This window comes from Leuciscus leuciscus (genome assembly GCF_965113295.1).
Source record: "Leuciscus leuciscus genome assembly, chromosome: 22".
NCBI classification, from domain to species: domain Eukaryota; kingdom Metazoa; phylum Chordata; class Actinopteri; order Cypriniformes; family Leuciscidae; genus Leuciscus; species Leuciscus leuciscus.
In genome coordinates, this window is record NC_138746.1 from 8,770,736 (window position 1) to 8,842,562 (window position 71,827).

A 71,827-nucleotide genomic window follows, 5' to 3' on the forward strand; every position below is an offset into this window, starting at 1 on the left:
CTTGCTCACTCTGCAGGCTCAGGGTCAAATGTTGAGGTGAAAGGTCTCCTGCGGGTTCGTTTAACACAATCTTCCTCTGTCTTGTGACAGGAAGTTAGCAAGGTGAGATGAGAGGAAAATTACCAGCAGGCGTTATCCCTTTGTCTGAGTGTGTGTATGTGTGTGTGCAAACATTTTGAAAGAGTAAATAGTTTTTATAAAAAGTTATAAAAACATATATTTACAATCAGTGAAGTTAAATATATATATATATATTAGAACAATAAGGTGTGAGCTACAAATGAGGTTTGTCTCTGAAACATCTTTATTAATAATGGACATTTTTTATCATGTTTTTCTTGAAAAGTATAGGTGAATGAACACTATAAAGAAGCTAATGTGTAAATTGGCAAACATTCATTTGTTTATGACTCCAGTAGAATGATCAAGGACCTGCATACATCAGCCTGTATTTACCAGTAGGCCTACTGAATGACAGCACGCAAATTACTCACACACACACATACACATGCGCGCACGCACACACACTCAAACGCTCTTGAAACACAAATTCCTAAACTTCTTTAGATACAGAGACCATTATTTATACAGACACCTTGCCTCTATGCTGTGGGTACAGGATGGCTCATGTTAAAACTGGCTGGTAAACTGATTCCTCACATCACTTCAGTCATTTTCATTTTAATTACATCAGTCATCACTGAGTCATCACAAAATAATTATTATAAACTGCCACCAATTTCATTAGCATGTCTTAAAGCATTTCAAACTTTTTTTTGTTTGAATAAATTTTGGATGTTAGGCAACATAGCTTTGAACTAAAAAATATCCATTAAAACTAAATTTGCTAATTGACTATGCACAGAAACAACAAAATAATCAGAATTAAAAATATTGACTTGTGAAAATTAACTTAATTGTTAGTTTTAAATACAATTTCTTTTCCCCCCCAAAAAAAAAAAAAAAAGTGAGAGAAAGACATAGCCTATAAAATGATTTCTTCTTACAGGTGAGGCATGTCTCAAACATTAGATAATTCCATCAGAGGTATGTTACACAACTATAGTGTTCAGTCCTGGGTTAAGATTACTTGCTGACTGGTTTAAATCATCCATAACTCACGTTTCCCACACTCACGTGGTCAGGTCCTCTGCAGTTAGGTTTAGAATCTGAAATGCCATGACTAATAACATTAAATAAATAGTGCTTTTCTTGGTCTTGTGTGTTCATTTGGGCAGTGTTTAGGTTGGTCTTAGGCATCAGACATGACATCTATGTCCTCAGATCCGTTCTGTTTGGTGGCAATCCTCCAGCGGTTAATGTGGTGGCTTCCCTTCTTCTTCTGTGTGCACTCCGGGCCCTCTTCCTCCAGCTTCTGTCGCTTATACTTGGTCCTGCGGTTCTGAAACCACACCTTCACCTGAAGGGAGCACAATACAGGACATCAGTGCCATAACAGTTTTGGTGAGTATGGTTATACGTTACACGGTTGGTAAACGGCGACAGACTGTGAGTGACGCAAGAAAGTTCAAACGCATTTAGAGTTCTAATCGAACCATTTTTACACCACATGACACGCAGTCCACGACGAGACTAGCCTACGTTCGAATTCATTCATTCATTCATGTTATATGATAGGCTACTATGTAAATTGTTACACTTGTTTCAGAACTGTTGTGTATCAGAAGAAATCCAAATGTTTCTTCAGATAATGCCATTTAAAACATACAGGTCTATTTTACATTTTTATTTAATTCAAATAGCCTACATCCACAAACAGATTTTCAAAATATAAAGTAGGCATTTAGTGTATTTGGCCTTCTAATTAAAAAGACACGGGTTTATTTTTGCAACAACGGTTCACATTTCACACATTTCAAGAGATTAATACTGTCATAAGGAACATAGGATGGTTGAAAACAACCGCGCAGAAGTGGGGGAAAAAATAGCTTACCATATTTTTTTTATTATTTATTTCTTAAGTGGTCTCATGCGCGCTATACATTGAATAAATTCTCAAGATGTTGACTGACTCCTGAATCGCTTTCCATATTAGCCTATAAATTAATAAAACAATTCACAAACGTCACGTGGCTATGTATTGGCCAGTATTTTACCAAAATTGCCTCTCTCCTGAGATGTGTGAATAGTGTCAAGCCTGTTTAGTGTTATTTTTAGGTTAGTTTTTGCAATAAAACTCCACCACAAAAAATATATATATATTAAAAAAGCAGCAAGAGAACATGATCATTCCCAGCGTCAGATGTTGCGATGCTTCAAATTATGCCAGTTGACGAGTTCATATGGCGAATGTAGACGAACATTGAAAAAAACAATTACTTTGCTACCGTTTGGATTTTTGGAAATGTATAACTCAACAAATCAAATAGGCTATATTTTCTTCTGACATTTAAAATAACGTTTTCAAAATAAGCTTTACATCATTGTTTTAACGGATCAGGGAGAATGGGTTTATTCCTATACTGGCATCTGTGCAAAGCAACTAATAGCTACTCATCCCTCTGAAGTCTTGGTCGAAAATAAAATGATATCACAGTCAGAGCGCCGCAAACAACTGACACATGGCCAGCCAGCGTCCTTTCAGACTCGGGGATTCTGGCCCGTTTCTGGATTTAGCAAGCAGCCCAAGTGTTGTTTACATTATCATGTAGGCCAACAGCAACAGCTTGTCAGTACAACATTAATCATTCAAAATAAAGCAGTGTCTCATTAATATAGGCTAGTCCCCAGTTTCCTATATTGCACAACATTTACTGTTTAAACATATTTATTATCTTTTTTAAACGAACATGTAGTTCTACTGCTCCAATAATTTTAATTAGCAATATCCTACTTTTTGTCTGTAATTAGGCTACTTGTGAAATAGTTAGTTCCACGGGGCAATTTCTTTATTGTAAGCGGCTACAAAATACCATATTTACTTTGTTTTAATAGCCTAGGTGTTTTTGTTGTTGTTGTGTGGTATAGCATGCGTTTCCTCGTGTTTACCTGAGTCTCAGACAGGCTGAGGCTGTTAGCGAGCTGTTTCCGTTCGGCTCCGACTACATAATGGTTCTTCTCGAAGGCGCGCTCCAGGCGCAGGAGCTGAGAGGGCGAGAACGCGGTGCGGATCCGTTTGGGCTTCCTCGCGAAAGGTCCGTGTAGTAACAGCGTGTCCTGTGAGACGTCGTTCCCTGAAATTATAATAATACTAATCAATAAAAGACAGCTTGATTATAGCAACGTGATTCTTTTTGAGAGTAGACTAGGTCACTGAAATTGAAGCTACAGCACGGGACAACTTGAAGTAGCTAATCTTAATTAAACCCAAGAAGAAAACTAGCCTAAGAGGGACCATGAAAGCTTTCTGGGTTTAACCCATATTTCAACAAAAGTTAACACCAACTATCGACTTTATCAAAAAGTGTCAAAAATGTAGACTACCCTGCTTTAATGCCTTTATTATTTGGGCTTTAATTGATTAAATAGAACTATAGTGTAGGCCTATTCGGTATAATTTTAGAATATTTGAATACTGTTTGTAAACATTAGCCTATGCCATTCCAACTTTTTTTTGAGCTTTTGTAATTTTAGCTATCCCTGCTATTTTAGCCTGATTTTTGGAAGTAGCCTAATTCTGTAAGAAAAGTCTAAATGATTAACTACATAATTATAGGCCTACTATTTTAAGCGATTTATTTGTAACTGACTGGATTTTTTTTATAAATAAAATCACGGTAATTGTCGGACAGTTGGCTACAGCTATAGGACATAATATAATAGAATTAAATATTTTTCTATATTTGTCTATTTGTATATATTTGTCTATAAAATATAAAGTCCAAATAATGTAAGCATTAATTAAAATGGATAGCTATGCAACAAATTAGCCTGCAATTTTTATAATTAATGGCCATGTAATGAGTTAAACACTCGTTACGCATAGCTTTGCAACCGTATGATGGAGTATACAAAAGTAGTCTGTCGATTTTAAATGTTCTCAATTAAAAAGGTTTCACGAACAAGTGTTGTTTAACAGGAATTCATTTTTAAGAACAGCCTATTATTTAGACGTTTTATGCACTTACCCTCATAAATTAGATTCTTCTTTAAAGGTCATCACAGTTAGCTAAATTATTAACACTGTTAGCTTAATAAATATTTGACCTTTATATAAGCGTTTTGTGGCCTATTAATTCAATTAATAGGCTACATTCGTTTACTTTCGTCGTCTTTGGACAACAGCTTGAACACCAGAGGAGGACAATTTATCGAATGACCTATGGAAATGAAATAGAGATAATGATGAGCTGTAACGAGTTCATCAGAGCAGATTCGTCATCTGTCATTATCTCTCGTTGCAAAGACAGTGATTAGAAGGCGATAGCGTGCAATAGTAAGCTGATTTGACAAAATAACAATAATTAAGTCAACCAATAAGATAAAAAAACAATTAAAGGTTATCTTAGACACTAAAATAGAGGAAGCCTAATATGACGTAAAAAAAAAAAAAAAACTCACAAACGACATTAAGATTTACTACATTTAAACATCTCTCATTTTGCCGTATAGGCTGACAACATGAAACTGGTGGAAATTTTGAATTCAAGATAAAGCAATAACTGTTATCAGAGCTGTTCTCCAATGCTGCTATTATATGCTTATACGAACATAATGCATTCATTTTGGGAGATATAACATTGAGCTTTTGTGCGTGGACAGCTTTGTCTAAATCTGTGTGTTCCTCTTTAAGTATCGCCTCAGGACATGGCCAAAGCTGTAAGCATATCATTTGTGATTTTCATTTGCAGCTTAACCGGAATTACCTTCCAATACAAACTCCATCTATCAGTGTTATCCCGCTTCACAGTGGTAATAGCCTGTTGCCGCGGGGGGGCATTTATGAGAATAGCCTATTTCAAGAAAAGTTCAGCGACACACGCACCGGCGCACAGCATTGTATTTTACCTATTCTATTGTCGGACACGTATCCTGTGTACGTGTAAAAATTATGCATATAGGCTATTTTATTATTTTTATTTAGGTGAAAAAGTTGAATATCTCTTAATGCGTGGTTGACAAAAATACCGAGTTAGATTCTTACCTTGAAACCGATGGCCAAAAAACCTGTTCCTTAAGACCCACGGGTAGAAATTGAGTGGCTCACGGTGCTGCGTGCCAAAGAAGTGCGGGTGCTGCAGGTGTGTGCTGCCGAGCGGGTGTGGGTGCATGCTCAGAGGTGCGTGGTTCACACTCTCCGAAAACACCAGTTCAGGGTTTGGATAGAGCGCGCGGCCTGCGGGGCTTTGATACCCGTTAAGAAAACTGTCAGCATGCGTCGAGTAGCTTAGGGCGGTAGGGCGAATGGGGTCTTCTGGTGTTAAAGGGTTTTCCTTCGCCACCAAAGACTCGATGGTAAAACAGCGCTTCCCCGTTGCCGAGAACATTGTCCGTGACGGTACCAGTACAGTCCAACAGATGAGGTTCGCCTTTACGTCCTTTCACAACTCCTTTAGTGACCTCTGTCAGCAGCAGTATTTAAGTCAAACATAAACTAAATATAAATCACTTTAATGTTCCCTACTTTTGCCAATTGCTGTGTAATCCATCGATCCACGAGTGTCCATAAATCATGAAAGAAAAAGTGAGAATAGAAGCTCGAGACCCATGGATATGGATTTGGATTTGAGGGACGCCACACAGTCACAGTGTCGTGTGAGACTGCCACTCATTGGATGAAAGCCCTTGGCGCATAGAGCTCGGGCGGTGGGCGGGTCCTATGTTCATTTGGGTCAGATAATGAACTCTATTAGTTTGATCATTCACTTCAATGGGGCTGCCTCCAACAGGTCAGTTGCTACGCTAGTAGATCATCAAAAACTATTTTCCTTGTCACACTTCCAACTATGGGCTACGCAAGCCTTCAGGGTGTAGAATCTGCAGTTCATTCCAGCCTTTGGAGGCTATAGCAAAATGTTTGCTTTTGAACTTGTCTTCATTTAACTCATAATATAGGCTATAGATAGCATATGGGCCAACATAAAAATCCCTAAATTTTTTTTGCAATTAGGACTATTCATAATTACAGCAACGATGCTGTGCCGTAGTAATCCAAAATATAGCCTAGTACAATAGTAAAAACGTGGATTTTTCTGTTGCTTTGATTGCTTTTTTGTTTGTAAATAAATATAAGAGTTTTTCAATTGAGTAAACCCAAAATCCACATCCCTGCTGTACTAAATTTGAAATCTTTATAATGTTGTTGGCGTCCACAGAGTTGAGAGTGGACCAAAGTTCTCTGTTCTTATAGTTCTCTGACAAATATGCCTGCAATGAGTTTTATTTATTATCATTCATCCACCTTTAATAGGCCTAACTTACATAATTATATAGATGATAAACTAGATAATTTCGGTAGGCTATAAAAATATGTTTTATTCAGGCTACTGGGCTAATAGCCTAGTAGGCTTGTAATAATAATAATAATAATAATAATAATAATAATAATAATAATAATTACCATGCCGCCGGAAGATTATTATTATTATTATATTATATTGTATGTATTAAATGTCGTTTTATTTATATAATAATAAAAATGATAATAATAATGAAATAATAATAATAATAATTATTATTATTATTATTATGACTATTTTGAAGCTATAATTTTATTAGAGCTATAGAATAAAGCACTTAAAAAAAAGAAAACAAAAACAAACAAAACAACAAAAAAAAGAAGAAAAAAGAAAACAGAATCAGCTTTGCATGATGACGCGGACATTAGCCTACTGACCAGCCTAAAGAACTATGTTCGTCTATACAAACTGTAAGCTATTACAGTCTTAGTTTTTAGTCTTTAACCAGTGCCTGTCCATTAAAATGGGGAATCGTTGACCCGTTTACGCAGTAACCTATTAACTTGGTCACTGCGTGTTTCCAGAACTGCACATCGATAAGATCTCATGTCAGGCCGAGCCGCCTGCACCTGTTCCCGAACCCTCACCCGCGGGCAGGGGACTGGCCTACAACACGGCATTATGAGGCTCATGCGACTGAGTGGGTAAATTATTGAAAATATTCCGTCTCAGCTCAGGGTTTGACAAGAGTTGCATGCGCAAACATTGGGAAGAAGCCTTCAAGCGGCATAGCTCCCAAACTTCTGACTCGCTATTAATTTACAAGCCCATGTACATTTAGGGACTTGAGTGGCTGTTCAGCGAACGTTTCATGTTGTGTTTTTAAAGGTAATGATTAGGCTAAATGTTTGACTGGCTCGTTAACTCCAGTGCGCATTAGAAAATCATTACAGTTGGCAGAACAACATGTTGAGCGCCTAATTAGAAAGCAAAAACCCGTGAATGCGCACAGTCATGCTTTAAGATGGACCTCTTTGCGCTATCAAAGGAATAAAGGTCGTTTTGTTTATTGTTCAAATGTTAGGCCTATTATTAGTTGTTGTGCCAAGATCATTCAATAAATTAAGGCTTGTTGAACGTCGAAAAAACATCCTGTGATTCCTATATGTCCTGTTATTAAGTCAGACAGACCACTTGTTTATTTGAGTCTTTAAATTACTTACATTAAATTACTTAATTAAAATTTCCAGTACTTTCAAGTGCCCTTGGCATTTAGTGTTTTGATTGGATGAGTGGCAATGGATCTCTGTTGCAGCAGTTGTGAACATTTGCCTGCATTCTCTAGCCATAAAAAATGAGTAATAATGACTTAAACATATTCTCAATATCTGAAATTAAGGTGGTAGCATTCACATCTCTGTTCATAACAATTACAAGTGTTAATTAATGTGTCTGTTTATTATCCTTGAGATGTGTAATGGTGAATTTTTTAATGGACCATCATTGGTTACAAAAACTCAGCATTTTATATGCTCAACCTTTCTGACAGAGCTGTGTCCACGGCATTGCATAAAATGAGCAGTGAATCATAATTTGCACTAAATGTCACACAAATTATATTTTCATATTTCATATCTACCCTATATAATTCCCCATGCACATCCAGAATATGGTATTTTGACATTTTGAAAAACATTTTCATGGATCTTTTCTGTGCCATACACGGACCTAAAGGTGCAATGAAGTGACAGGGAAAGAGAGAGAGACTCCTCAATGTTTCCGTCTGCCACTCTTCTCTCTTGTTCCATAATTAAGTGCTCAAGGAATCTGTAATGAATGCTAATGGGGCAACCAGCCATCTGCACAAACACAGAATTAAAAACTACCATGCTGAGAGAGAGAGAGAGAGAGAGAGAGAGAGAGAGAGAGAGTGATGGGAGGATGGGAGACAGACTTAAACCTTTCACCAAAAGGAACCCTAAAGGCAGCGAGGCAGCTCTCACTTTCTCTATCCCATCCTCTGATTTCAAGTGAAGCAAGACACTTAGATTCACAGCACCTCAAAAAAAAAAAAAAAAAAAAAAAAAAAGAACTGAAGAACTTAACCACACACAAACAGGCAACTCTTATGCAAGCGAGAGATGTAACCTACTGTTTGAAAATATTTTGGAAACGTTAAACAGGCAAAACTACATTCATGTGGGTGGACTAAATTCAAAAATATTTATTCTATATTACAAAACAATATTATTTGATTGTTTTTATCATTTTGTGCCTAATATATTATTTTAATATGTATTTAATATATTAATATATTACATAAATATGACATTTATGTATTTTTATGTAATTATATTTCAATGTTTATATTTTATGAATTATATATAAATATATTTTAATATATAACTTAAATATATAATCAATATATCATTTAAATGTATGTAGCTATGTTCTGTAACAATTTCCAAACTCTCACATTCATCATTGTCCTCTCATATTTGTCTAACCACAAATAACTAGCAGTTAGGCTATTGTTATTTTCTCAAATTTGAACACATTACTGATAACACTACACATTACACACATTACAGTGTGTGGAGTTTCTGTTTGTGTGTTCTGCTGTCCGCTGCTTCCCTCTAGTGGTGGAAAATGTGTAATTGGGAACCGGTTGATGGTCAGGTCATATGTATTTTAATGAGTGCATGAAGAAAAAAAAGGTTTTGTTTTAAGATAAATTATTCTATATGAATATTGTTCAATTCCAGCAGCAGTTTGTACACCATGTCAAAAGGGCAACCTATTTTATTAATATTGCATGTTGCTTGCTTAATAACAACCTTAACATGACAAGGTGAAGCCAGTGGACAATAGTGATTTTCGGACATCTTATTCATATTTCTATCTTTGTGGAGCATCAGAATACAAAGGAATGGTCATATAGCCTATGTGCTGACAAGACTATACACTGCCTCTAATTGATTTCAATTCAACTCGAAGAGCATTTAACACATTGGCCAAATATGTATTATTTAACAGTTTTGTAATGAGATACCATTATTTGCTGAATTTTAACACAAACATCGGAGGATTTGTTTAAAGTGGAGTTTATTGTGTAACCTCTATATTTGACAGTTATTAACATTCATATGACAAGAATAAAACAATGAATAAATTATTAATAAATTAAACATAAATAATTATCTTGATAGTTAGTAAAGTAAATTAATAAATTAAAAAAGTACAATTAATAAATTAAAAAAGTACAATTAATAAATTAAAAAAGTACAATTAATAAATTAAACAATTAATGTATGTTAAACAAACATACATCATTTTAAATCATGTCACAAATCAAACAAATAGATCATTATAAATATCAACCCCTTTGTGCATTTGATTTTTGATGTTGTTCTAGGATGTAGTTGAGGAAGACTCTAGGAGACACTGGTTTGTGCCATTGCTCTGGGTCCGCTGGTGTTGTAAGCAGGCCAGGAATCTCAAATTTCTGTCAAATGGAGAAAGTACAAGACTCTGTTGAAGTTACAATCAAAATGCAACCAAAATTGCATATCTAATTCAGATGATGAAAACAGACTTTATTTTCTTCATTGTGATTCCTCATTAAAAAAAAAAAAAAGTTTTATTTTCTAAATGAAATTATTGTACTGTAGTATGTATAAATTAACTTCATAACATTTGTCAAACCAAACTTTTTATGTTGGCCCAGCTTACTTTAAAAAAAATACTTTACTGTGGTTTGAAGGAACCACATGGTGTAACTGTTTTTGTTCAAAATGTACAATATAAATTTACATTACAGATTTACATCATCAATCCTTCTTCTAAAATGTCTTACGCTGATTCACTATGGTAAGTTTATTATACATGTTTATATTTTGATTTGTATTTATTATGTATAGCCTTTTAAGGGTCATTTCCTTAAATAGAGAAAAGTTGCTCCAGCTACTATGGTGTGGGAGTGGCGATAGTCTCACAACAAAGCGAGAAAGGTTAACATGGAGCAGCTAAATCTCGAATTACCCATTTAAAAAAACGCAGAACAGAGGAGAGTCTGCTGGCAAAAAGAGACAGAGCTCGTAATAAAACAAGAATGAACATTGGCTTGGCTTTTCAGAGATCGAGAACTGAGTGATTTGAAATGTTGTAAAAGCGTCGTAGAGATGACGTTTTCAACAGGTGAGTAGTGTATTTTATTGAACATATAAATTGCCATAGGCCTATGTAGCTCTCTAACAGAGTGCATTGTATGATCTGTTATGAAGGGTTATTTCATTATGGTTGTTGTAGAGCTGTGCTTGAATTTATTTTCGAGGAAATACCTATTAATGTGTATAGCTACAGTAACGTCTTCAGCTAGTCAGCTTGAGTGCTACCACAGAAACCGAAAATTCTCGGGCCAGCAGCATGTGTCCAAATTTCATTCTTAACCGTTCTATTTAACCAGAAACGATCTGAAAACAGGGCTTTAAGTGTAAAATACCGAACTTGTCCTTTAAGCCTAGTAGTGAATGTTTTATGGGCAGTAGGATTAGGATAATCTCTCTCTCTCTCTCTCTCTCTCTCTCTCTTTTTGTTATGAGAAAGAAACATATTCGTCCACAGTCAAGCAGAGCCGAATCACAACCAAAACAATGTTATTCCGCAAAATGAATGTAGTTTTTTTTTTACCACTAGAGGGCCAAAATAATTTGAAGACTGGTACTGACATAGTATTGTTATTACTCACTAAATTAAGCAACAAATCTCACAGCATAACTATCACAGCTGCCCACAAAATCCCAAAACATTACAGAAACTCTTCTAAATATCCAACATAACTGAGTAGTAAACATATATTTCCCTTTAATGAAAAAAAAACACAACTAAATTTACTCTCATGTTTCAGTCCCTTGGAAAGCATGCTGGGAACCGCAGACCCACTGCCCAATTAGTTATCTCAACCAAAATTATTCATGTAGTCCCAACACAGGTTAAGTAAACTTCACTTTTAAATTATTAGGTGGATTGAACACAATGTGTTGTGACAAAATGAGGCCATAACATTCATAACGGCTTTTCCTCCCTTAAGCATAATTTTCTGTAATATTAGGCAAACAAATAATTGTATGTAATGTAAGGCAAACATACCAGTGTTTTGATGAATTCATCTGAAGAGGGAAAGTTGAGCCTGTGAATGCCAGTTGAAATGCAGTTGAAAACTGTGCTGGTCTAAAAAATGGAAAGACGGTTTAAGCACAATTGAGTAATGAAAATCGAAATTAATAAATGACACTTATCACCAAACTGATTGTAAAATTAACATCTCTTACCATACAATGGTCGAAGTGGACACATTTGCATGCAGTTTCCTGGATGAGATAAAGAATCCATTGTTATTGCTTTATTAAAGCAGACTTGTTGTCTAAAGTATTGTCTGTCTAAAGCAAAATCTTTCTAAGTCTAGCAGCAGGAGGATGAGAAATAATATTGAGAGGACCTGCTGTGTCAAAACAAAATTTCTTCTTTTGGTGGCAAAAGGATTTCAGTTTATACAGATCATGCAAATGGAAAGGAAGTTTGAACAGTGCACAATTGTGATACTATCTCATGTTGTTCTGATAAGCATTAGTCTGTGGTTCAACAGCATGTATGAGATCCAGCGTATTAACGGCTATACGTTTCAAATCGTACACATTCTGGAGCCCAGCACTCACTCCAAAAAGCTCTGAATCAAGTAGATCAAAAACGCGTTGTGAGTACTTACCTTTACCGTATCGCAATTTTCTGTGCAGTCCTGCGAATGAAATGAAGAATGTCAGATATTTGAACATTTAGAAATATGTGATTTTTAAACGTCTTCAAAAGAGTCAGGTTTGTAGCATGAATTGTTGTACTTACCCAAAGTGTTTTTTTACCGTCCTGCAGTCTTAATTGATTCACCAAATCCTCGAAGTCAATCTGGAACTCTGACTTAAGAGAACGAATTGACATCTGAGCAGAAAGACCAATGGCCAGCAGAAGTACGAAGCATACATTGGTATCCATATCTCTACGTTGAGTTGTTGTGAATACGTTTTAAATTGATCTGATTGATGTGTGTGCTTCAGCTTTTAAACTCCTGAATACAATGGAGTAAAAAATTCCATAGAGGGGGGAACCCCTATTGCTGTATTATTCATGCCCACATTTACCCAATGGCAAATGGGTAAATCTTCTAAATCGAAAAGGTTATCTCGGTTAAGGGTTATGTACTTTTAACCAGCTTTCCTCTTTATTTGCATGCGAACAACATATTTCAAAAGCTCCTATAAATTATGCTTAAAAAGATTTGACTATAGACTGCATACAAGCTCTACGCATTACAATTTTATGAATGTCTATAACATGTATTACATTATTGTGGTAGTTTAATGTTAATGCATCACAAAAATGTTGGTCCTTATAAGCTAACAAATGATTCTGACACAAATTGAGATGGTTTTTTTCTAGTTTTGTAATTTTATATAAAATATATATATAAATATATATATTGTGTGTGTGTGTATGTAAAACATATTATGTAATAAAATTATATCCACCCTCCCCAAAAAAGATTTACTTAAAAAAATGTTTGTAAAAAACTGTTGTAAAAATAGTAATGGATTTTATAATGGTTGTTAACAATGCAATAAACAGCTCTTAAAGGGATAGTTCACCCAAAAATGAAAAATTCTGTCATCATTTACTCACCCTCAAATTGTTTCAAACCTGTATGAATTTCTTTTTTCTGCTGAACACAAAAGAAGATATTTTGAAAAATGTCGGTAACCAAACAGTTGATGGACCCCAATGACTTCCATAGTAGGAAAAAAAAATACTATGGAAGTCAATGGGGCACATCAACTGTTTGGTTACAGACATTTTTCAAAATATCTTCTTTTGTGTTCAGCAGAAAAAAGAAATTCATACAGGTTTGAAACAACTTGATGACAAAATTTTCATTTTTGGGTGAACTATCCCTTTAAACAATCAACACACACTTCTGTTCTCAATTTTTACTTTTTATTCTATTATCCAACAGGCCAGAAAATAGTGCACCTCTTGCAACATTCTTAAACTTAAAACTTTATGCAATTTCTAACCATTTGTTATACATTTGTAATTTTCAAACAGTATAATAATCAAACAGTCTGCCTCCAAAACCTGACCACTTGTGGACTGATAAATCAAAATGAGTCAAAAAACAAGCAAACAAAATTGCCTAGCAAGTAAACCAAGCAAGAAAGAGTCTTTTCGCAATAATGATGTATAATACTTCATATCCTCAGTGTTTTTAAAGCAACACTAAGTAACATTTTTTACCTTAAAATAATGTTTCCAAAATGGTTTCACTGGTTCATCAAGTCGTAACAGGGTGAAAGGCACTTCTGGATTCGCTTTGCAGCCCTATATCTGCTATAACCACTCTACGCAAGTTTGCCAAACCGGGTTTCGTTTCTGTAGTTCGAATGAGACATAAGAAAACTACACATTTGACTTGCTTTACGTCAAGCGTTACAATAGTCATTATTTATTTTTTCTTCGTTTCTGATGTCGCAATACATCATACTTTAATGAAATCATGCAACATACTCTACCTTGTCTGTGGACATCGTTCATTCCAAAGCCGTTGCTGGATAAACAGCCAGCGTGCGTGCGACAGTAGGCTGCGATAGGCTAAATTATTTACGACAGCCGTAATGGACAATTCCGCTTCCAACCTGTAGGGCGACCGAAGAGGAAAAGTTCCTTAGTGTTGCTTTAAAGAACATTTAACAGCCCTTACACAGGAAAATAACATTAATTTTAAGGTGGGATGTGGGAAGTGTGTAACATAACTGTTAGAAATAATGACAACTAATGACGGGGATTTTCTCCCTCTCCCTGCCATTGGTTGGATAAACAGAAAGTCCTGCCTTAAAGGGATAGTTCACTTTGAAATAAATTTTTGGTATGTTTTAGCTTACCTCAAGGGCATCCAAGATGTAGGTGTCTTTTTTTCCGCAGTAGTTTCAATTTTGATATTTTTAGGTCAAACCGTTCTTGTCTGTCAGTCATATAATGCAGGTCTATGGTCATTATCTCAAAGAGCATGCACAGAGTCCAAATTAAAACAATTCCCCGTCATCCAAATTAAACAATTCCCCATCGTAAGTACACATTGATGGCCTAAGACACGAAACGAGCGGTTTGTGTGAGAAAACGAACAGTATTTATATCGTTTTTACCTCTTATACACAGCCATGTCCGAGTGATCTGATCTGACGTGTGCGCAGACTGCATAGATATATACACACTAGATGTCGCCTTGTCTACGGCAGTTCATTGGAACGAATGTCTTTAAGGCGACATCTAGTGTATATATCTATGCACCAGTCTGCGCACACGTCAGATCAGATCACTCGGACGTGGCTGTGTATAAGAGGTAAAAACGATATAAATACTGTTCGTTTTCTCACACAAACCGCTCGTTTCGTGTCTTAGGCCATCAATGTGTACTTACGATGGGGAATTGTTTAATTTGGACGACGGGGAATTGTTTTAATTTGGACTCTGTGCATGCTGTTTGAGACAGTGACCATCGACCTGCATTATATGACTGACAGACAAGAACGGTTTGACCTAAAAATATAAAAATTGAAACTACTGCGGAAAAAAGGACACCTACATCTTGGATGCCCTTGAGGTAAGCTAAAACATGCCAAAAATTAATTTCAAAGTGAACTATCCCTTTAAACTCACACCACAGGTTGGGCCAATGCAACTGTGTCAGGTGGTCAGGATGATTAATTAACCTATAATTGATATGAGAAAGAATTTACGCATAAAAAACTGTAAACTTCATCTTGCTTGTACGCCTAATTCTTTCCCTATAAAATCCATACAGCAACACAATTAATTGTACACATTCTGGAGCCCAGCACTCATTCCAAAAAGCTCTGAATCAAATAGATCAAAAACGCGTTGTGAGTACTTACCTTTACCTTATCGCAATTTTCTGTGCAGTCCTGCAAATGAAATGAAGAATGTCAGATTATTTGAACATTTAGAAATGTGTGATTTTTAAACGTCTTCAAAAGAGTCAGGTTTGTAGCATGAATTGTTGTACTTACCCAAAGTGTTTTTTTACCGTCCTGCAGTCTTGATTGATTCACCAAATCCTCGAAGTCAATCTGGAACTCTGACTTATGAGAACGAATTGACATCTGAGCAGAAAGACCAATGGCCAGCAGAAGTACGAAGCATACATTGGTATCCATATCTCTACGTTGAGTTGTCGTGAATACGTTTTAAATGGATCTGACTGATGTGTTTTGAGAGCTTCAGCTTTTTTTTACCCACAATTTACCCAATGGCAAATGGGTAAATCTTCTGAATCGAAAAGGTTATCTCAGTTAAGGGTTATGTACTTTTAACCAGCTTTCCTCTTTATTTGCATGCGAACAACATATTTATGCTAATTTAACACTATTAGTATTCGTTTTACAATTGCCATACTTTTAAAGGCAATTGTAATACACATGAATAAGCTTTAATAAATAAATGAATCACTTTGACCAGAGTGATCAGTTGACTTAACTTAAAGTGAGGAAACTCATTGCCAAAAATGTAGTTTTGAAGGGGTTCAAAACGGATGCAGAGACTGCTTTTTTTCTGCTGGACAGGTAAGACATTTCAATACAGTTACGGAGTAGGCCTACTGAACTACAGGTAACCCTAATACACATTAAATGTAGTCACGCAATGCTGATGTTGTTAACATTAAAGATTTTAGAACAAAGTATAATTTGCACGGTTTGACGTGATATGATAAGCGATCGTTCGATTTAACCAGCGCGATTTACTGCATGCTTTCTTTTTTTTCTTTTTTCTTATTTGGTCAGAACAAAAGTGGTTCTGACCAAACTTACATGTTCTTACATGTACTTACATGTTCAGATGACATTTTCCGGTGAAAATTCTTATGTTTGTCATTCCAAAAAGTAGAATCTGTGATTCCGAATGACAGTATCCACACTGGCGCGGTGACTGACAACCGAAACATTGGACTATTTTTAGCCATTCTTCATATGTTTCTGCTGGCAGACTGTTGGAACATGTGAAGTTAAGAGCTCTCCAGATCCTGTAGAAGTGTTAAGACAAAGACTTCTGTTCAAAACAGCTGGGAGAGGGAAATACTAAAATAGGTTCCCAATAACCTTTTTTTCTGGATTACAATGAGAAGTGAGTGCAAGATTAGCGGCTTTCCTATCCAAAGAGGAGTCTTAATGCGGAAGGAGTATTTTCGTATAGAAAGCGACACCGAGCGAGAACTCATGGGGTTATGCTCCAGTAAGTCTACAGTTGCAGTGGCTCCCTATGCTGGGATTCAAAGCACTGATTCAGGAGACCAAGCTGACAGCAACATGCAAGCTTCCATTTGGGATGATCAAACCTCCACGGCCCAGGCTGATAAGAACAAGGCCGACCCTCGGGTGTGGAGCAGGGGCACTAACTGTCCCGCCAAAGGCTACCTGGAGCTGCAGACATCCAGGGAGGAAGACGAAGAGGAGGACAGCAATGAAGATGAAGTGGTGGAACTGCTGAATGTTTCTGACAGTGAAGGAAGCCTGAGGAGTCAGTTTCTGGATTAGTATGAGTGTCCATGTGCACTATATGACCAAAACAGATTCTGTAAAGATGGAGTCGCTGAAGAACGTGTATAGAGAAACGTCTCCCTCTTGCTCATCGGTTTTCAATTTGTGGATCCAAGATGTCAAATGTGGTTTGAAATGTAATTTCAGACACAACTTTAAAACTCTGCGTATTATTTACCGTATATTTCTTGTACAGGCCTCGTTTTCTGTATCACGTTTCTGCTTCTGTCATGCCTTCCTTGTGAATATAATATAAATATTTAATAGTAGGCCTAAATTAAGTTGAATATTTCTTTTGTGATCTTATATTTGTTTAAACAAGCTAAATCAATTTCTCCTAAATCTTATATAACAGCTATTTTAGGTTTAGTGTCAGATGATGAGAAAAAGAGAGGTTTCACAAAGTCAGCTAATATGACACAGAATGGGTTTTCTTGCTCTTCCCATAATTATTCACAATCTTCATGGGAGATACGGCCAGGTTGTAATTACTCATACGAGTATGGTTTGTTAAACTATTGATTAATTCTGAAAATAGATAAACATTTTGTTTGAATAATGGCAGAATGAATGAATCATGAGTCAGTTGGTAGATAACAGGGTTTCCTTTCCTACAGCAAGAGAATCTGATTAGATTTTTTTCTGTGAAATCAGGGGAAACCCATTGTTGGCATTTGAGAACCTATACCTGCATATTCTTTTTGGGATTTCTCTCTCGTGACATTTACATGCATTGGGGCAAACTGAATTTACAACCCACAAAAAGTATAAGAAACAAAGTTAATTCAAAAATAATATTGTAAACGGTCCTTTCAAGTCACAATATTCATTCAGATATCAAGGTACTCTGAATGAGATAAGCAAATATGTTAAAGGTATTGTCTAGAACTCACAAAATATATTGAAACATGCTTTTGTGAGGACAGATATATGTTGTTTGTGCTTCTTATAACCATGGATACATGAATATATACACTACCGTTCAAAAGTTTGGGGTCAGTACGATTTTTTTATGTTTTTAAAAGAAGTATCTTCTGCTCACCAAGGCTGCATTTATTTGATAAAAAAAAAAGAAGTAATATTGTGAAATATTATGACAATTTAAAATGACTGTTTTCTATTTTAATATATTTTAAACTGTAATTGATCATTACTCCAGTCTTCAGTGTCACATGATCCTTCAGAAATCATTCCAATATGATGATTTGATGCTCAAGAAACATTCATTATTATTATCAATGTTGAAAACAGTTGTGTACACATTTTTTTCCAAATTCTTTGATGAATAGAAAGTAAAACAGCATTTATTTAAAATAGAATATTTTCTAACATTATAAATGTCTTTACTGTAACTGTTGATCAGTTTTACTCATCCTTGATGAATAAAAGTATTGATTTATTTTATTTCTTTCCCCCAAAAATAAAAATAAAATTCTTACTGACCCCAAACTTTTGAACGGTAGTGTTTAATGTTACAAAAGCTTTAGATTTCAGATCAATGCTGTTCTTTTGAACTTTCTATTCATCATAGCATCATGAAATAAAAATGTAAATAACTGTTTTCAACATTGATAATAATCATAAATGTTTCTTGAGCATCAAATCATCATATTAGAATGATTTCTGAAGGATCATGTGACACTGAAGACTGGAGTAATGATGCTGAAAATTCAGCTTTGATCACAGGAATAAATTACACTTAACTGTATACAGCTGTTTTAAATTGGAATAATATTTCACAATATTACTGTTTTTGTTTGTATTTTTAATCAAATAAATGCAGCCTTGGTGAGCCGAAGATACTACTTTTAAAACATTAAAAATCGTACTGACCCCAAACGTTTGACCGGTAGTGTATGTCCTAGATTTGCTTAAATATGTCGTCTTTCTTTTTTTTAAGTAATTTAAAAAGCAGATACGAGGTTTTACACTTTTGTGAAGGAGGATTTCAACACAATGGAAGTCAAATAAAAATGTCTCTTTATTATTATGTGCATAATACATTCTGCAGTATGGGGCCCTCAAGTGGTTGGAGGCCTCTGGGCACTTGATCTTTTGGTGTGTTGGATAATCTGTGCCTGGTTTACCAGAAAATAAGCAATAGTTTAGTAACGTAATCCATTACATTACACATTTTAGGTAATATAATCATATTATTTTTTTATTACTTTTATATTACTTTTGACCTATCACATCAAATTGAATAGGATAATATTCTACCTTATTGATAAAAATACAAAGAGAAAGAAAATAAATTCCATTCTTTGTTATTAACAACATGAAGTGCAATAAACATTACATTACATCAGGGTTTCCCAGACTGGGGTTCGTGAAGGAACAGGGGGTTTTGAGTTTAATGAAAAGTTAATAATTACATAAATCATAAAGATTTTAAATAAATAATTTTATAATACAAAAGGCTCCCAAAGACAGTAATACATGGTCAATACTGATCGATAAGTCAAATGTGTTCATCAGGAGTTTATTCAGTGTTGCAGTGTTGAGAAAACTCCTTAATGGGATAGTTCACTCAAAATGAATGATTTACTACCATTGTGTAAATAATATGTAATCATGTAATCAATTAAAGAGTAACTGTCTGATTACGAGTATTTTGAACCAATGTATTCTGATTACAAGAATCTGATTTTGGAATCTGATTATAATCCAGATTACATGCAATCAGTTACTACCCAGCACTGGTCACACTATATCTCAGTAACTGCACGTTTTAAGTCAAGAGCAGTTACACAAATTGTGGAATTAGAATAATAGGCCTATGGTAACTACAGCTGCAATATCATATTTGTGCTATAGCTGTAAGGAAACACCCAATAAAACCACATTGTTCGTCGGGCTCACACTTCCTCCAATTAATTTTGTTCAAAATAAAATAAAAAACGAATTGCCCATTTTGTCACATATGACCTTTGTGTGTTTAGCTAATCTGTTCCCATTAAATAGCTGCAGATTTTCACTCGATCTGAACGAGCTGGGAAAAGTCACAAACATATGCGCTACTGCCACCTGTGTGTCAAATCAAGCAGTTCGCCACCTGCACTCATTTACTCCTATCTCTGACTGTTACATTAAGCACTGATATGCAGTTCAACTAAATTAATGTGAATGTATCTCTTTTCTCAGTGTTTACTCTGGGAATCTCCTGCTGCGCACATTCAGCCCAGAAACCGTCCTTTATTCGAAATGGCACTTGCGTCGGTCTTAATGGTCGTTGTTGTCGTTGAAAGCTTGGGAAAACAGGAACGGCTCAATTTCCTGAGTAAAAGGCCTCATTGAAATGTTGCACAGAGCGTCGCATTAACATAAAGTGCTCGATTTAAGTAGGACCTCGCCTTGTGCTCCTTTCAGTCCATCTTTCAGTCAACGCGTTAGAAGTCATTGTGTTCACATACTAAACCTTTCACAAAGACACAATAGCGTGCGTGTACTTCAAACGCTAGTGATTAATGTTAATGACCATTAGATTGAGTGGAAGCACATTTCGCTGCAAATAAAATGCAAAATCGAACGTTTTACCGTTTCCACGCTAAAATACTCAAATCTTATGTTCCTTTCTTAACTGTTTAGTGGCAAGAGAAGGTGTTTTCTCTACATGGAAGGTGAGAATCACGTAATTGGTTTGTCATTTTTGTCAGTGAAGATTTGAAACTAACTGTACACTAAAAAAGTGGTAGGCTAATCTGAAATTATTAGCTAGCCTACATAAACGAGCGATTTCTACCTGATCTAACCTGGCTTTATTAGTGTAACACAATGGGTTTAAGTTGATTATAATATATGGTCTTGCGTAAAATCAGTGTAGCTACACTCTTAAAAATAAAGGTTCCAAAAGGTGGGGTTTTCGCAGTCAAAATTTTGGTTCCCCAAAGAACCTTTCAGTGAACAGTTCTTAAAAGAAAATTTTTTTTTCTTAGTGTGAAGAACATTTTAATAATCTAAAGAAACCTTTTCCACTATAAAGAACCTTTTGTGCAATGGGTGTTAAAGGTTCTGGAACCATTGATGCTAATAAAGAACCTTTATTCTTAAGAGTAGACGTATAACATTTTAGGTTATTTTCCCCAGTTATAGTCCACATTATTAGTATAATTAGGCTCAGTAAAATCATATGAACATAATCAGTATAACCAGTAAAAAACGGCTTACACAGACACATGCTTTATTGTCTGTTCAGGATTTCACCTGTTTGTTTGTGCATGATTATTAACCAATTTTATCCCTTGATCCAATGGTTTAAATCTGTGTTGTGAGGATGAAGGGAGCTGCTGTAAGCTAAGGGGTGTTAGATAAGAGGATGATGCATCCCTGAAACAGTGAGACACTGTGCTAATACTAGCAGTGGGGGGCACACGGAGGCCCTGAAGGTGGTTTGTGGGGGTGAGAGATGACTAATTGGAACGGTGAGCTCTCCTCCCCTTTTCCTGCTGCTTCTGTCCTGTGGCTTTTCCCAGGGTCCCCCTCCCTGTTGGACATCTTTTCCTACTGCGAGATTACATCAGATCACATCAGAGAAAGTCTGTCTGTCTGTACATAAACGAACACTTGCACTCACATCCACACAATCAGTCAAACTGACGAGGAAGAGAGATGGGTTCTTGCTCTTGCTCCTCAAAGCTCTCTTTCTTTTCTACTCTCTCCGTCTTTATCTTTATGTTCTGCATGACATAGGGGGCTGCCAGAAGTACCTGTTTGAAGAGGATTTAGGATTAAGGAAAGGAGGTCTCCATGACAGTGCTCTCATAATAGGCTTTATTCTTCTATAAAGCTATCATGTGAAATGGAACCCATGGGCCAATGATGAGTGTTGCAGCACAGAAATCTTCCTGTAAACTCTCATAAATATATCATCAAAGCATTTTTCTTTACCGCAAGGTGAACATTGTATTGTTCAGAAATGTATGCATTGTTTAATTAAAAAGTTTAATTTGAGAGTTTTATTTTTAATTCAACATTTTAAATACACTCTACCACTGTAAAAATAAACATTTCATGTATTTTCATTACGTCATCACAAATTTTTTTCTTTTGTCAAATCAACTTAGATAATTGTATGTGATTCAGAGAACATAATATTTTGAGTGTATGTTGATTAAACCAATCTCCTTCATTGTATTAACTAATTTTTTTATTTCAAAGAACTCAAAATGTTAAGGCAACCGTTATCTACTTTTTTTTTTTAAGTTAAACTATACTTTTTTTTTACAGTAAAGGTTATATCCAACCTTAAATGGTTCTGTCAGGTGCTTCATATATCTCATCATGGGATTGTTTTGTGGATTTAGTTTTAAATAATTAATTTTGTTTTAATAAATGTTTTAATTTTAATTACATTTTTCAAAATCTGAGTCAAGAACAATAGGGTTAACCTTTTTCTACACTCTTAGAAAAAAAGATTCTAACCTTAAAAGTATTCACTTCATTTTCAATTCACCTTTTAGGGTTCCCATTTGGATTACATTTTAATCAGTTAATTTTGTTATAATGAAAAAAAGTTATGAATTAAACAGCTCGTAAATGTTTATCACTGGAAAATAAATAAATAAATAACATGTTAAACATTAAAGTATTATGCAATCATTGAGCTCTCTGGTGCAGTTAGTCAATTTTTGACTGAAAATGTTAACGTTTTTTTTAGAATTGTTATTTTTTATTATTTTTTAAAAAAAATTTTTTACTTCATTGGAGGTTTTGGCACTTGCTGTGTGAAAGAAAACAATTATGGACATGATTAAAAAAATGTCAAATGGTCCTGACAAAAAATAGTCACACATGTATTGTTTGTGGTCAACACAACACATTGGAAAATATGTATTTCATATAAAAATGGAAAAGGGTATTTTTGTACATTTTTCATAACAATAACACTTCAGCAATAATCTGCCAAGTGTCGTCTTAAAAAAAGAGACCACACTTAAGTCTGTGGCCCAAAGCATTCAAGATTTATGACAGTTTAAGTTGGAAATTTAATTTTCAGGTCTAGGCTCAAAAAAGTTAATAAATGGATAATAACTACTGCAAAAAAATAATTTAGTACCATAAAATCCCTTAAAAATACAAAATGTTAAATAAAAAACATTATTGAATTAAAATATAGTATTCATTTCATTGATATAATACATTTGTTTTCATAATTTTTGTAAATTTTGCATGAAGCATTCCTTAAAATTGAGTCAATAAACCCCACTGAACCTTTTTGTCTAAGACTTGCATCATGAAATAAAAATTTCCATTCACCTACAGGGTGAAACAGACAGAAAGGTCATATCATAAGTTTCAGTCACTTGACTTTCCTTATCTCTGATCATTTGATTCAGTGTTATTTTAATGATGAAACATTATTCATTGAACAGATTTCTTTAGGCTTTCTGTATTCTTGCCTTTAGGGCTTAACTGGATTAAGAGAGTGGAACAGAAACATTGTGACGAGTTTGTTAACTAGTAATCAGTGTGTTCTTAGAGCAGGATTACTAATCCATCCTTATCAAGACTATTAGGCCAGCCACTGCACAAAGCCGCCATGCTAACGTGCTTTAGCATGTCTTAGTCTGCTGCAGAGCAGAGACAACAAGAAGACACAACCATGTCTAAAAAGCTCTGTCTACAATGGAGAGACACACTACCTGGCTCCAACAGCTGCCCTTGGAACTCAGATAAGCTCTTTTTTGTCTTCTCATCCAACTTTGTCACATCAGCAAAGTTCAACAGTTCCAAATGAGTGGAATTGTGTTCATCATTTAACCCGTGGAGTTCTCCTTATAGCATCATAGAGGGTTTTTTTATTTAAAAATCTTTTAGAGCTTATTTTGTGTTATAAATGCTTATTTGCTCAGTTTTTATTGTGATTGTGATGGTCATTTTATTGTCTTGAATCATGTATAATTGGAAATGTGTTGCAAACTCAACTTCAGTTATTATATATAATTCAGCTGAATTTGGATTTATCTTTACATTATATCTCTATCATGTTCTCATTCATTTGATCAGTAATATTTTGGATTATTACTGCTGAGCTATTAGGTATTTTGTATGTGTTGGTATGCAAGTATCATTATAAATTACATGTAAAATAAGCCATTCAATTTACCAAATTAACTTAAATTGAATCTTATGCATAGCCCTCTACAGTTAGTTACTCTGTTTGATTACTATATTGTGACTGATCACATTATACTGCATATTGCATGATATATACATAATATACAGGTTTAGATTCAAGATGAATGGCGTGCTCAATTCCTTTTGAGTTTGATTTGGGTGCTCTTCGGTCCAAGGTAGAACATCTAAGAGGCAGTGTAGAGAAATAATTCTCTGATAACCAAGGCACTCCTTAATTAAAATGTCTTTATTACAAAAAAGACATGTCCTAACTGGACAAGTTTAAGTTAGGACATGTCATTTTTGTAATAAAGACATTTTAATTAAGGAGTGCCTTGGTTATCAGAGAATTATTTCTCTACACTGCCACATAATATACAGGTTTTTTTTGTGATGGACACTAAATGTTTACATTTGTTGGTTTAACTTAAAAAACCTAAGTTGTTGCCTTAATTCTGAGTACATTGATTTTTTTATTTTTTTTATTAATACAATGAAGGAGATTGGTTTAATAAATAGAAACTCCAAATATTATGCTATCTGAATCACATTATTTATCTAAGTTGATTTGACAAAAGATTAAAAAGTTGTGATAACAATTTTTTTTACAGTGAAGAGATGCATCGAAGAACATGAATTCATTTTTAAAAATATATTTCCTTTATTTCTTCCATATACAAACGTTTTAACGAAAACAAAGATGCCCTTATAAGAGCAATGGTGTGTAATAGAAACACCTTAAATATATATCTATTAATTAAATATTTGTACAAATATAGAGTACTGTGTCATCTAGAGAAAATCGAATATGTACAAAAACATCCTGTATAAAAGTAACAGCGAGTGAGATTTTCTCAGTCTTGAAGTGAATCGTCGATGTCGATGTCTACATCAGACTCTTCTGTGAAATCTCTCTCCTCATCCTCTCTTCCCTGTGACCCGGGGCTCTTTGGCGGAACGGCGAGTCCTAGTTTGGCTAGTTTGGCTTGTTGTTGCTCAAGACTCTGTTTTCTCCACTTGATGCGTCTGTTCTGGAACCAAACTTTAACCTGGAGTTACGAGAAGAAAGAATGTTTAATGTCTGATCTACGTGGACTAGATGTTTAATATAAATGCAAAACCGGAGCCCATTTCATACACTGTAAAAAAGTACATGATCAATAAAAGTGATGACAAAATATGTTATTACATTGCTTTAACTCATTAAAATCAGTTAAGAGATTTTCAACTTGTTTATAGAAGTTAGCTATATAAGATTTAACTCATTTTTTCAAACTCAGTTTAATGTTATTTTTTAAGTTGAAATGACTTAAATATCCAAATTGATTGCGTTCAATTTAAGTAGCCTACAGCAAAAAAATTATAATAATTGTTTTACAGTGTAACTGATGTGTATTTACCTGTGCTTCAGTGAGTTGGAGAGCAGATGCCAGGAGAAAGCGCTCTGATCCCACCATGTACTGCTGCCGTGCGAACTCTTTCTCCAGTCTGGACAGCTGCTCATTGGTAAAACTTGTGCGCATGCGCTTTGATTTCCCTGCTTTGTGTTTATAGTGAGAGTGGACTGCTGCTTTGGCCAGTACAGCATCTGTGCGTGGAAAAAAACGACATTGGTTAACTTAGGGCATTATAACATTGTTCCTTTATCTTTGTAAAAATGATTCCTATAGGCTCTATATGTCAAACACACATACCTTGTGAGTACATAGCTCCACGACATGTTGTCTGGTAGCTGTAAGGCGGGTAGCAGAAGACGGGATACCCACTCTGCGTGTGCATAATGCTCTGGTTGTACGCAAAGTGCGGTATTTGCGAGTACATGTGTGCCGCTAATGGGACGGCAGAGCTCGAGACTGGCGCTTGATTGGTTATGTTCCGATACACACTTGTCCTGTCTCTCTCCAGATGATCAGGTCTCGCGAGCAGAGCGTCGATTGTGAAGGATTTCCCTGCGCTCTGTTTCGATGAAGTGGCATAGTCCGGATTGAAAGCCGCGTGAGGGCGCATTGATTGTCCAAAGTTTTCATAAGCTCTTCCAGGCGTCTGCATGGCTTCTGTTTAGGTAGGTTAGAAGTCCAAAAACCTGCTTAAAAGTTATCCGCCGAAGAGATGTTCTCGAGCTTGTGAAGAACGGAGTGGAATGAAGCTTGGAGAGCCGGTGGCTCTTTTATACCTGCTCGGGGGCGCGAGGTGTGAACGACCCCCAGCGCGCTTTTGTCTTTTTAAGTGGCAGATGAGTCAAACGAGCGGCTCTACAAGGGATCCAATTAACTGATGGAGTTGTAACAAGCTGAGATTGTCAAATATCCTAATGGCCCTCTGCACTACATGCCCCCGGAGGTAGCCCAGAAACACAGAGAGGGGGTCAAGAGCCGAGAGCCAGGAGGTCCAGATTTACTACAAATTCCTACATGGCTGTGCGCCACAGAAACGTCCTATGTGAGAGTGCATTGATGTTACCCAAATCATCTTATTTCATGTATTCAAAGGGTACCGCCGAATGCGACACACAGCGGAACAAATACTCTCACATTCAGAAAAGTCAAAGAAAAGGAAAAAAAGAAAAGGAAAAAAACTACTAATCACATTACGCTCAGCCCGTTCATCTCTATGAAAGCCAGTTGCCAGTCTTTAAGACTCCAGATTGTCACCCAAATATTTGATTCGTGGTTAGTGAACTAATTCATAATTTAGCCCATATTAAATTAAAACCTTAAGTTTAATTGCCTAAAAGTGGTGCTGTCATGAGTTCAGTGAACTTATTAACCACTTTGAAGTTGATGAAGAAAACCAGACTAGTTGAAACTCATCCAATCAGATATAACTGGCAGAAATGATTGTGATAAGTTAATTGGATTGAAACTAAGATGTTGTTATGGCATAATGATGAAAAGATGTTTTACAGTGCAGACCACGGTAGCATCACACCTACGTGTTGTGGATAATGTTATAGAATTCACTTCCAGTTTCAGTCTCGAGGTGTCAAATGAAAGTAGATATAATAGTGAAATCTCTTCCACTGTGGTTCATGTAAACACATTGATCAGTTCTCCTCCCTCAATCAGGCGCTGGCGTGTATTGCACCTTGTGCCAATTGTGCTTTTGTCCGTTTTGGTGTTGCTCGAAAACTGGAGAGGATTTGCCGCACCTGGGCTTCAGTTTTCTCACTCTGAGTGCGAAACACGCTGCTTTTACTTAGTGTCGGGCGAGTAACTCAGATGAGCAGATAATCTATTCTACATTTCCGCTACAGAAGTCCACTTAATAAGATAGTGATGATACGTGACCTCTAAGCTTCTCTTAACGTTTTAACTCCTTCAACCACTTTTACTTTTTGAAATCGGACAAAGAATAATTAGGACGGAACTGCATGTTGACAGCCTGTCACACAGAGCAGAAACTCGAATAATAGCATGACACAAAAATACAGCATTGCATTTCTAATGCTGACATGCAACTTTTATATCAAAATATAAGGACACTGTATAAAAAAACTAAACAAAAAACTCCATTTGTTACCAAGAGCAGGTGCATGCAGTTAAAGGCTATTCATAACTTTTCCCATCGTTATTATCTTTGTTAATTGTTAATATTTTAGCTTTTTTTTTTATATTTCCAACTATTATTTTCAAAGAACAATATACATATGATCAAATAATTAAACAGAATTAGGCTAGCGTTGGCTACTCGCAGGTTATATAAACAATGCTTCAATGATTTTGCATTAACAGATTAATAGATGTAGAACAGATTCGAATCTGAATGTTGCTGCTGTTCAGAACCATTGTCCATTAAAAATAAGCTGAAAATGTAATTGAACATTTAATAAAAATAATAATTATCACTTATGGTTGCATTTGTGGAAATAATGCCTGGAACAAAATTCATGTCTGAACAAAGACTGATGTTGAGGACCAGTGTATGGGAGGAAATCACTTATGTAAAGAGGGAGTCCCATTACTGGCTCTCAATTAGGACATGAAACGCCATAGATGAAAAGCAGCGGCTTCACTAAAGGAAGTGATTTGCTTTCTAACGCTGCTTTAGAACAAAGACGCGCTCTTTCAAGGGAGGATTATAGTCAGCTCTGCAAACTCTACGTGCTCATTGCTAAAAGACAAGTCCAGTGATGAGGACTTGCTAAAGCACAGTTAAACAGTTCTTCTTTGACCAGCGCGTTTTCTAATTACAGCAGCGCACCTGACACCAACGCGTCTAATGGACAGCGCAAACAGCGCGCTCAGCGTCTGACCACCAAGACGAAGTTTCCCTTGTTTGTTAACATGTTTCTCTGAACAGGCTTGAAAGAAGGGAATCACGCCGTGCGAGGCGGTGTTTACATGACAGTTTAGTCCTCACGTCTGAATCCTCAGCAAGCACATCTGGGCAGCAGCGTTTGCGCGCCTGCGCATTATGTACAATTACGATGCTTCTCTTTATTATCATCAACTACTTTACTATTTTATTATGCATTATAAACAAGAAAGGAACCTTGCTCACAGTTGATACAATCATGTGTGCAATGTCGCCTATTTTAACCCTAATCAGAGTAAACATTAAAAACAAGGTTCAAACACTCTTAAAAATAAAGGCTCCAAAATGGGGTTTTCACAACGAATTCAAGTATTCAAACATATTATTTAACCCAAATACTTTAGGTTACGCCAGCAAAAATAATTGTAACAGTTAGATCTAGAAATAGCTTTAACAGAGATGAATCTTTGTTTGCCTAAAGTGGAACTGAACTTACTTTCTTGATACTTTCTTACTGTAATTTTAGATCGCATATTTCTTCTCATGCTCCTCTGCGTTTCCTCTTTTATTAGACACTTTTCAAGAAATGTACTTTAGACAACGTGTGCAATTTCAACTGAGAGTGACACCCATTGCACCAAATGGAAAATGTTCTGATTTTTTCTTTTAAATGTTCTTCACACTAAGAAAAAAATATTGTTCTTTTAAGAACTTCTTTAGGGATCCAAAAAGGGTTCTTCTATTGCATCACTGTGAAAACCCCTTTATTTTTAAATGTTTGAACCTTGTTTTTAATGTTTACTCTTAGGGTTAAGGTGACTGTATCAACTGTGAGCAAGGTTTCCTTTTTTAATTGTGAGGAACATGATTTTATAATGCATCATTTAAAGCATATATAAGGACAGAATGTGTTGCTATATGCCTAGACATCAACCAAAATCAAGGATGAGTTCTGGTTTGTGTATTGGAGCCAGACAGAGAATACACTGATGGGCTTTTTTTGTGTTGGAGCTCCTTTTCATAGTCATAGTGAAGTACAGTGGCTGCCCCTCCTTCAGCAACATCCTTTTCTGTAAAACTGAAACTCCACGCACCACCCAAAGCTGTCATATCAAACCTTTAATCAAAATCATTATCTGACATAAAAACACTGATGTACAGAATAAGACAATTTTCTTTGAATTTTAGTTCTGTTTCACTATTTGGATTGATCTATGTGAACGATTCCGGCAAAAAGTAACATCTATCCACATCCTATTTTAGAGGACTATTAAGCTTTTAATTCCTTCCTTTTCTTTCGACTTTTGAAATGTCACTAGGTTATGCATCTGACTGCATTATGAGTTCAACCTGTTACCATTATGTTTCTGTCTTATTACTAAAAAGGCTTATAGGTTTTGATATAATGCTTAGTGTTTTATTTAGCTTTGTAACAGAGGCAAGTGATATTAAGATTATTACCTCAGACGTGAAAACTGAGCAATTATCTCACCTGATTATCTCACCTCAGTCAATAGGCTTCAAGATAACTTCTCTACACAGGAGTTGCATAATGCTGCAGAATGGACCATCCAGTTTCTTTTCTTTTACTCTGGTAGGAACCATCAGGGTCATCAGGGAGAAACAAGGCAAATTGGACAATCTATCTGCCATTTCGAGCAGTTTGACTGGACGACCAGGTAACCTCCGTCTAGCTTCAATACACATTTCACCCCTGTCATGATGTATATGTGCTTCATTTAAATTGATTATATTCAGTCAAATGATTTCATTTTTTGAATTCAAGTATTCAATCATATTGTCTAACATCACTGAATCAACTGAATCAATACATTTTAGCAGTTAGATCTAGAAATAACTCCTTCAGGAGGTAATGATTGCATTTCCTTTGCTAATAAATCCACTTTTATTAGACACTTTTCGATGATTTATAGGCCTAACTTAAGACGACACATGTTCCTATCTGAGAGTGACACCAAAGTCATGATGGTTTATTGTCATTTCTCTACACCGTCTTATAGATGTCAACAAGCTTGAGTCCACATTTCATATTTCCCAGTGTAAAAACTGCAGAAAGGTTAGCATGACATGGGGCAGTGGGTAAATGTCTTGTCCCTGGAGAGAGTGATATTGTGTGTGTGTGTGTGTGTGTGTGTGTGTGTGTATTCGGGCTGTCTGGCACTGTTTGACCCCACCTTGACTTGATGGTCCAGCATTTTCATCGGGACCAATTGTCATTTCAGAAGCTTGATTTCTCTCTCTAGATCTGCAGGGTTTAAAAACACTGGGCCGTTGTCCCAATCGTTCTGGCCATGCAACTAATGTCCCATTATCCTTCCAGCTCTTTGTCTCATTCTCGTCTGCTCATCAGGAGCAACAATAGAACACGGATGGAACTGAGGACTAATGAGGTTGCTTGATTGCTTTTTTTTAGAACAGTGATTGCTTAGAAACCAAAATCAGATCCTTGGTTAAAAGACTTGATATAGCCTACATATAGAGAAAAGATACATTTCTTTATTTCCCCCCTATTTTTCTGGTCTTTTTAATTGTTTATTGGTCTGAGGAATATTTATAATGTATATATCAAATATGTCAGTAGAACCAGACTTAATTGTGCAGCTTTAATGTATTGACTTAAATATAATAATATACAGTAGTGGCCAAAAGTGATGTCCGGAGGGGGAATTGGTTTTTAATGACCCTACAAGTTTGATTAAACCATCAAAATATATACATATTTTAAATATGAGGGAAGAACAAATCAATAAACTTAAGGTATTTATCTGACAAACTACAGCTACAGATTATATTTTATTATGCAGGAAAAAAAAGCTCACAGAAAAAAAAGCATACACTGACTACAACATAATCAGTTATTAATATTTCATTGCTTCTCTCTTGTTTTTGCATGTGTTCATAATTTCTATATGTGACATACTGGCCAAAAAAATTATGTTCGCACAATTCTGAATGTTTCAAAACTACTGACTCCAAGCACAACTACGCAACAACATTTTTAACAAATTTAAATAAAGGGTGAAGATGTCAATTCACATTGGTCAGACATCACTTTTGGCCACTACTGTATAACTGATTACATTTAAATATATTTAATTTAGCAGAATTATTACATGAGACCATGATTGATTGTGTACAGAGAGACATTCTCATCCTCCATTCAATCAACCATAAAAAATAATTACAATTATAGCATCACAGTATATAATAAATGCCAGTGTTTCATTTAATAACCAAAATAACCTGTACTCAGACAAAAACTTTTTATACTAAATGTGATTTTTTTTTCTTATTTGATCTGTTATATACAGTATATATATACATTAACTCTTGAATGGAAGACAGTAATGGCAATAAACCAACAAACATTATCAGATCAGACAAATTTTTCAGGTATATATATATATATATATAAAATTTGTCTGATCTGATAATGTTTGTTGGTTTATTGCCATTACAGCCTCAATACAAGAGTTAATGTTGTCATATGTTACAGCCTCTGTCACACTCGGCGACATGTCTTTTTACACAGTGGTGTAAGACGGTGTGAAATTTGCACTTGAGGTGGACATTGTGGCAACAGAATGTGATGTTTGGTGTAATCTCAATAAATCAATAATGGAATGTGTGATCTATCGATAGCCTGTTTCCGAGCAGCACGCAGGTGGTCTTGAGGAGCAGCGGCCGCTTTATGGTGGTGTTTTAGAGGGGGTTGTGGAATTATATGGGGCATTTTAGGGGGGTATTTGGGAAAGTTATGCATGGTGACACTCTTTAATGGAGGTGAGAATTGGTGGGTTGGACTTTGACACTTGATCAGTGTTTACACTTCCTGTCACAGAGAGTGAGAGGGAGAAAGAGAAAAGAGAAAAGAGAGTAAATAGTGTCAGAATACTACTGAGATCAACCATGGACTAAAGAAGGTCATGGATGTATTTTTGTAAACAACCTAAAAGAGAGACTGCTTTAAAGGGATAGTTCACCAAAAAATTTAACATTTTGTAATTTACTCACCCTCATGTTGTTCCAAACCCGTTTCTTTCTTCTGCTAAAAACAAAAGAAGATATTTAAAAGAATGTTGGTAACCAGACAGTTGACGGCACCCATTGATTTCCGTAGTATATCTTTTTTCATGGAAGTCAATGGGGCCCATAATCTGTCCAAACATTCTTTCAAATATCTTTTGTGTTCAGCAGAAGAAAGAAACTCATACAGGTTTGAAACAACACGAGGGTGAGTAAACGATGACAACATTTTCATTTTTGGGTGAATTATTCATTTAAAATATAAGACTGTGCTTATTGCACACAATGAGCACAAGAGCAAAGCTATATGTCTCAACCTCGTGCTGTAATAACAGTGGACAAAATTGGGGCATTTTATTGCCCTATTTCATAAACCACCAAAAATAATAAACATTTTAGATTAAAATCTAGATGCTATCTCAAGGACCTATTATGTACCATGAAACACATATTTATGTTACTGTTACTAAGGGGAAAAAATAGTCATGAAAGTTTGGATTCAGTAAGACTTTTGATTTTTTGATTTTTAACATATCACCAATATCTCATCAAGGCTTATTTAATCAAAAATAATATTACAGTAATATTGTGAAATGTTATTTCAATTTAAAAATAACTGTTTTCTATTTTAAAATACCTTAAAATGTAGGCCTAATTTATTCCTGTGATAGCAAAGCTGCATTTTCAGCATCATTACTCCAGTCTTCAGTGTCACATGATTCTTAAGAATATGCTGATTTTCTGCTGAAGAAACATTTCTTATCAAAGTTTTGCTGCTAAATATTTTTGTTGAAAATGTGATGCATTTTTTTTTAAGGATTCTTTTATGAATAGAAAGCATTTATTTGAAATAGAAATCTTACATTATACATTATAAATGTTTTTTTACTGTCATTTTTGATTAATTTAATGCATCCTTGCTCAATACAAGTATCAATTTATTTCTAAATAAAAAAATAAATAAAAAAATGTAAAATTCACTTAAAATAGTTAACTTATAGATGTTCTTAACTTATATTTATTTATTAAAAGAAAGAAAATTTGTAAAAGTTTTAATCATTTTCTCTTGTCTTTTTTTTAATCTTTGAAAATTATTGATAGTATTTATTTCAGTCTTAACTTGGCAGATATAATATAGCCCAATTTAGCCAATTGTTCTTTTTTTATACTGAAATAATGTATATTTTTGACTCTTTCATTTTATAGTGAATGTGGATGTAGCACAGGTTCTTTTTTTTGGGAGAAGGTCCACCAGGTCATCTAAGGTGAAAACTCCTCAAGCAGCCATCATAGAAATCATTGCTCTTGTTTGTCTTGTAAAATCTCTGGCAGTCAGTATACTACAGTCTGGACCTGGTTGCTATCAAACACACTTCAACACATCACAGATAAAATCAGTCTTGTTTAGCCTTTATTTGCAGCCAACCTGTACTTGATGCAATGCAACCTTCTACAGAGAACAAAGACACTATATGTGAATGCTGTTTTTACTAGTGTCCCTCATAAGAGGACAAGATCAAAGGACTGTAACCATGGAGATCACACACACAAAGACACACATGTGGTCCTGGGAAAGTGGAGTCGTTTTCTGTGTTACAGCTTATTGTATAATAGTTGACTATGTTCCTCAGAGCTCATAGTGAAGGCCTTCAAGCAAACTAAAATAACACACGCCTCTATACTGTCCTCTAGTGGTGCTGATGAGTACTTCCTTTAGAAGAAGAGAGTTCGTTCAGATATGCCATTTTCTATTTAAGTTGTCCTGATTGTGTTCAAACTAATACATCCAATTATATTAGAATACATTTCAAGGCATGTCATGTTAATTTTACATAGCAATATGATCCAAGTGGCACAAATTCACTGCATTATGTAAGAAGATGGGGCACATTTTTAACCATACGATCATTATGACGCGATTATGAACTGAACTTAAAAGGACAAAAATGTCTGTCAAAAAACTGGTATAAGAATGTAAAGCTTTGGAGCAGAGACTTAAGTTTGGTCTCATTTTAAAGAAGACCCATGGCAGATTATTGTTGAAGTGAAAAAAGTTTTAAAAGTCAAACAAAAAAGTTCTAGAGGTTTTAGGTAATGAAAATTATAACTTTTTTTTAATATAACATATATTTTATGAAACATTTTGAACTCACAAACTGCTAGAAAATCCAAGCCATAAATCTAAACAAGTTGTGTTCCAAATCTGGGGTTGATATCTCAAAAATGAGCTTTCAGTAAGTTTTTGTTTGGGCGCAGTACCAATTTCCCCCCAATAGATGTCCACTAAGCTCCACTGATACAAGCAGCGCTGGGATTTGTTATTTGCATATATATATATATATATATATAGTAAAATGTCACCATTGGCTGCCATTCAATTTCTTACTAGTTGAAATTCCAATTTCAGGTAAATTTATTTTCGATATCAAGAATTCAATTGTCACTGGTTGAAATGTCTATTTTTGATATCAACAATTGAATTGCTACTAGTATCAATGTTAATTTTTTATATCATTAATTAGATTTTCATAATTCAAGACGTTGGTGTCCGTGCCGGAGATGGTGGTGTCTGTGCAAAATTGACGGACGTTGGTGTCCGTGCCGGAGTCGGTGTCCTTTCCGGAGACGGTGGTGTCTGTGCCGGAGACGTTGGTGTCCGTGCCGGAGACGATGGTGTCCGTGCCGGAGACTTTGGTGTATGTGCCGGAGACATTGGTGTCCATGCCGGAGATGGTGGTGTCTGTGCCGGAGACAGTGGTGTCCGTGCCGGAGACATTGGTATCTGTGCCGGAGACGGTGGTGTCCTTTCCGGAAATGGTGGTGTCCGTGCCGGAGACGGTGGTGTCCTTGCCGGTGTCTGTGCCAGAGACGTTGGTGTCCGTGCCGCGTTGGTGTCCGTGCCGGAGACGGTGGTGTCCTTGCCGGTGTCCGTGCCAGAGACATTGGTGTCCGTGCCACGTTGGTGTCCGTGCCGGAGACGGTGGTGTCCTTGCCGGTGGTGTCCTTGCCGAAGACAGTGGTGTCTGTGCACTTGTCAATGTCGTAGATGTGCCAGAGACATTGGTGTCCGTGCCGGAGACGGTGGTGTCTGTGTCGGAGACTTTGGTCTCCGTTCCGGAGATGGTGGTGTCCGTACCAGAGACAGCGGTGTCCATGCACTTTTCCGTGCCGGAGTCGTTGGTGCCTGTCCCAGAGACGGTGGTGTTCGTTTCGGAGACGTTGGTGTCCGTGCCGGAGACGGTGGTGTCTGTGTCGGAGACTTTGGTGTCCATGCCGGAGACGGTGGTGTCCGTGCTGGTGGTATCCATGCCGGAGACGTTGGTGTCCGTGCCGGAGACGGTGGTGTCCATTCCGGAGACGTTGGTGTCCGTGCCAGAGATGGTGGTTGGTGTCTGTGCCAGAGACGGTGGTGTCCGTGAGGTGACACGTGAGGTGACAGAAGGGGGTACGCGAACATTTAATTAATTGAAATCTACCCCACCTTAAAATAACATTGAAACTGAGCATTTCTAGCAGGTAAAATGCTGTAAATACATGACATCCGAACAAATGACCTCATTTTTTGCTGTCAAAACTGACTCCTTTCTCTCAACAATGCTGTTTTGTCTAATCGCGCTATGGCCTTCTGCCGTTCTCGACCATGTAGCCTACCTTTGTAAAATTGGGGATTTAGCACTTATTAGCATGAAGAACAAATATAGACACAGACTGTGCATAGAGATCGATTTAAGATTTAAACTCTCTTCGATACAAAAACATACCCTGAATGAGTTCCTGCATTTAATGTTGATCACATTAATCGAATATCCACACGATTGCAAATGTGACATTGATTTTATACAACAGTTCAACAAACGAAAGGTATTAATATTAAGTGATGTTCATTTTAAACACAGTATTGTCAGTATTTTTTTCAACAAAATAATAGCTCCACGAAAGCCAGCACACAGCAGAACAGCAGCACACAGCAGTGTTTGTGAATGAATCTGCGGCTTTGAACAAATTGTGAGTCAATGCTTCAATGTTTCATTCATAATTACAGCCACTTGCTTCCTTACTGAATGAATGAATGACTTGATGACTCACTCATAAAGACAGTGACTTGCCGCCACCTAATGGCGGTTTTAATTTAATATTTAAAAGCATCACTTTGTTTTTGACCATCATTGCATATTTCTCTATTGAACTTTTTAAATGATCTGACCTGGGCTGCGTTCAGCCCCGACAAAAAGTCCAGCTTATCCAGCATCTGCCACTTCACAACTTCATGCTTCATTTAATAATTTGCGGCTAATTTGTATTCAAATAATTCACATTCATGTTTTTTTCCCCATTGGAAATTCACTTGCAGTTGCAATTACAATAAAGTAAGTTATGGATGTTTGTCATTGGCTGAATTTTGAAACACAATTTATACCATTTTTATATAGATCTTTGTGTCTACAAACAAATTCTACATAGTGTCAGTCATTGATTGGGAAATCTCCTGTCAGAATGTGCAATGGACATTTTCTGGATCAAGATTCGGGCACATGTTAACACATGGCGTTTTTTTTCTGAATGAATAGGCCTAAATGTTTTGAACAAATCGTTTGTGTCAATGATTCAGTTAGTCTGTCATAAAAACATGACTAAACCCTCAAATAGGACACTATTTGAGGGAACAGCCATTTGTAGGTGATCCGAAACTAGTGGACGTTATCGAGTGCACTCATTCAATCACACAATGCACTGCAATAACGATGTACTCTCAACTGTTAGACAATACCCATAATGCAATGTGAGAGTATCATGCCGAATGAATTCAGGCATCGCAGAAGAGGAATTTTCCATCCATCCATTTTCCAAACCGCTGCTCCAATGTGGCTACTGTAATATCATACAGCATTCCTTTTTAATTGATTATTAAATTGTTTAATTAAGGTTTATACATGCTAGTTTCCATGACAGAGTCCAAGATATATATATATATATATATATATATATATATATATATATATATATATATATATATATATATATATATATATATATATATATATATATATATATTTTTTAATCTTACTACTGGAGCTGCAAGTTTTCTAAGTTGTAAATAATCAGCTGATTAAACAGCAAGCATAAACTATGCAAAAGCGGCAGCCCTTCAGGTGCAATTAGTGTCTAAATTCACTCACTCGTTTCACTCCCTCAAGTGAACTAGCCTAAAATAGTGTACTAATGTAGGGAATAGTGAATGAGGGTATCGGACACAGCCAGGGATTTCAGCCCTGAACTAAATTGTGTTTTTGGACAAATCGTTTCATGAGCAATTTGAAGAATAATTCATAAAGACAGTCACTTGCCGCCACCTACTGGCGTAATGATGTAACCTGCAGAAAGAGTCACTGAAAAATACCACATAGTACATTTTAACATCTAAAATTTTGCATCACTGCTTGTGACGCATAAATACTGACACAAACCTCCTTTGAATTTGAAGATTGTGTTTAGATATTTGTATTTATTTAAATTATTTGAAAATTCATGGTAATAAAGATTTATATTCAATAATATCTTCAATAAAGTATATCTTGCAGCTATGGGCCCATTTGTTGCATTTTCTGGTGAACACAACCAGATTTTAATGAATTGCGGTCATCTTCAGCTAGTCTCAGGCCAGGCATTTTAGAAAGAATTGCTGACACCACTGTCACAGCAAGGAAACTATGGTTGCACTATGGATGGCAGCATCAGCAAACCAGTTGTAATACCTCTTACAAACACCAGGTGTCGTTATGGTTCACTGTAAATTGCTAATACTGACGTCAGTGCTGGCTAACCTGGTATATTTTAGATGGTAGCCTATATTTCATTTCCACACATGCACATTTATTTGCTTGTGATTTTGTGAAAACTTTTCAGTGTTTTAGTTGTATGTATGTGTGTGTGTGTGTGTGTGTGTGTGTGTGTGTGTGTGTGTGTGTGTGTGTGTGTGTGTGTGTGTGTGTGTGTGTGTGTGTGTGTGTATTAGATAGGATACTAGGTACTATGACAGTCGTGTTTAATGTGGTACTACATTTTTAATTACATTGAGTGAATGAGTGCTTGACTTGGTTGATAGTCGCAAACTACAGTATTAGGCCCACAGCCTGGGGTTATATCAACTTACAACCGCTAGATGGCGCTGTTTCCACGTCTGGAAAACTTATTTTCACTGGCTGGTTCATCAGCGCAAGAATCTTGTCCTATAAAGATGATCTATTTCAAAAAAAATAAATAATAATTTGTTACAATACATTACCATTTGTTTTTGTCACTTGACATTACATCTGAAATATATGTAAAATGTAATACATAGGTTAATAATATTAATGGTGTATTAAAAAGCCTTTGTTGTTAGTAAATATTTCATTTTAATAGCACTTATATAATAATGATAATAATAATAAGATTAGGAAGTTAGGTTAGGAACAAATTATTTTATTACTAAAGGTCAAACTTGCTCGAACATCTAATTCAGTAATACTGTCATTATTCATAAATTATGTTGGAATTGAATTGACCATTAAAGTAAAATGCATTGTTTACATGAGGTAGAAGTCTAATATCATTAACTACTAGAGAAACTGGTAGTCATATACCCAGCTAAAGTTTTCATTATCAGACTATGAAAATCAGTCATACTTTATGATAATTATTTCTAGAATATTTATGGTTATATGGTTACGATCTAGGGCGCCCCCTGTTGGCCACCAACCGACCTTGCAGGCAAAACCCTATTACTCTACTTCCAGCTTTACGAGCACTCAGACAGATACTCAGTCGGTGACGTCCAATACAGGTATATATTATAGGTGAGGTACGTGATTGACGATTTTTTTGTGTGGAGGCAGACGTCTGTAGACGTGTCTGCGTCGGTTATTTACTGTCTGACCAGTGTGGTGACAAATCAAGTCTTCCCTCGAAACCGGGTCTCTTGTGCTGGTTGGACGTGGGATTATCCCCAATTAAATGTCCCATCACACATCGCCTGGAACTCACCCAGGTGGAACATCACACCTGGGTGAGTTCCAGGCGATCAGACGTGACGTGTCGTTCACATGTTGACCACATGATGTCGCCACAACACAACAAGAGCATATTGTGTTTTTGTCAGTTATGGCAAAAACAGAGTAAAAACTACATAAAATCGCATTGAAAGCAGCTGACGAAAAGCTAAAAATAAGTTTGGGGTTGATCGATGTACCCCGAGTTCACAGGTCGAATGTCCGACTTTGTGTGCCTTTCCAGGCGGCTCTATGCACGAACATACAGGTCTCAATCACAATCTCAGTCGTTTAGGGAAACACGCAACAGGACTATGCATAAATAAACTGTGACAAAAGAGAGGCTGTTGAACATGTATTGCTAGAGTGTGAAGCATACAGCACATAGAGAACCATACTGTTAGAAAAAGTTAAAGAATTAGGATATACATTTATCAGTAGAGGGTTTACTTTCTTTTTCTACATTAAAACCATCAGCATGGCCAGTTCTCATGTGGTACCTAAAATAAGCAGGTATATTTGATAGAGTTTAAGATCAACCAAGAATAAACCTCTTTTATTTTATTTTTTATGTTTATTTTTATATATTGAAGCTCCATACCCCAAACAGTTGGTGGCGGTAATGCACAAAATTGGTATGCCAACCGCCAATAAATTTAAAGAAGAAGAAGAATATGCACGAACGCTGCTGACGTATTTCCGGTAGAATCTCGGCCAGCGTCTTTACTTCCGCATAGCGCGTTCTATAGCAAAGTGTACTAGCGGCAAAACTTTCATAAAATTCTTTTGACAGCGTTTTATAATTTAATTATTATATATAAGTGTTATATAGTTAAGCATTGTAGTGATGGCTTCCAGAAAGTTTAAATATCAACGGCGGGAAGACAGTAGTTCGGCTGAACATTGTTGTGTCCCGTTTTGTGCGGCCTCCTCAAAGTTTAACTCTATACTGAGTTTCCACACTTTTCCTCTGGACGTAGAAGCACGCAGAGAGTGGATTCACAACATTCGACGTGAGAGATTTAACATCACATCTCATACAAGGGTCTGCAGTCGTCACTTTAAAAGTGATGATCTGATTGAGCCGTCGACCCCTAAAGGGCGTCGCTTGCTGCGGAAGGGAGCTGTGCCAACCTTATTCCAGTGGAACGGCTACTCCGCTGCTGAACCAAGGCGCACCACCGGAGAATGGCAAAGAAGGGAGGTTTACACTCAAGTGGATGAGGTTCCTGTGCCAATGGATGCCCATTATGTGGAACATGATTATTGTTCAGTTCCAGAACCCGCGGCAGTTGATAATGCACTGGATCAGACCGAAGATCTCCATAAAAAGGTGGACCGACTAATGAGACAGGTGGAAGATTTGTCAGTCAGTCAAAGATTTTGTTTGGGGCGATTTGCTGCTTCCGATGATGATATAAGGTTCTACACTAGGTATGTTTTAAAATGTCTCTATGTGTGTGTGTGTGTATGTAGGCCTATGTATGTGTGTGTGTGTATATATATATATGTGTGTGTTTATATATGTATATAAACATGTCTTACATCTCATTTAGATTCATGACTTACAGGCATTTCATGACTTTCTGGAAACTCATTGAACCTGCATCCCACAACATGATTCGTGTGACCAGAGCAAGAGCAACTACAATATGGAGTGAAGCTGAAACAAGAGGCAGTGCATGGGTAAATAAAGAAATGGCAAAACAAAACTTAATTTTACATTTTCAGTGAAAGTGAAAATTCAACATAATTGCAAACCATGTTATTTTTATAGGGTCAGTCCCTGCAGCCCATTGATGAGTTCTTCCTCTTCATGATCCACCTCTCAGTTGGCCTAGCACAGCAGGATCTGGCCCACAGATTCAACATTCATCGGTCTACAGTTAGCCGAATTATTACAACGTGGGCCAATTTTTTGTACACTGTTCTTGGCTCTGTCCGCATATGGATGTCTGAGGAGGAAGTCAAGGCTCATCTACCCAATGAGTTCCAGGACTATCCAGACACACAAGTGGTGATGGACTGCACGAAACTGCATTGCCAAACTCCATCCTCTCTCCTGCTTCAAAGTGAAGTCTTCTCCAATTACAAGTCCCACTGCACCTTCAAGGGGTTAATCGGCATGGCACCACATGGTGTGGTCACATTTGTGTCATCCCTGTATGCAGGAACTGTCAGTGACGAGGAGCTTTTTAAGCAGTCGGGGATTGTGTCTCTTTTGAAACCTGGAATGGCAATAATGGTCGACAAAGGTTTTCTTTTTGATGACTGTGTGCCATGCAAAGTCTACAGACCTGTTTTGCTGTCAAAAAGGAAACAGATGACGGCTGATGAGGTGAGGAAGACACAGTCCATTGCTCGGCTGAGGGTCCACGTCGAGGGTCTCATCCGCAGGGTTAAGGAACACAAGCTGTTCGACACAGTCATCCCTCTTTCCATCACAGGGAGCATCAACCAGCTGTACACAGTTGCTTGCCTCCTTATAAATTACCAGAATGGCCCCTTAGTAAAAGCATGGGCAAAGGATTAAAGACAAGATAACATTGGTTGGGGATTGATTTGTTCAAATATAAATAATATAAACGTGTATTTAAATAACTTTGTACGTTTGCCCTGCAGGAATGTAAACGTGTGAATATAAATAAATTTGTACACTTGCACTGCAGGACTGTAAATATAAATAACTTTGTACATTTGAGCTGCAGGACTGTAAACATGTAAATATAAATAACTTTGATACAGTGTTAAACATGTACAGTGATGTTGTGTAAATACAAAAAACTTTGATACAATATTAAATGATTATTTGTCTTTTTACATCTGTAGGCATCTTGGCAGGTAAAAGTAAAGAAAGAAATGGTCAGCTTTCTCTCGAATGGTCTGAAACATTTTGATGTCTTTGTATATGCGCTGGATCATCATGTCATCCTGTGCATAAACGACAAAATCACACCAGTCCAATCCCGAGATCCGCATTTGTCCTTGAACTCGCCAATAGTATGCATGCTGTTGTTTCAGTTCTGGTGTGCCATTGTGAAATTTAAGGTAAGGACAGTCCATGTAACTTTTGACATTGGGACATTTTATCTCCAAAAGTCCAAAAACATGGCACTCTTTAGGGTAAAAAATAATCCCATCAGGAGAGGCCCCCAGCCAAGGTGCATCGGGGTGAATTAAGAATCCATAAGTGTGGTAGTTTACTTCTCGCAGCAGACAGTATTCCTCAACAGCAGATTCCGTTTCAAGGCCTCTCTTCATGTCTGCTGTCTGGCGAGTTCCCTTGTAGATTCTTTCAGCCAGGTGTTCAGCTGAGCTCTGTCTACGCACATGACAAACCTGCCTAAAACGTAACGCTGTTATCCGTGGTTTTCGGACCGAGTGCTAAGCATGTGATGCACTCTGTTCTTTGGTGGCATGCTCTATCTTGTGAGCCATATCCAACGTTACTGCCAGTGACCTCATGTGTGGTTGTCCATGTTCGCTATGGACAAACAAGCAAACAGATGTGCCACTAGCCTTGGCATATCTTGGCACAACTAACTAGTGGCAGAGGTGGCATTAGGTGGTGGGGCATGATGGTGAGTAATGTTGCATGTTGTTGCTGCTGGTATGGCGAGCTGGTATGATGATATCTCACGAGTTATTAACAAAAATGTAAATAAACTTCTTATAGGCTGATTCTCATTAAATATAGTTTTCATCCAAATCGAAACTACGGCCTATTAGGAGGAGTTCGAAAAAAGTTATGAAAGAAGTTATTAAAAAAGCCTTATGGTTCCAGAATTACAAAGTAAATGTGTATTAGTGCCTACTGAATGTGTGTGGGGTGCCAAGTGTGGGATCTCTATAATTTCATATCTGACACTCAGACACTTTTAGGGGATTAAAGAATAATTGTATTAAAAAATATACAGTATATATTATAAAGAATAATTGACTAAACACACACACACACACACACACACACACACACACACACACACACACACACACACACACACACACACACACACACACACACACACACACACACACACACACACACACACACACACACACACACACACACACACACACACACACACACACCTCTACTGAGCCGAGTTTCTCACCATTTCTCATCATCTCTACTGAAGTTCCACAAGTTTTCCACACCCAACCTTCACTATATACAAGCATATCATTCATATCTTAAGAAAAATCCTGTTGTCTTTTCCACTTTTGAGTTCTCGAAAGTACATCATTCTTTATCTATCCCTCAACTAGCCTACTTTAAATTTACCACTTGCTGAAATATTTTGTGTTTGATCCATTCACACGTCTCCACTGGCTACCAATAGCTGCCAATAGACCTATATCAAGACAAAATGTTCAGACAACTGAGTCAAACTTCATAATGTGCGAGACATTGCTGTATATCATTTCATCCAGTCTTTGCTCAGTCTCCCTTATTTTCCACAATGAAAATAAACACTGAGACCAGATTTACTGATAAGAATAACAACGGCTTATGTGTAGGCATGTTCAAACTCAGGAGTATGTTTGTTGTCTTTCATTCTGTTATGCACAAAACATACCTGAAAACATCAAATTTAGAATAGATATGGTAACATTATTATAACATTATTAGTTTTCTAGTATTTTTCCTTTTAGCAGTTTCATGTTCTTTCAAGGTGGCTCCCTGAATTGAGTGCTGGGACAAAACAAGCTGACTCTATTCAACGTGTTCAGAGGTTTTCTCTTGTCATGTTATTGTGATTTTACTCCTGAGATGAATACTGTAGTTGAGATGTCAGATACAGTTCACTTCAGGAACAGTGTCCCTGCAGCAACCAAGGTGTTGAGAGCCTTTGTGGAAGTTAATTCTGAAAGATTTTATAGTTGTTTACAAACTACATAACTGAAAGTTCATTGTAATTTCATTCACGGGTGTTTCTGAAACCCTCTCACCACAAAACTGCCACTCCTGCACTCTTCCTGGGTGGTACAAAGATTTCTCTGGCTTGAAACAAAATTAAAAAAAAGTTCATTTTGTTTAACAGTCCCCTGGTGAGTGTAGATCTTAAATTGAATGTGCAAATAGACCACTTACTACAAATATTTACTAAAATAAAAAAACAAGATCGCAAACAATTCTGTTAAATGAACTAGCATGTCGTTTACATGACAACTCCACCTTTATTTGTATTCATTTCTATTATGCATTTAACTTAATTAAGCAGTCTGCAGGAGTCTTGTTCTTAAGCCCTTCATCACAAACTTAAGATTTATGAAAATGTTAACTGTGTTTAACCATGTGTAAACATTTAAGTGTACTTACAGAGAATACACTTTCATGTCTATGTTTCTTAACACTTTGCAATTTGTAATGTCAAATTAAAAGGTTTTACTTATTTATAACTGTATTGCAATTTAGCTGTGCTATTCGAGATACATTACAAGATTATATATTTAAATGTAACTAGATGAGTAAAGTTTTATGACAAACGTTGATGTTGGCTTGACAGACTTTGAAAAGATAGCCTAATGTATAAAGTATGTTTACATGTTTTAGCATGATTTAGCACATTAAATGCGTGTTTCTATTATGAATTAGCACATTGCTGTTTCATGTTTTAGCATGTTACTAGCATTATTTTATCATGATGCTAGCATGTTTAACATGTTGGTTGCATGATTTATTATGGTGCTATCATGCGTTTTAGTACATTGCTAGATTGTTAACATGCTGGTAAGTTATAACATTTATATGTGATTTAACACGATGTGTTAAATCGTGTCAGAAACATGCTAGCACTGTGGTAGGGTGACCATACGTCCTCTTTTTCCAGGTCATGTCCGGCCGGGATTTCGAGATCGCCCAAAATATCCGGGATTCGGCTTTTGCTTTCTACAGTCACCATTCATTATGTTTACATTATTTGACACTGACACGTACATGCCAGCTTTGCAGGTCATGCATTCTGCTTCACACGGATCCCGATCGAGACGAAAACACAGGAATTTTCTTAGCAACGCACATCAACCGATCACTTGTTTAGCGTTCATGTAAACACTACATTCAGATTCACCAATCGGAATTAATTCAGTCCTATTGAATCAAAAGGTGTGCATGTAAACAAAATGAATGGCGACGAGAAAGCAAAAGCCGAATCCCGGATATTTTGGGCGATCTCGAAATCCCGGCCGGACATGACCTGGAAAAAGAGGACGTATGGTCACCCTACACTGTGGTAAATCATGATTTACCACAGTGCTAGCATGTTTCTGACACGATTTAACACATTGAGAACATGTTGCTAGCATGTTTTAACATGTTCCTAGGTTGATTTAGTATGGTGCTATCATGTTTCTAGCATGAGCACATTGCTGATATGTTTTAGCTTGTTGCTAGCATGATATAGCACATTGCTAGCATGTTTCTAGCATGAATTGGCACATTGCTAGCATAATTTAACATGTTACTAACACATTTCTAGTGTGATTTAGCACATTTCAACACATTCGACATTTAACATGTTGCTAGCATTATTTGGCACAATGTTAGCATGTTTTAACATGTTGCTAGCATGAATTAACACAGTATGTTTCTGCATGTGCTTGGTTGATGTTGTAGCTTGAAAACTAGGAGTAGATACTGTTTAAAATTTGTTTTAAATTTGTCTCAGAAGAAGAAGAAGAACAAATGTCAGTATGCTGGTATTGTCAAGCCAACATAATAAATTGCAAATTTATCATTACAAATGTGTAAATATAAAGAAATATTATTAAATTGGCTATTATCATTTAAGTTTCAATAGAAATAAAGTATATTTTAGTTCGCCATAAATGCTTGTACATTCAACAGTACACTTTAACCATATTTCAAAGACAATAGTAATTCTGAAATTACGTATAAAGATCTACTTAAGTGGGTCAATATAAACTCTAAACGCTAATTGCATTTAAAATAAACAATAATACATTTTTGTTTACTTGCAATTAACATGCAATTAAGTGTCTGAAAACATTAAATTCAGTTGGCACTATTAGCCTACTCTTTTAAAAATATGCTAAAGTCTACTTCTTTTTCACAATGGTAATAATTGATAACTATTTAAATTTTAGGGGCATGTACAACTGTTTAGAGCAGTTAAAGTCCAGCATCAAATGACAAGCATAATGAAATATTGATCAGCAGGTGAGATATGGATTATTAATGACTGGATAAGAACTGCTGAGTTAAGGGTAACACACAGAGGCATTTGCAAGTCTTTATTGGTACATTAAACATTCCTGGGCAAACACAGAGCTGTATCACAGCACTGCTGACTCCACTTCACACACAATTACAGGACTGGGCTATGCCCAGCGTTTGCAAACGTCCCATTTTAATTCGGTACGGGTACCACTGTATGCATTTTAAATGAGGACAATCAGTGTTTATAGACCATCAATATGCGTCACAGGACCCCCAAAGAAGTCTTTACAAAGTTGCTGAAAGCAGCCTCAGGCTGACTGGGGGTTTGATAAGGAAGTATCAAACTCTTTGACAAAACCATTTCCCATAATGCAGTTTATCATTAAAAGAAAACTGTTTTAAAATGTGTTTTTTTAATTGGTTAAGTTTGGTAATCAGGAATTTTTAAATTTAGAACACTCGAAATGGATTTTGAAAGCCTAAAAAAATTGTGGACTGCTGCTGTGGAAACTGTGAAGGTGTGTTATCAGATCAGTAGCAGATCATTACAATATTGCCATAAACATTTCATGTTTAACATTCATCAGCTGTGTCACCTTTGAACCCTCCTCACATTCTTTCTGTTAATCTCCAGCTGTCACTGTCTTTGATCAGCTGTATAGGCCTGTCTATTTCACATCTCTTCCTCTTTCTAGCCTTGTCGTCTCCTTTCCGTCTCAGGTCTGTTGGAACCCGTTGGCCTCTACGCCTCCCTCCAAACAAACCCCCTACTCTCTTTTTTTCCCGACGCTCTCCTCCCCCTTCTGTCTTTTGTCCCTGCTCTTTTTCGTATTCCCTCCAGAACGGCGGCCTAAGGCTGAGTTATTTTCTCCCCGCAGGCCCATCTGTTCCCAGGAGACTCAAGGGACAGATGTTGTCGCCTGTCTCATTCTCCCCATCTACTCTGTCTCAGTGCTTTTCCCTCTTTCTCTTTCATGCTGACCTGAAAACAGTGGTCAGCAGTGGTCGCTGTGTACAGGAAAAAATGTGTTGCAATGTCCATATTGGGAAGGACTGAGAAATGTAAGTTTGAGATACCCAACTTCAAATCTCAAATGTATATTTTTAAGAAACCGTACTTGCATATAATATAATTACTTACTTTATAGTAGCTACATTTTACAAAATGTTTTAGTAATCTTTTGTTTTGCTTAAAGAACTACACTTATTTTAATGTGTTCACTATAACATATTAAAGCACAAGTAAAGTATTTGATTATAATTTCAACTGAAGTGTGTTATTCAATATTAAATTTAAAGCTAATATATTTTAAATGTATAGGCTATATTGCAACTTTTTCATTACATAAATGTGTAATTACAAATACATGTAAATGCATGATATACACATTTAAACAAAATTACTTTAAAGATTATTTTACTTTACCATAAATGCTTGTCAGTACATTCAGCAGTACACATTAACCATATTTCAAAGAAAATAGAATTATGAAATTACATATGAAGATGTTTCAAAAGGGTGTATTTGCTGCATAAACTGAAAAGCATTTAACCTTTTTTTTTATTTCCTCTCATTTTCAATCTAAAACACCTACAAAAGCACCAAACAGTGTTTAATAGAACAAATTAGGTCACACACATGCTTCACAAGCTGCCTCTTTTCATTCGCCAATTGCATCTGATTAAATGTATTCAAAAGCTTTTGGAATTTGAGATCTTTACGAAAGATCAATTAAGTACCAGTCACATTTCTTCTATCTTCAGTAAATAAGGTGTGGGTGAGGCAGGTGAGGGATTTAGGGCTCCATGCATGTGTTAATGCAAGACCCTTTGCACCATTTGGGCTTTGGGGCTGTTCCTGATGGCTCAGGGTGGTAATGAGGAAAGTTTAACTGCAGAGGACATTAATGACAGAGCAATACACTCCCCACATTAGAGCTATGCAAATGCTTATATTCACACTCAGTCAATCACTGAGGCAGTAGTCTCAAACGTGAAGGGTTTAGGCCAGACCACCTGTCACATCATGTGGATGTGAACAATCACTTGCACGTAGACAAAAGCTGACGTTTTAGGAGTTTCAAAGAGATTGTGTACATTATTCTACTTAGGCTGACTACAATTTGGGTGCTGTGCATCAGGGATTGCAATGGTGATTCATAACTATTTTACGTTTTGGTGAATTGGTGGCTAATTTGAATTTGTATGATCTGCTAAGCTCGGTTACATAAATTTTCATACGATTCACATTGTAAGAATTAATACGTTTAATTAATTTAACCTCGCAAAATAGTTATGTTATCCCGTGAGATTGGGGATAGAGTAGGCTACTGTCTTCGTTTTTGAATGAGCCCCCGCTTTACTCTTTATCCAGGAAGTTCATTAAAGCAAACAGACATTCATAATGGGTCAACGCACATGCACAATGTATTCATAAGCTATTGTGTTGCAGACCACCAGTTTAGCACTTCATTCAGACCTTAGTGTGTTAGGTACTTAAATATTATGAGAAATATATCATCAGCATTCCTTTCAGGTGTAAATATTTTTTATATAATTCAATTCCAAGAGATTACTTGACGTCTTTAATTGAGCAGCTCCCATTGTTCTTTATTATACTAATGGTATCAAGTTGTGTGTCAATTATTTCTCAGACCCATGGGCAATTAAAAAAAATCCAAATGTACATATTATATCACTGCTGGTAAATGTCTTAACTGAGGCTGATCTCTCCCGCCCTGTGGAACCCCACATGTCCTTTTGTGAATCCTCACAGCAGGTGTTTACCTGTTGGCAAACGTCAGCTTGTAAAACTGTCTGGGCAAGTTCTCTGAGATCCTTTAAAACAAGCCTGTTTGTCCAGTTGGCTGCTGAGTAAGATGAATTTATTGTGTATTTTGAGTTTTCGATAAAAGGCTCAGATCGGGCCGTCTACTAAGCTATTGCTATTAATATGCTAGTTCAGACTAGCCTAGTGAACTATACCTTTAAGAATATGATAATTATGAATTTTATAAGCTGTTGTATAGTGTTTGCAGTTCCAAATTACTTGATTAAAAACTAATTTATGTTTTTGCAAGAAATCTCTTGTGCTCACCAAGGCTGTAATTGTTTGATCAAACAAGAAATATTTGTACAATTCAATATAACTGTTTTCTATTTTAATATATTGTATCATATAATTTATTCACGTGATGGCAAAGCTGAATTTTAAGCAGTCTTCAGTGTCACATGCCATTGATTTGGTAAATTTTTGCAGAAACTGTGATTAAAAAATCAGGACTCTTTGATGAATAAAGTTCAAAAGAATAGCATTTGTTTGAAATATAAATCTTTTGTAACATTTCTTTACTGTATTTTTTTTATCTATTTAATGCATCCTTGCATTTTATCCTTGATTAAAAAAATAACAAAAAATTTTTTACGCTAGTGGATGTTACAGATCTGTGAAGCAAATGAACATTCAGAATAAACAAACACACAACATGAGGAATAAATTTGATTGGTGTATCTAGAAATGACCAAAAACATGAGAGACTGTGATTACAAGAAAGACATTTCATAATTATTTGGTTAAAATCCTTTTTATTACATCTCTCTTAATGATTCTCCCTGTCTCGACTCAATATATATAACAGAAGAATGTAAAGAAACAGAAAAAAATACTAAATGGCATGCATTTAAATCAATGAGCTTTCCCAACCTATCCCCAAAGTCCCATTGTGCTAGAATTGGAGGGAAGTAGGGGAGGGTGACTGGGAGGTTATCACGAGTAACAGAAACAGTCAGGTTGTTTTGTCTTTCTAATATGGCTGTCACAGTTCATCGTTTCCATGAATGTTCAATGAAAGATCTAAAAAATAAAACATTCAACAGTACCGCAGTTTGCATTAAATTCAAATGGGAATGTTGCCTATTGTGTGAAGTACTTTTATTGTAAGAGCCCTTGTTTGAAGTGAAGGGCTAGTGTTGGAAAGTGTCTGCATGTCTCAGCCATCTCCTCAAGCAATCATAAGGCTGTATCTGCTGTCTGGAGGACCATGGCTTAGTTTGCGATGGATGTGTGAGGTGAGATATTGGATATTTTGGGTGTGGACTGAATGGTAAGTGACAACATGTTTTTATCTCTTATAGCCTACAGTATGTGGCTGACTGTATTTATTGTATATCTCACAGCATAGGCAAGAGATGGGGTTTACATATATATTCCTCACAGCCTCATTTCTCAAATCATGTGAAATGTCTTCTACCCTGACAGAGGCCACTTGTATCATAAATAATGTGTCACCACCCTTCCCCCATCATACATAAAGAATTGGCAACGAAAACTTAATTTGCTTTTAGTTTAGCTTACCTTAACTTTTAACAGTATTTCTGTAGGAACATATAGGAAGGAATTTGTCAAATTCATATTATGGTAAAAAATAACAGGTCACAATATTCACTAGATTTCCGTGTTCAGTCAGCCCTTTTCATTTTGCCAAATGTGTCATTGTCTAACAGTATTTGTCATGAAGTGAAAACTGGGAAGTTGAGGATTTCAGTCATTAAAATGTTACTAGGCTAATTTAAACGCTCACCTCACTGCCTCTCTATGCTATGGCATATATGGCTAGTTTAATTCGAAGGTAGTTGACATATAGACTAGCCCAGGAACAGGTAAACCCAGGTTAAAATGTTCCTTTATGAGGTAAAGTATATACATTTTTCTTTCTTTCTTTCTTTCTTTCTTTCTTTCTTTCTTTCTTTCTTTCTTTCTTTCTTTCTTTCTTTCTTTTTTTCTTTCTTTCTTTCTTTCTTTTTTTTGACTTCACTAGCCTTTTCTCCTAATTAATATGACGTAGTGAACTGCAAGCTCGAAAATTTTATTAAAAATGATTTTAGATGGATGATAACATCACACTGCTGCTGAAAAGGCAAGGAATTCCATTTTTGCTACTTAGTTAAATATGTGAATTAACAGCAAAAACATTTACCAAAAATAGACGTCTTATAAAGGTTTGTTTTGTTTTATACAAACATATTATTTACTTCTTTGTTCAGGCGATTTGAGTGGTACGTTCCGCGCCAGGACGTTGACATATGATTGGCTTTCTTGCAAAGGAGGGCGTTGCCAAGCTGCAGCTTGAACTGTTCCGCGGGAAATCTTTCCTTTCTCTACGGGTTTACATTTCTTTATCCCGCCCTATTTATGTAAACATAAAAGCTATTGGATAAGTTTATAGCAGGGCTGTTGTTACCTTAATTTTCATTGGATATCACATTTGCCTGTCATTCTATGGACCACCTACGTTATCTCAGAGAACAATGCGGAAAAAAGAGGAAACGCAGCTCATTGGAGGAATCAGATGTAACAGAGATGCTCATTGGCTACTCAGATTGCCGCTTGTGGACTGCATGTTTTGAACATAAATAAGAGCTATTCAACACACTCTTCCTCAGTAGAGTTTGGAAAGGTCAGAGAGAGTGCGATCGAATCGGCAGCTCTCTGACAACAAAGATCTAAGAAGATGGATTTTTAACACCCCTTTTTACCGTGTCTTGTGTATCTGGCGTCGTTATTATGCAGCGTTCTGCACGTTGTTTCTTTCAACCCTAAATAAGATCAATTTAAGCCCCTGTCCGGGTTGCTGAGCGTTTGCTAACTTGGCTTAACCCTTTGTCGTCTTGATCGTGCTTGACTGGATCATATTTTCAAGAAGCATCTGACGATCCGCGTCCCTTCAGAAATGGATTTTGATAGTGTTCCAGGCGACATCAGCCCTGTATGTGATCCGTTCAACACCGGGCCCGAATCAGTCCTCCGACCTCTCCGGTTCTCCTCGAAATTCGGCACAACACCGGAGCTCGGGGCGAGGGGCTCCCCCTGCATGAAGAACCTGGCCTCCCCCGGACCCATGGCAGTGCTGTCCCCCGTGACTAACCTGGCTCTAAATCTGAATAATCTCGCTTTTCTTGGAGGGTGAGTGGGACTGGACTATTTCTTTTGGTAGAGAAAAAGTCAACTACTTCATATGTATTTCCTGGAAATGTTCGAGGGCAGATTGCATTTATTAACGTTTTACTGTCCTTGTTATCGAGGCCTGATGTATTTGTGTTTATATTGTGCTGAAACAGTTACATTTCAGATTTCTAAACTCTTTGCTTTGACGTTTTGTTGCAGGCAATGTGAGACACCAAAGCGGAAGAAAACCTTGCCCCTCCTGAAGATCCCTTCCTTCGCCTCTGATGCCTCCTCCGATGCAGGTTAGTCTGAGAAACCGGCATTTATATAAACTTTATAGTAGTGACATCTGAGAGTGTGTATGGCAAGCCGTTTTAACCATTGTTACATTTAAACGAGCTAAGTATCTATTGTTACTAACACTTATTTTGTTTACTAGACAGCAGCTCAACATGACTAGTTGTTCATCCAAAAATGAAAATTCTGTAATTTACTCTCCATCAAGTTGTTCCAAACCTGTATGTATTTCTTCTGAACACAGAATATTGTTTTTAAGAATGTTTGTAACCAAACAGTTGATTGGACCCCATTGACTTTCATACTATGAAAAATAAATACTATGGAAGTCAATGGGGCCTATCATCTGTTTGGTTACAGGCATTCTTCAAAATATATATTTTTGTGTTCAGCAGAAGAAATCAATTCATAAAGGTTTGGAACAACTTGAGGGTGTGTAAATGATGACAGAATTTTCCTTTTTGAGGGAACTATCCTTTAAATTAGATGGTAGGGTAGTGTTTCATATTGCTACCACTTATTTTATTACTACTTAGCAGTTCAATATGTTAGTTTTCATTTTTTTTCATTTTACTACTAATGCATTTACGTATTCTTTAGATATTTGTAACCATTCAAATAGTTGCTAGTATCGATTCCAGTTGTCATAATGTTAAATGGACAGAATTGCTAATCCAACCTGACTTCATGAGAATTTAATGAGGTGGCAATTTTGTATGAAAATGTACTGATTCTTACAGGATCATGATTGGGGGGGAAAAAAAGCATCCATCAGTTTTGCATAAACAAATCATATGGATGCCATATCATTTAGCCACCAGTTCCCCAAAATGTAAAATGGTGATGAATTGGCATAAGAATGTGTTGTAATGTCTACTTTCTAAATAATTAAATAAATAAGGTAAGAAGTGTTGCTGGTAAAAATTGTCTCATAAATTCGTATTAGTATTAAATGATAAAGCTGGAATTGGCACAAGCACCAATTGGAATGTATACTAGTTGGGCATAATTGCTTACTAATAATTAAGTTCTACTAACAAAAGTGTTAGTTGAAAGGAATGTTAAAGCGATTTGCCAGACTGTGTGTGACCGGTCATCCCATTTAGAGTGTGAGCTGTGATCTTTATAGTGTAGGCCTGCTGTATTATTAACCACCAGTGCATCATCCCCCCCCCACTCACCTGTCTCTCCTCCCCCTCTCCTCAGGTCTTGGGTTAGATTCTCCCAGCCCTTTGGACTCTCTGGATGCTGAGCAGAAGTGAGTATAATTCTTCTGCCTGTTGGTCATCATATCTGACATGTGAGCTTGGCTAGGATGCTTGGCTTGAGGATTATACATCTAATCTACTCTTTGCCGTTAGATGGCCCTACATCTGCTCAATGTGTCTGTTTTTGCGGATTAGCTGAGAATATGCTGGCATCCATCACAAATCACTGGATATGAGCACTGCACATCCTGTTATTAAAGGGATGATTCACCCAAAAATTAAACTTGAATTTGATGTTTACTCATGCTTAAGTTGTTCCGAACCAGGATGATTTTCATTTCAGGCACAGAATCTGAGATGTCATGCAGACTGACATTCAGTTTTGATTGTTTATAGTGGGCAACCGACAGATTTGAAAAAAAAAAAAGTTTCTGATTGCTGATATAAGGCTTATACATTTATTTTTCAAAGATAGTAAAAACACGTGTAACAATTGCTGAAGTGCAATTTATATTTGACATTTACTAAATTTGAAATGTTCTGAAAAGGAATATGAACAAGTAATTTGATTTTGATAAGCCAAATCTGTCAAATGTATTCTTCAGATTGCAACTTCTTGATTCTGCAAAAGGCAATATGTTGCCCTTGCTGATGTATATCGGTTGACCACTAATTGTGTTAAGCAAAAATATACTTTTGGGTGAACCCTCTAAGTTGACAGATGTTTGCAAAGTCTCTTAAATAGGATATTCCCAGCATGCATTAAATCTGTACACCCGGCTCTCTGGTAATCTACACTCAGTGTGTGTGTGACTGTGCTCCTTTTCAAGCCATTTGGTGTCGTCGGGAATCCATTTATCTGCAGCCAGCCCTACAGCTGTTTGTTCCTCGCATCAGTGTGTGTGTTGTATGGCGTGTTGCTGAAGGGGGGTTGGGTGAATAGTGGCACGCTTTTCATGCTCTGTGAGAGCAGGCGTCCGAATAGAGCGGTAATGTGTGTGTGTGTGAGGTAGCCAGGGTTACTAGAGAACCCCCCTTTTTAACTCTAATTCCCCCCTCTTCCTATGCTATGAAAGAGACACACTCCTTACCTCCTCCCCCTCAAAACCACCATTTATTCTCCCCCAGCTCCTTTCTCCCAACAAAAGAGGTTTGCAGAGGGGGTTAGTGTTGTCTGTGGGCATATGGTAAATTAGAAGGACCCCCCCCCCCCCCCCCCGCCTCGGTTCCGCTTAGGGCTGTTTTGCATACAGGTGGGCATCGCGGTGTATTTGTTAAATATAGCGTCGTGAGGGGCCTAGTATGGGAGATAAATGAGATGAATTGTCGTCTGGGCTAGTGTTTGGTTGGGGGTGAGAGGAGACTTTGAATACACTAGGAACCGTTCAACAGCATTTTCTTTTTCATCACAGGTTTGAGAAGGCCATGGAGGATGCCACTCGAGCGATTAATGAGTAAGTGGTCATTCACTACAAAGCGGTGGATGCATATGTCTGTTTTGAAAGCTGTTGTATTGACTTGAGTTTAATCGCATGTTCTTTCTGTTTGTACAGAAAAATGCCCATTCGCAGGATACACTCTTTGCCAGTAAGTTATTTTTATTTATTATTCTCTAGACTTGTTCGCACACTCTCGCTCAAAAGTTGGGGTTGATACGATTAAAAAAAAAAGTATTTTATGCTCACCAAGGCTGCATTTATTTACTTGTAACTATTCATGTAATTTTTTTTTTTTTTAAACGAATGGCTTGAATTAGAGGGTCATCAATTTAATATCTGGTTTTCTTGGGTACCTGGACACTAGAATCAAAGGAAACAAGGAAGTCGACTCTGCATTATCAGCAGACGTCAAAATTGCAGTACCTCCTATAGATATATAACCAATAATTAATTTCTCTATTCATGAGAAATGGCAAACAGAATGGGATCTATATACTATGAACAAATTTCATGAAGTGAAATGTTGGGAGTTTGCATCAAATCTCAAATCGATGGGACCAGATTGTTTATACTCCTTGCAGAATAAGCCATTCCAGGATGGGACACAATTATTATTATTTTTGTGTATGCTAGAATATCCACCAACATGTTCTTTCTGTCAAAACTTTCATTGAAGCTGAGATTGCATTAAACTGTTTATGATACTTTTGATAAATGTAACCCATCCTTGCTGAATAAAAGTTTCTTAAATAAAAAAACTCACTGACCTCAAACTTTTGAACAGTAGTGTAAGTAATATTCAGAATTAAAAAAAATTCTCCCCTTACTGAAATAACATGATTCTTTCCCCCCCCCCTCTTTGTAGCTGCCATTTTTGGGTCACAGTCCTAATTTGAAGAGTAAAGAATTGGATCCCTCGCGCTATGGAGTGTGGACTAGTGCACATGGCTGCGACAACAAAGAGAACCTGGCTGAGGTTGGTTTGTCATTTGTTTTGTATTTTTACAGGTAGCAGGTTCATCTAATTATGCTCAATTGCTTTTTGCTTTACTAAAGATTTTTTAGGTCAGTTTAACAGATTGTGTGGGGAAGTCATGGGAATTAAGAGGGCCGGTGTTTGAATAAATGTGATTTATTTTCTTTTAAGACAATCTTTTTCTTTTTTTTTTAAACAGGAGAATTTTGAGTTCAAGAAGCCTTCCATGCCTGCGTCGCGCTTCCGTACGCGGTCCACTGGGGGTACCAAGGATGCTTTTGCCTGCCGACCAAACTCTGCTCCTGCTTTAATGGTACGACATGTATCCCTGGAAGAGTTTGTAGATGGAATGTTGTTCTTAAAAATTTAATTTTGATGCTGATGTGACGATTAAAAGCTTTGTTCTGTTTCCAGCTTTCCCCTACATCATCCTTTCAACCTGACTCTTCAGATGAGAGCAGTCCCTTTATATTGCGCCGCCCCTCTCTCTCCTGTCTACACGATGATGACGATGATGGCTTCATGGAGGAGCTTGATGATATGGAGGTGAACTTTCTATTTGCTTTTGTTTTATTCCAACAATTTCCTTTGATTTTTGAATAACCTTAATGCGTTTATTTGTGTAGAATGACTCTGAGGTTCCTCTTGGAATGGACAGTCTTCTCACAGCTCCTCTGGTGGCTAAACAAAGTACTGAGTATACAGATTCGGTATGTTACACTCATTTAGCAAACAGTTATGTTTATCCCTCTTTAATTGGCTTTTTATGGTTATTACATGATAGTTACCAACCAAACCCACTTTATTGCCCTCAGCCTGTTATTCGCTGCCGTCCACGTGGGCTGTTCCGATCTCCCTCTATGCCATGCCCAGGAGGGCGTTTCCCATTGAAGAGACACGAGAGGCCTCAAGATGAGAACACACCAGTCAGAGTGAAGAGGAGGCGGAGCGTGGCAGGGACACAAGTTGCACTCGCAGAACAAGAGGATGTTATACCTCATCAGGTCAGTCCACACTGGAAAAAAATAATTCCAAACAAATGGACTCATCAGCAGCCATAATTTGAGTCCTAACTTTGACCCTTCCCCTTACAGGTTCAAAGATCCAAGTCATTTAATCACTCACAAATTGAAAGATTGTTGGATACAGATCCTAGTAATGTGATTGGAGATTTCACCAAGGTGAGTGTAAGCCAGGTTTTTTTAGGGTTGTCAAATACCAGTACTTCGGTACCAATTTTTTTTAAATGTGGCGATACCAGCATTTCTGCACTACCAGATATATTCGGTACCCACAGATAGGCGGCTGCTTTCAAACGCTTCTGTGAAGAGCGTCAAATTTTTCTAATTGCATGGTTTTGAAGCGTTGATCATAGTAGCCAATCGCAGACATATGTTAAGTGTGAATGCAATGGCCAATCAGGTGTTTAGATGAAGTCAGAATCTGCTCAACACCGCCAGAGTCTTCATTCACTGCATGCTTTAGAGTTCTGCACTGAAATTATAACCGTATTTAAATGTGCGATTTAAATCTGAAACTGTAATGATATACCGACAGTGATATAACCATAGCAACAGACTGGACAAAACGGTCCGTTGCTGGACAAAAAATCTGATACTATAAAAAGGGATCTCTGCATTAAGTCTTGGGGAGTGTAACTGCAAACTAATAGACCTGTCACTTCTTCTTGGGAATGTGCAATGTTTCTTTGTCCTTCATTATTACTAATTATTCACTTTCTTTTTAAATGAAGGCTCCTGTGCTACCCACAGTAGAAGGAAAACACCAAGAACTGAAATATATCACTCCAGAGATTGTAAGTTTGCACACATTAAGATTTAACATGCATTTCAAATGCATGCAAAAGCAGTTGCATGATCATAAACAGACCAGCAAAATTTGAGTTGTCAATACGAAGTATGTGCTTTGGCATCTTTCACAATCTCATTCTGTTAACATCTTTTTCTTTATTTTCAGATGGTTAAAGCAATGAGTGGACAATACAACGATCTGGTTGAGCGGCTGTTTGTCATCGACTGCCGTTATCCGTATGAATATGATGGAGGCCATATTAAGGTGAGACTGCTTGTGATTTAACTTTGATGCAAGTTGCATGTAGTAGTATTTGTGTGGAGCAAATTTTGATGACTCATCTTTGCCCTCCTTTCAGGGTGCTCTTAACCTTCATCAAGAGGATCAAATTGAAGACTACTTTTTGCAGAATCCTATTCTCTCGGAATGCCCAGAGAAGCGTGTCCTGCTGGTTTTCCACTGTGAATTTTCATCTGAACGCGGCCCGCGGATGTGCCGCTACGTTCGAAAAAGAGATAGAGATTTGAATGAGAAGGAGTACCCCAACCTCCATTACCCTGAACTCTATATCCTAAAGGGAGGCTACAAAGACTTTTTCCCGCTTCACAAGGTATGTGCAATTTCACAATGCAACACTTTCTTTGTATTCCTATATATCGAAGTTGTTTCCTTTTTATATATTTGTTTCTTGATTTCAAGCTTCTAATGTGTGCTTTTTCTTTTCCCCTCTGCAGTCGGTGTGTGAACCTCAGGCTTATAGGCCCATGCATCATGAAGACTATAAAGAAGATCTGAGAAAGTTCCGTCTTAAGAGCCGCACCTGGGCTGGAGAACGCAGCAAGAGAGACATGTACAGCCGTCTCAAAAAACTTTGAGACCCATGTGCTCTCAATCCTCTACTGCCTTTACTTGCTCAAATGATGTCCTCACACATGAGACATTGCAGAGTCCTGAATAAGTGTGTTTGCTGGGACTTGCTCTGTGAGGAACTTGTTCTGAGGGTTTGGTATTGATTTAGTATCGCAAACTCAAATGAGGCAGAGAGGTTACTATGTATCTCCACCTGGTTTGGTTTGATAAACTGCCATTATTCACCATCCTTCTCTCCCATTAGAGCACACAGCTACATGTCACTGCCATCTATTACACATACCCTTTTTTTAATTTTTTTTTATTTACTAACCTGTATTTTTATTCCCCCACTGGCCTGTCCTAACTTGTATGTCAGATTTCAATTATATACTCTTTTAACTTTTTCTTTTTCCCCTCCTAATGAGCACTTTTTAAGTTGTTGTGGTGAATAAGTGCTTTATGCGTTCATTTTGCCCCCTTTCTCACATTTGGTCAGTTGCCCAATGATATAGCTTTGATTAGAGCAGGATAACCAACAAAAATTAAATTTATTGTATAAATTGGTTTACGCATTCTGAATGTCACAATTATGTATATTTTCATATCACAGAATAATGATTTTAATTATTTTTACCCCTTAAATTTTAGAAGTATGTAAATCTCCCTGGTGACAATGGTTTCACTTTCAATTATTTTATTTTTGTTTATTTTTTTTGACTGACGGCTTTAACTCAGGGGTAGAATCCTGACTTTTGCTGCTGGTCAGCAAGTGATGACCACATCCGTGTTCACCAAAATGTTCTAAGACGAGATTTAGTTCTAATTGTCCATAAACCAGTGACAGTTAAGTTACAATTCTCTCTCCCATGCAAGTGTGTTTTGTCAATTTTATCTTCCTGAGTGTTTTATTGGTCATGTGTGACTGAGAGGCTGGTTTATGTATTTCTGAATAAACTTGGAGTTTGGGGTATTAATTCTTTGAGTCATGTCTTTATCTCTTAGCTTTGTGTGCTGTTATTCATTGGTAAAAGGGGTTGAGTCACTTGTTTTTTGAATATACCGGTCTTGTAGAGACCTTGAATGTGGTTAGCCAAGCACCATCACGTGTTCCTGCACACATGTGCATTCCAAAGCCATTCCACAAATGAGGAGGCGGCCGTTCCCTAACGTCCTGGCATAGTGTCAGGCCTGTTCATGCACGAAGGTTTTTGTTTGTTTAAGTGTTTTCCCCACAGCTTTTTCATGTAGTTGATCGAAACCAAAAAAAGGTTTGGTCCTCAGCCATGCAGCTTGATTCTAAAGTAGATCTTTGTGATATAAACTGTTTTATTAAGCAGTAACTTGATGCACACCCTACACAATCAGTTAATATGGTTCGTGAATTTTTATAATAGATGTGATCATGTGACTTTGGACTTTCAAAAGCTGTTTAGATGAGTTCTTCAACATTTTAAGGCAAGACACTACAGGCAAAACTATTGCATGTGATGCTCTGTTTTGAGAGTCCTTCAGACTAATGGGTTATTTGATTACACTTTATCACTATATCTATTCGTTTGTTATCGATAGTTCACCCAAAAATGAAAATGGTCATTTACTCACCCTCAAGTTGTTCCAAACCTGTATGAGTTTCTTTCTTCTGCTGAATGCAAAATATATTTTAAAGAATGTTGGTAACCAGAGAGTTGACAGTAGCCATTAACTTTCTCAGTATTTTCCTTCCTGCTATTGAAGTCAATGGCTATCGTCAACTATTTAACAAATGTTTTATTTTTGGGCGAACTATCTCTTTAAGGCAGTTTTCTCTCTGAGTTTTTTTTCTCATACACTGAGCCAGGCATCTCCACTTGACCAAACTTTAGTTATATTACTATCTATATTCTGAAGGTTTACAGAGCGGTTTGTTCATGTATTTCACAACCATTTACTTGATTTATAACATTTTATTCATATTTCATGGTGAAAATGTCAACAGTATTTTCTGATTCATGGAGTGATAAAACAACTTTTCAGAAAACGTATAATACAAAATTATCTTAATTAACCTGTTGAACTGTATTCACCAATGGTGTCTTGCCTTAAGTGAACAGTAACTCTTTGCAATAAGGTGCCTGTGTAATGTATATATTAATTGAATTGCTTTAAAATGATCCATTCAGAATGTTTTGTGTGCTGGAGTCAATGTCTAATCTTTTCCTATTAAGTTTGAAGGCTGAAACTGCAGGTTTTGTTTCCCTCTTTGGATATTTAGTTTTAGTTCCACCACAGAGAGCCAAAAGAACAATTTGTGTAAGAGGATCTGACGCATACTGAGTTTCCATTGACAATGTGTTTCTGTTTGATTAGCCCGCCTCTGAATCTAAAAATTACAAGAATTGGTCGCTAGAGGCTGGTGACTTGCCATCATTGTAACCACATCCTAGCGCTTTTGCAGCAGCAAGATCCTCTAAATGTGGCCTTGGCTTTTGTTTCCTGTCTTCCAGTATCTTCAGTTAAACCTTTTATTTCATCCATTATCAGCTGGGGAGGCTATCAGTCTAGTCTCAGTCCTGTTTCTTCTAACATAAGAACATTGATTCTTCTTTTGTTATCTTGCATAGGTTGTGTGCTGGATGTCACATTGGCTGCATGTGGTGTGTTTATGTAAGTTCAGTGTTGCAGGATGTGGGGGGAGATGTGTGTCCTCCTCCCTCATGGTTTAAGTGAGCATGACGAGCAGTTGTTAAGCAAAACAGCTGTTCTTTGTGTGTGTCCAAGTGCATGTGTTCGAATACGTCCAACTTAGTCTTCTGTCAATGGCACTGCATGAATTTGCATGCGCATATCTCTGTATATATTTGAGGTCGTTGGGCAGAGAACTATATGCAGGTACAGATTTGTTACAAATAAGTCCAGTCATTTTAAGCCAAAATGGGGGTCAACCTTGTACAAATTGCAACAGAAGCAAACTCAACTGAATTTGTATCCTCAATATGTCCTGAGTAAGGAGAAAAAAGTCCAGAAGAATCCCATTAGGGGAAAGTATCGAAAAGGACCCAAATATAGCCTATTCATTATTTTTCTTTACGTGAATAGGATACAATTTTTAACCTTTAGATATCACCATGAAAATTACTGAGTTGATTACTTACATCAAGACAAACAAAAATTGTATTACAAGTTTTTTTTAATTGTTTGTTAACATGGACAAACGGAGCATAATCTAATTATGTATGTGCTAATTTGCATAACCACAACAGATCTAAACATTGGGTCTAGCCAGGAGAAAATGTCTTGTTGAATCTTGTTGACACATAACAGTAAAATACTTAATGTTAAGGTCTGAATGGAACCCATTTAGGCTACCCATGAACATTAATACATAGAGGCAGGAAGAAGTACTTTAGAAACCAGCCTTTATTAATTATTATTGCAGAGATGGGGTTTGGGGCTGGGTCCGTGGGACTGTTTCTGGGGATTCACTTTTTATTTTACTTATACCTTTTGTCTTCTGCATTCTCCTTACCATTGTCTCCTGTTCTTCCCTCAGACTCGTCCCCTAGAAACAGTCGCACGGACCCAGCCCCAAACCCAATATCTTAAAAATGAATAAAGGCTGGTTTCTAAAGTACTTCTTCCTGCCTCTATGTATTAATGCTCATGGGTAGCCTAAATGGGTTCCATTCAGACCTTAACATCAAGTATTTTACTGTTATATGTCAACAAGATTCAACAAGACATTTTCACCTGGCTAGACCCAATGTTTAGATCTGTTGTGGTTATGCAAATTATATTGAGGATACAAAATCAGTTGAGTTTGCTTCTGTTGCAATTTGTTCATAGTGTTGCTATTATGATGATATACAGTATATTTGGTTAAAATAAGGACAATTAATTAAATATTCATATAAGCATAGAATAATTTTACCTTTCAGATAAATCTCTTTTACTGGTATTCTGCATTGTCTCTCATTTAAAAATATATTTAAATATTAATAAGAATTATATCAAAGGTCGAGAGTGTTATTATTGCTATTCCCATAATAACACATTGGCTGATGCATTATCATCCTGCAAATGCTAAACTTATATCTAAATATGTTACAAATTTAAAGTAATTCCACATTGTTCTTAAAAGGGGCATATATATATATATTGGTCCACTACTCAGCCTTTATCTTAGGCTAAATTTACATTTGCGTTTTTTATTTATTTAAAAGTTTATTGAATTTGTATGGCAAAAGAGCACATCAGAATAACTCAAATCAATATTTATGTCCCAAATATTGTAAAAAATTTAGTAACAGTTTGACACATCAGTTCAACAGAATCAGAGAGCGCCATCTAGAGTTGAAAACGAAATTGCGCAATTATCAGCTGATTCACAGTCATGTGACCAAATACGGAAATAATAATGCAGAGTTTGTCTACATTGGCAGAATGACACTTTGACGCAAATTTATTACAAGTTTATCATACAGCGGGCACCTTTTTTTCTGTGTCAGCAAGTCTGGCAATTGTGTCTGTATTCTTATGGTTTTTATGAAATGTTAAATGAGAAATGGTGCTGTGTTTCTTAATCCACACGGTGTGCCCGGTGAGCGCTCTGTCCTCAGGCGAGATCCGGATACTGTGCGCGCGTGTATTCGGACCAGAGACCGGAGATGGTCGTGATTACACACCGGAGCAGAGGCGACTGATGCAGAAAGAGAAACTCCACGTGGTAGCGAGGTGAGATGATAAAACAATTTACCAGTCGCAGAGAAGCTTTCCAGAATTGCTCGCCCGACAATTAACGCTAAAGTACATAACAATGATCACAAAACGACCCCCCCCCCCCCCCCAAAAAAAACCATATTTATTCAGTTTCGTACAGTCAAACCTACAAATGTTAATGTACAACATTAATAAGAAAGGTCAACATGAAATCAAAATGGACAATTTAATCATCATATTTTTTTATTTTAAATTCATGTGCCCTCAATCTTTTATCAAAATAACTTTACCTCCCTTTTGTATTGACATCTCTGATGACGTGTTTACTGAAGACTATGCAACTTTAGTTTCATGCAAACTTAATTTATTTTAATTTGCACTATATTTTATTTTTTATTTTGTTGTAATGTTGAATTTTGAATATTGTCTGTATTTTTTTGTTAACATCTATCATTTGTATGTGACTGGCATTTAGTAAAATAAATAAATAATAAATGAATTAAAAAAAAGTTTCATGCAAACTTGAATACCAAAAGGCTGTGTCCGAAATTCTTACTCTCTTGAGCAGAGCAGGTACTTGTTTTGAGTTAGTAGGCTACTTTGTGACTGTTAAGAAAGTACATTCTATATTATGAATGTTTATAATGAATGTAATCTGGATGTAGGCTACTATATTCGCCATGTGTTTTCATTATCATGTGATACCAGGGTCAGTTGCCTTGCTTCACTGATATATTCACAAATCCTCTTGCTTGGCCTCATGGGATAGTAAAGTGTCCATCCTATGCACACATCAGAATCTCGCTGGAAGTAGTCGGTCACCCGGGTACTTTTTGCCTGCTCTTTTATGAATACTGTGAACTTGGACATACTACTCTTGTCACATACTGTTTTCACCTACTATATAGTAGAGAAGTATGCGATTTCGGATGCAGCCCAAGTATCTGAATTATCAATAATTCCAGTAACGATGGTATTTTGTCAGTAACGATGGTATTTTGTCAGTACCTATGGTGCATGTTTGTATGTATATATGAGGAACAATAATCTCTTTTTCTGCCCTTCCTCTCTCTCAGACAGGTGAGGAGTGCGGTGGCTCTGAGTAGGGAAGCCTCAGGCAGTCTGAGCACTGAAGCTGTGTTGGGTGAGGAGGCTGTAGCTCTGGGGGAAGCTGACAGGGGGGTGTTTTCCCTGGGCAATGCAGAGCTGTTTCCAGACCGGAGTGTTGTTCTGTGGCTGGGGGTGCAGTCACTAGCATTCACTCTTGTCTGCAGACCACACGAGAACCTTCTGCTCGCAGAGGGAACGCTTCGCAACATTGCACGTCACTGCCTGGAGGACCTTCGTCTGCTGGGACCTGGTGCTGAGGTGAGGTTTTCTAGAACTAAAGACCTGTTAAATCTAAGGTCGATAACCAATGATAAGGATAAAGATATAGTTCTAAAAATCGTTTTATATATATATATATATATATATATATATATAAATAAATAGCAAAGTCCACACCACAACTATAACCATAACGGCACAGAGGAACGATACCGTTGAAATCCCGTTTTTGGCGTGTACATTTTGGCTTTACACGATGACGATCGCTCTGATTGGTTTTAGGTCTATCCAATTGCGCCCAGAGGCATTTGAGCGACGTCCATTGGTGACGTTATTAATGAAGCTTTGCCAGACCATAACTCAGTTACTACTGAGAATGGTCTGGTTTTAACCAGGCTAGCAGACGACAACATTTATTATAAAGTTTATATAATAAACAGAACATTGTGCATTGGTGTGTCTGCTAATATAGTTATCGTTATAGTTATCTGTATAGTTATCCTTCTTGGTGTGAACAGGCTTTTATGAATATTGTGTTAGCTTGCTCAGGTAAATGTGACTATAACTACTGCAGTACTTGGGGTTCAAGACTTAATGAAGCTAAACCTAAACTTAATGAAATTGTTAGCATAACTATGAGTGATACCTCAAATCTCGTGGCTTGTTGAGGAGAGCTGTGCCATAACAGCCAAAAATGAATGCTGTTCTATTGTTTGCCACTAACTGCATCTCTTTCTGTTCCTTCATGAGAAAACTATTCATATTATAATCATATTTATGTCACTTTCTAATACACTTACATATGTGACATCCAGTAGTTCTTTCAGTCAATAGTTCTTGTAGTATCTTGTCTGTGTGCATGCATGTACATGTTTGTATATGTGTTGTCTGTTTACTTGTTGTATGTTTGGGTGCAGGTGTAATGCAGCACCAGAATTAAAATGTATCCAATAAATGGAGGATATAAACTACCGGTCTGTAAGATTTTGTAACGTTTTTGAAAGAATTTTATTATACTCGACAAGGCTGCATTGATATATTTGATCAAAATACAATAAAACCAGTAATAATGCAAAATATAATTACAATTAAAAATAACTTAAATTAAAAATATTTTAAAATGTTATTCTTGTGATGGCAAAGCTGAATTTGCAGCATCATTACTCCAGTCTTCAGAATTACATAATCCTTCAGAAATCATTCTAATATGCTGATTTGCTGCTATTATTTTTGTGGAAACGCATACATTTTTTCAAGATTGTTTGATGAATAGAAAGCTTAAAAATAGCTTTTATTTGAAATAGATTTTTTTATGTAACAGTTGTACATGTCTTTACTGTCACTTCTGATCAATTTATTGGGTCCTTGCTATATAAAAGTATATATATAAAAAAAAACGTATTCTTGTTGCATGTTTGAGTGACTGTCGAGTGAATGTGCCTGAGCTGTTTGGTGTTTTCATTATGTCATTAAATAGATTCATGCAGTTTTAAGATTCTGAAAGTGACTTTTGTTATAGCTGAACTGAACCTCTATTGAATTCCCATAATCTTATGAAGAAGTAGACAGAGTAAGATTTTCTTATGTCTGCTGGCCTAGTTCACCAATATGCCTCTCATTCTGTATGAGATACATGTTAGGCTGTTGATTACACTGTAATCAATACATCCATAGAAAAGCCAATGAGCTCAGGGGTATTTTTTTTCCCAGACGTTTACTCCAGAATTATATAATTTCTATTTACTGTAAGGCTAAGGCCAGACTTATTGTCAGGCAGTGAACAAGGAAACACATTCAAAATAGGCAGACCGCCAGGCTATTGATTATTTGACACTACCCCTTTTCCTCTGGCTGACTGGGCTGTTATTTTCAGGTGTTGCTGAAAAGTGATCGAGTGGACGCATTGTTGCACAGACTCCTTCCTCATGGTCAGCTCCTCTTCCTCAACCACCGTTTTGCCTTCAGCCTGGATAAAGAGATAGCGAGCTACGTGAGCAAATGAAAGAGTGTGTGTTTTTGGTTGAATCACATTGGTGAGCCATTTGCCATATATTCAGAGGGTAATATATATATGCCTGATAAATACAGGATGTTCTGATTTAGGAGATTTGGAGGAACTACTTCTCCTTTGAAGGTTTAATGCACACTTCCACGGTTCAAAGAAGGAATTTGAAAAGTAGAAGATGTACCCACAGTGTATTTCGAACTTTTTTTGCCTTTGAGGAAACCACACCAAAAAAGCAGTACACCTTATAATATCCCGGTGAGAGATTCTTCAGGTGTAAAAGGCCCATTCAAGTAAAGCTGTTTACACATTTGATCGTGCAGGCAGAATGACTTTGGAGTACCTGATTCACAAATGGTCAATTGATACCATTGTTCATTGAGTTTTAAGTTAATTAAAGTCTGAATTTATATTGTTATATTATATTGTTACTGTCTGGATGGGTCAAAATAAAACCATTGCATTATATACTAGCTCTCCTCTAGAGGGCAGTGTTGCTTTTTATTAATTGCTGTGTTCTGATTCAGTCAAGTGCATGGCAATTTGAATAATCCTGTAACACTTTTGTCTAAAATAATTTAATAGTTCGCAGCAGTGTGTCTGCCAACAGATCTGAGATGTCTGATTGACAAGGCCGTATGTCACATTCATATCTAGGCCAACAGAGCAATAACACAATTCCGGAAAATCCATTTTTTAGCGCTTCTTTCCTCTGATTTCATAATAACGAGTTGCCTGTGTGAAGGGAATGAAGGGAAGGTGAGGATGTCCTCTTATAGTAAGTGTGAGGCTAGTCATAACTCACAAGTACCATGGTTCAATATGTTAACTGGTGGGGGTGAGGGTTTTCTGGTTTCCTTGTGTCAGCTGCCTTAACAAACTAGGTGAAGTTGGTATTCCTCTCACATCGAGCAGGACAAGAGCCCATTAAGGCTATACACTATAACTGTGAAGTGTTGTTCAGGCATTCACATCGAAAGAACCTATAACACATTAGCATGGCATTACAAGGGCATTTGTATTGAAGGTGTATGTGCTCACATATAACTCATATCTCACGCAGCATTTCTGTTTTTAAACTTTGTTTTCTTGAAGTACACTCAAAATTTTCATTTGTTTTTTTGTGAAAGAAATAATTGTTATAATTGTTTTTCATCACCAATTTTCACAACTCTCTTACCATAAGGGCTTAGCAACAAAGAAACCTCCAGTTTAATTCTTTGTAAACACTGTCTCCATATGTGAAAACAGTTCTTTGCAGCATTCACACATGAGTTGTGATTGTGTTTTTGCAAATGTGCTGCACATGATGTTAAGATTTGGGATCTTGTTAAAAATTACCACCTTTAAAGCTCATGGGATCATGGGAAGTTTGACTTATGATTTTATAAGTCCACCACATGCCACTCGGATATAGATTATTTTATATGAGAGACATTTAGGCTATTTTACAGATTCTCTTTATAGCTCTTTATATTCCTCTCACAAACACATTGTTGTCTTTTCAAAACAGTAAATGCAAGACAATTTGTCCTTTATGGCTACTCTGTTGTTCCCACTGTCTCAAAAAACACAAAAATATTGAATGTGTTATTCATTCCAATATATTCATCATTCATCACAAGAGGTTCAAAAAGCCTTGGTTTTAAATGTACGCTTGCAAAACACAAATGCAATTATTACAGAAATCATAGAGCGTTTCTCGGCACATTTGGATCCACTTCAGCTGTGAAATCTGTTATTCAGCTGTCTGATGATTCTGTCCTAAATTGGGGAACGTTTTGCTCCCAGGTCTTGATGAAAGCCTCAAGTAATCACAATTAAATTGTGCTTCAGTTTGTGCTGAGTCTCAGGTCTAACCGTAGTAGTGTTATTACTACTGTCTGTCACTCTCTTTTACCCCCTCATAATAAAATCTCTATAATTTAAGTGTACATTTCCCTCTAGAAGAACTTTTTAAAATGAAACCTTCAGTGGTAAATCTTAAATGAAGCATATGTATATATATATATATATATATATATATATATATATATATATATATATATATGTATATATATATATATATATATATATATATATATATATATACATATATATGACAGTATGGCCACTGTAAAAAAAAAGTTTCCGCCTTAATTTTTAAGTATAATCAACTTGGATGTTTAAGTCATTTCAACTTAAATTACATTGATCTGACTTTAAAAATGTAATACAGTTGAAAATTGCTTAACTTTTTTTTGGTGAGTTAAAGCAATGTAAAAACATATGTTGTTATAACTTATTGATCATATAATTTTTACAGTATAGATATAACAAACATTAGTTTAATCCTGGCAGAACTTATATCCTGGGCTATATATTTCCATCCAAATTTATTCCGATAAAAATTCCGTAGAAAGAATCTCCGCAGAGGAAACCGTTTTCACATTAAAAATCCAGTTTTGTCAGTTGCTTTAGAGTTTTTAAGGTACACAGTGGTTCCAGGTTTCCTACTGTTTTTCTTTTTTCTTTTGTTGTGTCAGTAAATGACTGATACAGTACATGCTTCCTCTGCCATTTTCTACATCACAACTCCTACATACTTCCTCTGAAAGGTAGGATGTTTTTTTTTCTTTGTCTTTTTTTGTGTTTTAGAATAATGAAAGACCATATTCAGCATTCAAGAACAAAGAAAGTTATGCAGTTAGTGTGCGTTTGAGTCCACAACTGAACTTAAAACAAAATCAATTTAAATTACGTCTCATTTAGACTCGTATTCCTGAAGACAGTGGGTGTCTTTGAATGTTTCCACTGACCATTTTTATCAATGAAAGCCAATGAGGGCTTTAGGGAGACATTAGTGAAACATTTGTTGTGAAGTTAAAAAAGGGGAGAAAAAAAAAAAAAGAATGAAATAAGTCTCAGCTGTCAGATCTTCCCACCTCCATTCCTGGTTTACTCCAGTGTCGTGATTCTTTTTTTCTTTTGTAACTGAACAGCAGGATTTTCCTTTCAGAAGAAGGCAGAGACAGAATCATTTATTCAACACTTTGAACAAAGATGTCTGCTCAGAAACTAGATTTTATGTAAACATCCATAGAGGGTCTGGAGTCGTTGCGTAGCTGCTGCAGGGTTATTATCTAACAACAACCAAAAGCATAACAACATTTTCGTTACTTGGTTAGTAGCAGTGCCATCTTGCAGTACCACAACCTGTGATGTCACAGAGTTTGTTGGCACTTAATAACAAAATATTTATTATTATTATAATAATAGCCAACTGTACATTATTATTAACTAGTATCTTTTTTTTAAATTAATGCATAGTTTCGATTCTGGCCTTCAATTTTTTTGGCTTTTATTATTAGTTGCTGGAATCGTAATGGATAAACTCATATCTGTCACCAAATAGACCAATGGGCTCCATTGCTGCTAAAAAGTAGGCGAACAAAAATAAATCAGGACTCCGGGGCTGCGTCCGAAAGCGCATACTCTAGGTTCTTATTTTGTATAACTTCACAACCGCTAAAAAAGTATGTTCTATATAATATGAGTGTGTGTATGAATGTAATGAATGAAACTACATTCGCCATGCTGTCATTACCATGTACCCTACCAGCATCAGTTACATTACTTCACTGCCATTCATAAATCCTCTCCCGTGGCCTCATGGGATAGTAAAGTGTCCATCCTAAATAGACATCAGAATCCCGCCGGAAGTAGTCGGTCATCCGGGTACTTTTTGCCTATTGTTTTAGTACTGTGTAATTCGGACATACTACTTTTGTCACATACTGTTTTCGCCTAATGTATAAGTATGCGATTTTGGATGCAGCCCGAAATTAATTAATTTCTGACAGTCATTGTGGCAATATATTAATCAAGTTAGTATATCTATGGAAATCTTGAGACAGTGGGACTTGTGTCTGAATGTGTATCGGTAAGCGAAGCAGTACTGATCTCCTTTTCAGCGGCAGTTTATGAAAAAAAACCCCTCTTTTGTCCTTTGTTTTAACACTAAAACTCATTTTTACTTCCAGGAGAAATGCAATTGTGCCCTCCCATTTGTCTTCTGTTGCCTTGTGGCTTTCCAGTTTCCCTCTTTCACTGTCCCTCTCTTTATCTTATCTGCCTGTCTTTAACTGTCTCTCTGTACCGTTGTATCTGTTTAACTCAGGCAAGAGTTGTGATGTCACAGGTTGTAGTACTGCAAGATTGCACTGCTACAAAAGCTATAACAAAGCATTTTTTTTTCTTTTAAATGGTTACATTTATTGTGTATCCATTTACTAAATAATGACTGACTGACTGATTCATTTCCACTTTAAACTTATTTTAATTCTGCTATTGCCATGCTACATTTATTATTTTCATTTAGTTTAACTTGATGTTCTAAAATAACTAAAACATAAATAAAAAAATAAATAAAAAAAACTAATAAAAATGTTGAACACCACAAAATTACTACAACTTAACACTGAGCAGCTGTGGTTCTCATTTGAGAAATATAAATTTGAGTATGGCGTCTCACCATAAATTGCAGTATAACACTATTGCAACATTGCTGTTGTTAAAGGGTTAGTTCACCAAAAAAAGAAAATTCTGTCAGTAATGACTTTACCCTCATGTTGTTCCAACCCGTAAGA

General features: G+C 36.5%; 6 protein-coding genes across 6 annotated transcripts; 3 read left to right on the top strand and 3 right to left on the bottom strand.

Moving 5' to 3' along the window:
* Positions 1-281: 281 nt before the first annotated feature.
* emx1 (empty spiracles homeobox 1) lies at positions 282-5,736 on the bottom strand. Its single transcript, XM_082153659.1, has 3 exons — positions 5,105-5,736; positions 3,010-3,194; positions 282-1,420 (listed from the first exon to the last, which is right to left on the bottom strand). Exons 1-3 carry the CDS (start codon positions 5,445-5,447, stop codon positions 1,253-1,255), a joined length of 696 nt encoding a protein of 231 aa, XP_082009785.1. The 5' UTR covers positions 5,448-5,736; the 3' UTR covers positions 282-1,252.
* A 3,999-nt stretch (positions 5,737-9,735) lies between these two features.
* LOC309486897 (uncharacterized protein) lies at positions 9,736-19,286 on the bottom strand (the record flags this gene model as incomplete). The annotated part of the gene is made up of 6 exons (XM_082154365.1): positions 16,309-19,286; positions 15,491-15,562; positions 15,356-15,385; positions 11,690-11,728; positions 11,508-11,588; positions 9,736-9,864 (listed from the first exon to the last, which is right to left on the bottom strand). The coding sequence occupies exons 1-6, from the start codon at positions 16,438-16,440 to the stop codon at positions 9,736-9,738; spliced, it is 483 nt and encodes a 160-aa protein (XP_082010491.1). The 5' UTR covers positions 16,441-19,286.
* Positions 19,287-24,875: 5,589 nt separating this feature from the next.
* noto (notochord homeobox) lies at positions 24,876-26,187 on the bottom strand. The gene is made up of 3 exons (XM_082153658.1): positions 25,825-26,187; positions 25,531-25,718; positions 24,876-25,179 (listed from the first exon to the last, which is right to left on the bottom strand). The coding sequence occupies exons 1-3, from the start codon at positions 26,177-26,179 to the stop codon at positions 24,985-24,987; spliced, it is 738 nt and encodes a 245-aa protein (XP_082009784.1). The 5' UTR covers positions 26,180-26,187; the 3' UTR covers positions 24,876-24,984.
* Positions 26,188-40,142: 13,955 nt separating this feature from the next.
* Positions 40,143-42,289, top strand: LOC309486364 (uncharacterized protein). Its single transcript, XM_082153646.1, has 3 exons — positions 40,143-40,893; positions 41,016-41,145; positions 41,237-42,289. The coding sequence occupies exons 1-3, from the start codon at positions 40,307-40,309 to the stop codon at positions 41,990-41,992; spliced, it is 1,473 nt and encodes a 490-aa protein (XP_082009772.1). The 5' UTR covers positions 40,143-40,306; the 3' UTR covers positions 41,993-42,289.
* A 9,782-nt stretch (positions 42,290-52,071) lies between these two features.
* Positions 52,072-60,144, top strand: cdc25b (cell division cycle 25B). The gene is made up of 15 exons (XM_082153573.1): positions 52,072-52,604; positions 52,806-52,888; positions 54,090-54,141; positions 55,504-55,545; positions 55,645-55,678; positions 56,396-56,506; positions 56,706-56,819; positions 56,921-57,052; positions 57,133-57,216; positions 57,322-57,510; positions 57,601-57,687; positions 58,260-58,322; positions 58,484-58,582; positions 58,677-58,928; positions 59,053-60,144. The coding sequence occupies exons 1-15, from the start codon at positions 52,372-52,374 to the stop codon at positions 59,191-59,193; spliced, it is 1,716 nt and encodes a 571-aa protein (XP_082009699.1). The 5' UTR covers positions 52,072-52,371; the 3' UTR covers positions 59,194-60,144.
* A 3,399-nt stretch (positions 60,145-63,543) lies between these two features.
* Positions 63,544-67,667, top strand: ap5s1 (adaptor related protein complex 5 subunit sigma 1). The gene is made up of 3 exons (XM_082153661.1): positions 63,544-63,880; positions 64,942-65,233; positions 67,068-67,667. Exons 1-3 carry the CDS (start codon positions 63,711-63,713, stop codon positions 67,194-67,196), a joined length of 591 nt encoding a protein of 196 aa, XP_082009787.1. The 5' UTR covers positions 63,544-63,710; the 3' UTR covers positions 67,197-67,667.
* The last annotated feature ends 4,160 nt before the right edge of the window (positions 67,668-71,827 follow it).

Excerpts from the sequence above, each read along its gene's own strand:
- emx1 (XM_082153659.1), bottom strand. The coding sequence starts at position 5,447 with ATGTTCTCGGCAACGGGGAAGCGCTGTTTTACCATCGAGTCTTTGGTG. Across the intron at positions 3,195-5,104 it reads TTTTGGCCATCGGTTTCAAG|GGAACGACGTCTCACAGGAC; the intron begins GTAAGAATCTAA and ends TTATAATTTCAG. Across the intron at positions 1,421-3,009 it reads TCAGCCTGTCTGAGACTCAG|GTGAAGGTGTGGTTTCAGAA; the intron begins GTAAACACGAGG and ends TGCTCCCTTCAG.
- noto (XM_082153658.1), bottom strand. The coding sequence starts at position 26,179 with ATGCAGACGCCTGGAAGAGCTTATGAAAACTTTGGACAATCAATGCGC. Across the intron at positions 25,719-25,824 it reads TGGAGCTATGTACTCACAAG|ATGCTGTACTGGCCAAAGCA; the intron begins GTATGTGTGTTT and ends TTCCACGCACAG. Across the intron at positions 25,180-25,530 it reads TCCAACTCACTGAAGCACAG|GTTAAAGTTTGGTTCCAGAA; the intron begins GTAAATACACAT and ends TCGTAACTCCAG.
- LOC309486364 (XM_082153646.1), top strand. The coding sequence starts at position 40,307 with ATGGCTTCCAGAAAGTTTAAATATCAACGGCGGGAAGACAGTAGTTCG. Across the intron at positions 40,894-41,015 it reads GATATAAGGTTCTACACTAG|ATTCATGACTTACAGGCATT; the intron begins GTATGTTTTAAA and ends CATCTCATTTAG. Across the intron at positions 41,146-41,236 it reads AAACAAGAGGCAGTGCATGG|GGTCAGTCCCTGCAGCCCAT; the intron begins GTAAATAAAGAA and ends TTATTTTTATAG.
- cdc25b (XM_082153573.1), top strand. The coding sequence starts at position 52,372 with ATGGATTTTGATAGTGTTCCAGGCGACATCAGCCCTGTATGTGATCCG. Across the intron at positions 55,546-55,644 it reads GCCACTCGAGCGATTAATGA|AAAAATGCCCATTCGCAGGA; the intron begins GTAAGTGGTCAT and ends CTGTTTGTACAG. Across the intron at positions 57,217-57,321 it reads GTACTGAGTATACAGATTCG|CCTGTTATTCGCTGCCGTCC; the intron begins GTATGTTACACT and ends TATTGCCCTCAG.
- ap5s1 (XM_082153661.1), top strand. The coding sequence starts at position 63,711 with ATGGTGCTGTGTTTCTTAATCCACACGGTGTGCCCGGTGAGCGCTCTG. Across the intron at positions 63,881-64,941 it reads AAACTCCACGTGGTAGCGAG|ACAGGTGAGGAGTGCGGTGG; the intron begins GTGAGATGATAA and ends CCTCTCTCTCAG. Across the intron at positions 65,234-67,067 it reads TGCTGGGACCTGGTGCTGAG|GTGTTGCTGAAAAGTGATCG; the intron begins GTGAGGTTTTCT and ends TGTTATTTTCAG.